Source organism: Staurois parvus, unplaced genomic scaffold (assembly GCF_062004578.1).
Source record: "Staurois parvus isolate SC_StPar_1 unplaced genomic scaffold, SC_StPar_1.0 ptg001412l, whole genome shotgun sequence".
NCBI lineage: Eukaryota > Metazoa > Chordata > Amphibia > Anura > Ranidae > Staurois > Staurois parvus.
In genome coordinates, this window is record NW_028319208.1 from 23,893 (window position 1) to 95,981 (window position 72,089).

The following is a 72,089-nucleotide window of genomic DNA, read 5'->3' on the forward strand; positions in this document are numbered from 1 at the left end:
GCTACCACAATGTCCCACACAATGGCGGGCTTCCACAATGCCCCACACATAGGTGGGCTACCACAATGTCCCACACATAGGCGGGCTACCACAATGCACCACACATAGGTGGGCTACCACAATGCCCCACACATAGGTGGGCTACCACAATGCACCACACATAGATGGGCTACCACAATGTCCCTCACATAGGTGGGCTACCACAATGCCCCACACATAGGTGGGCTACCACAATGCCCCACACAGGAGGGTTACCACAATGCCCCACACATAGGAGGGCTACCACAATGTCCCACACATAGGTGGGCTACCACAATGTCCCACACATAGGCGGGCTACCACAATGTCCCACACATAGGTGGGCTACCACAATGCCCCACACATAGGAGGGCTACCACAATGTCCCACACATAGGTGGGCTATCACAATGTCCCACACATAGGTGGGCTACCACAATGCACCACACATAGGCGGGCTACCACAATGTCCCACACATAGGAGGGCTACCACAATGTCCCACACATAGGTGGGCTATCGCAATGTCCCACACATAGGTGGGCTACCACAATGCACCACACATAGGTGGGCTACCACAATGTCCCACACATAGGTGGGCTACCACAATGCACCACACATACGCGGGCTACCACAATGTCCCACACATAGGTGGGCTACCACAATGCGCCACACATAGGCGGGCTACCACAATGTCCCACACATAGGCGGGCTACCACAATGTCCCACACATAGGAGGGCTACCACAATGTCCCACACAATGGCGGGCTTCCACAATGCCCCACACATAGGCGGGCTACCACAATGTCCCACACATAGGTGGGCTACCACAATGCACCACACATAGGTGGGCTACCACAATGCACCACACATAGGTGGGCTACCACAATGCCCCACACATAGGTGGGCTACCACAATGCACCACACATACGCGGGCTACCACAATGTCCCACACATAGGTGGGCTACCACAATGCGCCACACATAGGCGGGCTACCACAATGTCCCACACATAGGCGGGCTACCACAATGTCCCACACATAGGAGGGCTACCACAATGTCCCACACAATGGCGGGCTTCCACAATGCCCCACACATAGGTGGGCTACCACAATGTCCCACACATAGGTGGGCTACCACAATGCACCACACATAGGTGGGCTACCACAATGCACCACACATAGGTGGGCTACCACAATGCCCCACACATAGGTGGGCTACCACAATGCACCACACATAGATGGGCTACCACAATGTCCCTCACATAGGTGGGCTACCACAATGCCCCACACATAGATGGGCTACCACAATGTCCCACACATAGGTGGGCTACCACAATGCCCCACACATAGGTGATCTACCACAATGTCCCACACATAGATGGGCTACCACAATGCCCCACACATAGGTGGGCTACCACAATGTCCCACACATAGATGGGCTACCACAATGTCCCACACATAGGTGGGCTACCACAATGTCCCACACATAGGTGGGCTATCACAATGCACCACACATAGGTGGGCTACCACAATGTCCCACACATAGGTGGGCTACCACAATGTCCCACACATAGATGGGCTACCACAATGTCCCACACATAGGTGGGCTACCACAATGCCCCACACACAGGTGGGCTACCACAATGTCCCACACATACGCGGGCTACCACAATGCCCCACACATAGGTGGGCTACCACAATGCACCACACATAGGTGGGCTACCACAATGCCCCACACACAGGTGGGCTACCACAATGCACCACACATAGGAGGGCTACCACAATGCCCCACACACCGTCCCTAATTACTGAGCATCCATCTTTATACTAAATTCCCATCACCCCCCCCCCCCCCATCTGCGGAACGGCCACAAGTCCAGAATCAGCCGAGCCGTCTGAACCGCCTACAGAAGACGTTGTTGGGTTCCTCGGGCGCTCCTAACGCTGAAGATGGGAAGGCCGGGCCCCTCTCTGTGTTTTTCCTCGCCGTTTGGTCCCTGTGCCGGAGGAAAGTCGCTGCTTGTTTTGCGCCTTGCAATATTTTTAGTCTAATCCATGTAACAGACCCCCATTCGCATTAGTCGTGTTAAGCCCGTTGCTATGGCGATGCCTTTCTATTCAATACCCAGTAATTACCACCATACAAGAGAGGGTAAGTACCGCCACTCTTCCCATCCCGTCTGGATGGCGCCTGAATCATCGCCTGATAGTCATTTGATGGGTTTTCTCCATTATAACACTTCGTGGTTCGATCTGAAGAAACTCGCGATATATATTTATTGTGTCCAGTATATGTCAGAGCTACAGCGCCGGAGCTAAGGGGGTCACCGTGTCAGAGTTACAGCGCCGGAGCCAAGGGGGTCACCGTGTCAGCCCACCGCAGCCAAGGGGGTCACCGTGTCAGCCCACCGCAGCCAAGGGGGTCACCGTGTCAGAGTTACAGCACCGGAGCCAAGGGGGTCACCGTGTCAGCCCACCGCAGCGAAGGGGGTCACCGTGTCAGCCCACCGCAGCGAAGGGGGTCACCGTGTCAGCCCACCGCAGCGAAGGGGGTCACCGTGTCAGAGTTACAGCGCTGGAGCCAAGGGGGTCACCGTGTCAGCCCACCGCAGCGAAGGGGGTCACCGTGTCAGCCCACCGCAGCGAAGGGGGTCACCGTGTCAGCCCACCGCAGCGAAGGGGGTCACCGTGTCAGCCCACCGCAGCGAAGGGGGTCACCGTGTCAGCCCACCGCAGCGAAGGGGGTCACCGTGTCAGCCCACCGCAGCGAAGGGGGTCACCGTGTCAGCCCGCCGCGGAGAAGGGGGTCACCGTGTCAGCCCGCCGCAGCGAAGGGGGTCACCGCGTCAGCCCACCGCAGCCAAGGGGGTCACCGCGTCAGCCCACCGCAGCCAAGGGGGTCACCGTGTCAGCCCACCGCAGCGAAGGGGGTCACCGCGTCAGCCCACCGCAGCAAAGGGGGTCACCGCGTCAGCCCACTGCAGCGAAGGGGGTCACCGTGTCAGCCCGCCGCAGAGAAGGGGGTCATCGTGTCAGCCCACTGCAGCGAAGGGGGTCACCGTGTCAGCCCGCCGCAGAGAAGGGGGTCATCGTGTCAGCCCACCGCAGCAAAGGGGGGTCACTGTGTCAGCCCACCGCAGCGAAGGGGGTCACCGTGTCAGCCCACCGCAGCTAGGAGGACATCTCCAGAAATATTACTGAGATTTCCTTCAAGAGGAGACAGAGTCTACCAAGGAAACATTTCTCCTGGTGGAAACCCGGCAAACATCCGCCGGGAAATCGGGGTCACCCCGCCGGGGCAGAGGACTGGGCTCACTGACGGTTCTGGGCGATGATTGGCTGCCAGAGGAGACCACTGACACATAATCCAAAATCCCCTCAGGAGATACCACATGACCAATGCCCTGATGTCCCGGCCACTGGAACGACCCAACATTTACCTTACCTAATCCTTTAGGCTTCAACCAGTTACAAGCAGAGCCTCAGTGCTCAACCTGCAGCCTATGGACACCTTTTGTGTGGCCCTCAGGGCCCCTGTGGACACTTTTTGTGTGGCCCTCCGGGCCCCTTTAGACACTTTTTGTGTGGCCCTCAGGGCCCCTGTGGACACTAATCTGTGCGTCCCTATAGAAGCAATTTCTAGCAGTCTTATGTAATATATCTCCAGCCTATGACTGTCTTCTGAAGCACGTTTCCAGTCTCCAACACCTCCTATAGCATGTCCCCAGTCTCCAACACCTCCTATAGCATGTCCCCAGTCTCCAACATCTCCTATAGCATGTCCCCAGTCTCCAACATCTCCTATAGCATGTCCCCAGTCTCAAACACCTCCTATAGCATGTCCCCAGTCTCCAACATCTCCTATAGCATGTCCCCAGTCTCCAACACCTCCTATAGCATGTCCCCAGTCTCCAACATCTCCTATAGCATGTCCCCAGTCTCCAACAACTCCTATAGCATGTCCCCAGTCTCCAACAACTCCTATAGCATGTCCCCAGTCTCCAACAACTCCTATAGCATGTCCCCAGTCTCCAACAACTCCTATAGCATTTCCCCAGTGTCCAACATCTCCTATATCATGTCTCCAGTCTCCAACACCTCCTATAACATGTCCTCAGTCTCCAACAACTCCTATAGCATGTCCCCAGTCTCCAACAACTCCTATAGCATGTCCCCAGTCTCCAACAACTCCTATAGCATGTCCCCAGTCTCCAACAACTCCTATAACATGTCCTCAGTCTCCAACAACTCCTATAGCATGTCCCCAGTCACCATCTACCAAATCTCCAGTATACTCCACCATCTACCAAATTTCCAGTGTACTCCACCATCTACCAAATCTCCAGTGTACTTCACCATCTACCAAATCTCCAGTATACTCCACCATCTACCAAATCTCCAGTGTACTTCACCATCTACCAAATCTCCAGTGTACTCCACCATCTACCAAATCTCCAGTATACTCCACCATCTACCAAATCTCCAGTGTACTCCACCATCTACCAAATCTCTAGTGTACTTCACCATCTACCAAATCTCCAGTGTACTTCACCATCTACCAAATCTCTAGTGTCTTCCACTGTCTACCAGATCTTTAGGGTCCTCCACCAATTACCAGACCTCTCTGTGCTCCATCAACTATCAAACCTTTAGTGTTCACCACCGTCTACCAGATCTTTAGCATTCTCCAACTACCAGATCTCAATGTGCTCCACAAACTATAAGATCTTTAGTGCCCTCCACCATCCACCAGATCCCTAGTGCCCTCCACCATCCACCAGATCCCTAGTGCCCTCCACCATCCACCAGATCCCTAGTGCCCTCCACCATCCACCAGATCCCTAGTGCCCTCCACCATCCACCAGATCCCTAGTGCCCTCCACCATCCACCAGATCCCTAGTGCCCTCCACCATCCACCAGATCCCTAGTGCCCTCCAGCATCGATCTCCAATGTTCTCCATTGGTGTCTTAGTCCTATGAAATCTCAACCATCTACAGTAAGAGATCTGTAGTATATGATAGATTACTGGTCATCTCCAGCATCCTTCACCATCTACTGGACCGAAGATAATGTGGGACATCCACCAAATCAGTCATGCTCGTCCTCGCCATCCACTGCAACTGCAATGCTTTTAGCAGAACAAAGTGAAGATCCAGCAGATGTGTCGCCTTTGATGCCGACCAGCTTTCCATCTCTGGCAAATGTCAGTTTACAGCTCCCCCCCCCTCCCCGGACAGGGATGATCGAGTCGGGACTCTCACCTGGATCTGTTGCTGTAAGATGTTGATCTTGTGTTGCTGTTGCAGGAGTTGTTGCTGTTGTCGTGCGATCTGTGCGGGAAACACGAGCAGGAAATCAATACAAGAGGTGCAGAACATCGAAACGGTCATTATAGACATTCGGTACAAACATCACATGCTCCACGCAGTCCAATCACCGGCTCACACCAAACTCACTAACCAATGAAAACCACTGGAAGGACGACATCTACGCAGTCCAATCAACGACTCACACCAAACTCACAAGCCAATGAAAACCATTCAAAGGACGACATCTACGCAGTCCAATCAACGACTCACACCAAACTCACAAGCCAATGAAAACCATTCAAAGGACGACATCTATGCAGTCCAATCACCGACTCACAAACCAGTGAAAACCATTCAAAGGACGACATCTACGCAGTCCAATCACTGACTCACAAACCAGTGAAAACCATTGGAAGGACGACATCTACGCAGTCCAATCACCGACTCTCACCAAACTCACAAGCCAATGAAAACCATTCAAAGGACAACATCTACCCAGTCCAATCACCGACTCACACCAAACTCACAAGCCAATGAAAACCATTGGAAGGACGACATCTACGCAGTCCAATCACCGACTCACAAGCCAATGAAAACCATTGGAAGGACAACATCTACGCAGTCCAATCACCGACTCACACCAAACTCACAAGCCAATGAAAACCATTGGAAGGACGACATCTACGCAGTCCAATCACCGACTCACAAGCCAATGAAAACCATTGGAAGGACGACATCTACGCAGTCCAATCACCGACTCACACCAAACTCACAAACCAATGAAAACCATTCAAAGGACGACATCTACGCAGTCCAATCACCGACTCACACCAAACTCACAAGCCAATGAAAACCATTCAAAGGACGACATCTACGCAGTCCAATCACCGACTCACACCAAACTCACAAGCCAATGAAAACCATTGGAAGGACGACATTTGGATTTGTGGTTCATATTATTGGCGGTCCATAATAAACCTAAACATGGACGACTTCAAGTCAAAAGTGAACTTCTTCTCTGGTGACTTCTGGTGGACAGGAAAGCTCTTCCATAACATCGGATTAAAATTGTAACTGAAAGTTCGACCTCTCCGCCTCGGGACCTACAAACCACCCAAATGCCCGCCCACCCACAGTTCCAGTACTTGTTACCAATGCCCTTATGGCCTATTGAGGAGTTCTCATTAAATGAAGGGGGTGGGGCTTAGCGGAAGTCAGGAAAGTCAGGCCCTTCGTAGCCGAGCGGTATCAGAGGGACACTCAGAGGAGGGTTTTCGAGAGGACAGAAGGTCACTTTGTAGTCTCAGGCCTTGGGTAGAGCGCAGAGAAGTGCCCGATGGAAGCGTTTGTTAATAATTTATTCTATTCTTCAGTTTTCTTTTATATTCTTTTATTTTCTATTCTATTCTGCTGTATTCTATTCTATACATTTTATTTTCTATCCTTTTCTTTTTTATTCTATTCATATCTGTTTTTATCTATTCAATACTTTACTATTCTCTTCTACTCTATTCTATTTTATTCTTTTCTATTCTTTAATTTAATTTTGTATTCTTTTATTTTCTATTCTGTTTTATTATCTTCTATTCTATTTGTTGAATTCTTAAAGCTATTTCTTTATCTTTTATTCTACTCAGTTTTATTCTATTCTTTATTTTCTATTCTATTTTTTAAATATTCTATTCTGTTTTATTCTGTTCTTTTTTATTGTATTCCTTTTATTTTTTATCCTTTTATTTTCTGTTCTATTCTTATCTGTTTTATTCTGTTCCATTCTTTACTATTCTACTCTATCCATTTTATTCTATTTTATTCCTTTAATGTAACATTGTATTCTTTGATTGTCTGGTCTGTTTGGGGATGATGGGGGATCTATTGTCACTGGAGGGGATCTATTGTCACTGGAGGGGATCTATTTTGTGTGGCAATCTATTGTTGCTGGAAGGGATCTACTTCTCACCACAAAATGATACTTGGCTCTGTATTGTCTATAGGGAGCAATACTGGGGGGGGAGGGTCGGGGTTGGAACCAAGGGATGGAGGTGGGTGGGTGGGGGGGCAGAGATGGGAAGTGACTCAGAAGGGGGGGGGACAGTGACGAGAAGTGACTCAGAAGGGGGGGGGTTCCTGCACCTAATCCCTGCCACCCAGGAGTCCCAATCCTCTATACAATGTTACGGATATTCCACGTTTCTATCCTCCGGTCCATGATAGGATTCCTAGCTGGAAGAAGAGGTGTCGCACGACCGCTCAACTGTCCACACACAATTTCATCATTCCAGTAAGGATCAATAGAAGAGTTTTGGGGGTCCCGTGATCCCCCCCCTTCCCCCCCGCAATAGGATACAATGTATCAGGGCTGAACACTGATTGGACCTTCCATAGTATCCAATGTGGTCATCTCCACAGATCTGCTTTCAGTTGCGTTCCCCAAGTCGGGATTTGGACCTTTGTATGGCGGGAATGTGTGCAAAATCCCGCCATGTCTCAACGCGCACCGTGCGGTGTGGTGCGGTTTTTGGGTCAGGGACCTGAGGGACACGCATAGGGAAACCCACTGAAATGAAGGTGCCGCCCAACACGTGGGATCCCAACCTTCCCGGGGAGGGGGGGAGGGGGGAGGGGGGGGGTCTATCCTTCCTCACCCCAAAATACACCAAGAAACCTTTGGTCCTACAAAGAACTGAATGAACCGCACAGCCGTCACATGACCGCATTTCTGCGCCCTCGCTCAGTGCCGGCATTTCTGACCATTATAGAAGCAAGGCATCATGGGAAGTCCGATAAGGACATGCAGCCTTCATAGGCTGTGGGCCCTCATATGTAGGGGGAGGGGCTGGGGTCGCAGGATCTTCAGAAAGGACCCGGATCTGACCAGAGAATGATTCAGGAGGTTGCAGAAGATGGAGTTCCCCTTTAATAAGGGAAGAGGAGATGAACCCCTGAGTGGCGGGCGCGCCTGGGGGGAGGGGCAGTGTCACCGCGCTCCTCCGTAGTCACGGCGGATCAGGCGACAGATGTGCAGCTTTCTGTGACACCAATTACACAATGAATAATGTACAGATTGCCTCAGGATGTTGTAACAAGTGTCAGCGCCACTCACTCCCGCCCGGTGACAACTCGCGATTGGCAGATGGAAATGAGCCACATCAACAAAATGCCGCGGATGGACGCACAGCTCCGCTGGAAGCTGCCGGAATCCTCTACGGGGAGGAAAATCTGTTCTGTTCCACCAGGAAGATTCATCCAAATCCAGCTTTATACGTATGAAGGGGCCACAGAGATGTTACAGGGTGACAACGCTCTGTCCCGGTCTCTCCATTGTGCTCCTGCGTTGTCACCCTGTCGTATGGGCTTCTAAAGAAGATTACACAAGGATGGTGGGAACCCCTCATAATGGGCACAGCGGGCGTACAGACCCGGGACTTAGCACAGGGATGGTGGGAACCCCTCATAATGGGCACAGCGGGCGTACAGACCCGGGACTTAGCACAGGGATGGTGGGAACCCCTCATAATGGGCACAGCGGGCGTACAGACCCGGGAACTCAGCACAGGGATGGTGGGAACCCCTTAAAATGGGCACAGCAGGTGTACAGAGCTGTGAACTCAGCACAGGGATGGTGGGAACCCCTCATAATGGGGACAGCGGGGGTACAGACCCGGGAACTCAGCACAGGGATGGTGGGAACCCCTCATAATGGGCACAGCGGGGGTACAGACCCGGGAGCTCAGCACAGGGATGGTGGGAACCCCTCATAATGGGTATAGAGGGGGTACAGACCCGGGAACTCAGCACAGGGATGGTGGGAACCCCTCATAATGGGCACAGCGGGTGTACAGACCCAGGAACTCAGCACAGGGATGGTGGGAACCCCTCATAATGGGCACAGCGGGTGTACAGACCCAGGAACTCAGCACAGGGATGGTGGGAACCCCTCATAATGGGCACAGCAGGTGTACAGAGCTGTGAACTCAGCACAGGGATGGTGGGAACCCCTCATAATGGGCACAGCGGGGGTACAGACCCGGGAACTCAGCACAGGGATGGTGGCAACCCCTCATAATGGGCACAGCGGGTGTACAGACCCGGGAACTCAGCACAGGGATGGTGGGAACCCCTCATAATGGGCATTTTTTGTATCTGAACCTCCACGGGTTGTCCATGTCATTCACATACAGCCAATCAGATGTCGCTGCAATCACATGCAGCGCTGATATTCGGCTGTCTCTCTGGCAATCGCCCTCGCTACACACCCTCGCTGCATTCCCCCCGCTGCTCGCCCTCCCTGCACGCCCTCGCTGCACGCTGCTCGCCCTCATTGCTCGCCCTCGCTGCCCGCCCTCGCTGCTCGCCCTCATTGCTTGCCCTCGCTGCACGCCCTCGTTGCTCGCCCTCGCTACACACCCTCGCTGCATTCCCCTCGCTGCTCGCCCTCGCTGCACGCCCTCTCTGCTCGCCCTCTCTGCTCGCCCTCGCTGCACGCCCTCGCTGCGCGCCCTCGCTGCACGCCCTCGCTGCTCGCCCTAGCTGCTCGCCCTCGCTGCACGCCCTCGCTGCACGCCCTCGCTGCTCGCCCTCGCTGCTCGCCCTCGCTGCACTCCCTCGCTGCTCGCCCTCGCTGCACGCCCTCCCTGCACGCCCTCGCTGCACGCCCTCGCTGCACGCCCTCGCTGCTCGCCCTCGTTGCTCGCCCTCGCTGCACTCCCTCCCTGCACGCCCTCGCTGCACGCCCTCGCTGCACGCCCTCGCTGCACGCCCTCGTTGCTCGCCCTCGCTGCTCACCCTTGCTGCATGCTGCTTGCCCTCGCTGCTCACCCTTGCTGCTCGCCCTCGCTGCACACCCTCACTGCTCACCCTCGCTGCTCGCCCTTGCTGCTCGCCCTCACTGCACGCCCTCGCTGCACGCCCTCACTGCTCACCCTCGCTGCTCGCCCTCGCTGCACGCCCTCACTGCTCACCCTCGCTGCACGCCCTCGCTGCTCGCCCTCGCTGCACGCCCTCGTTGCTCGCCCTCGCTGCACGCCCTCGCTGCACGCCCGCTTCATTGAGCATGACAAGCGAGCTCTAAGTGTCATTTAATTTTCATTCTGGAATATAATTAGTTGCTTGGCTGGGATGTCGCTCGTCTTGGATGTGTCAGGACTCATTTGTGTCGGCGTATTCACAAGTGTCAATCGTTAATTACGGAATCGTCTCCGGGAGCCGCAATGACATTCCGATTCCACGACTTCCTCCTTCCCGGGGACCCTCCCGGTGTCGGCGGACCGAACCCAGAAAGTATCCGCCGTCAGAAGTCATTAGAGCCAGCGGAGCGTGCGCTGCGTGCGCCGCCGAGGACCCGACAAGAACACTTTTTAAATTAAAAGATAATTTCGGCGATGGTGTCGGATTCTTAAAAAATGCACATTAATTTCTGGGGCCCAGGGGCCCCGCCGATCGCGAGCATTGTTTTCGGGAGGGGACCGTGGGGCTGCGTGCAAACGCCTCGCTGGGGGGGGGGATAACGTTTCTCATTCGGTATCTCAGCGCAGAATCTTCCAGAAAGTTCTTCTTTGGGTAAGAAGAAAAAATCGAATGAAAAATTAAAAAGTTGAAGTTTAATTTGCCTAAATTTTACCTTTCCTGACCCCCCCTCCTCCCCCTCCCCTCCCCCACCTCCCCCCATCAACATTTGCAAATACAATATTTCTGTTTTCATTTATTATTTTAGAATTAGTGATGTCATCACCGGGTCTCTGTGCTCCTCTATGCAATGCAAACAGATCATGGCTGGTGAGAGGGGCCAATAGGGGGCGGTACATAGCCTCCTGGCTGGTGGGAGGGGCCAGTAGGGGGCGGTACATAGCCTCCTGGAAAGATCATGTCCCCCCCCCCGTCTCAGTACACCTCTTGAGAAGAGCCCTCAGTCCTGATCCAAGCAGTGGGAGGAGTTATGCAAATATAAAAATGCCTTGATAGGTCGGTGTCATTCAGAAGTGGGCGTTTCCACCCTAGTCAACGCCCACATGTGATGCTAAGCCTCCATGATTGGACAAAATATTACCCAATGTATGAAAAAGGTGGGCCACAGATAAGCTGGGGGGCCACAGATAGGCTGGAGGGGGGCCACAAATAGGCTGAGGGGGCCACAGATAGGCTGGGGGGCCACAGATAGGCTGGGGGTGGGAACAGATAGGCTGGGGGGCCACAGATAGGCTGGGGGGGCCACAGATAGGCTGGGGGGCCACAGATGGGCTGGGAGGCCACAGATGGGCTGGGGAGGCAGAGATAGGCTGGGGGGCCACAGATAGGCTGGGAGGCCAGAGATGGGCTGGGGGGTGCACAGATAGGCTGGGGGGCACAGATAGGCTGGAGGGGGGCCACAAATAGGCTGAGGGGGCCACAGATAGGCTGGGGGGCCACAGTTAGGCTGGGGGTGGGAACAGATAGGCTGGGGGGCCACAGATAGGCTGGGGGGGGGGGCACAGATAGGCTGGGGGGGCCACAGATGGGCTGGGAGGCCACAGATGGGCTGGGGAGGCAGAGATAGGCTGGGGGGCCACAGATAGGCTGGGAGGCCAGAGATGGGCTGGGGGGTGCACAGATAGGCTGGGGGGCACAGATAGGCTGGGGGGCCACAGACAGGCTGGGGGGCCACAGATGGGCTGGGGGGTGCACAGATAGCCTGGGGGGCCACAGTTAGGCTGGGGGGGGACAGATAGGCTGGGGGGCCACGGATAGGCTGGGGGGGCACAGATGGGCTGGGAGGCCACAGATGGGCTGGGGTGATCAGAGTAAAACAGAAATGGCGGCCACTGTTTCCAGTAGAGTGTCCTATCGCCAATAGACTCCGCCTCTTCTAACAGCTAATCAATCTAAGCCAGGGATGTTCCCGGAGTTAGAGGCGGAGTCCTATGAAGCCCTGAGGAAGGGGATGAACGACCCTGAAACGCGTTGGGGAATCCATCACTCTGACCAACGAACTGGTTTCCTCTGAATTTCCCCCCCCCCCCCAACACACACACATCTGGGGAGGGGCCCCGGGGTCTCACCTGTTCCTGTTGTTGCCGGGCGAGGTCCATTTGTTGTCTCTGTTTCTCTATCTGGGAGGCGGCCAGCTTCTTCTGCTCCTCGTGGGCGGCCAATAGCTGTTCCCGCAGGCTGATCAGCTGGGAGATCATGGTGGAGAGCTGGCGTTCCTTCTCCGCGAGGCTTTCCGGGGTTCCTGCGGGGGAAGGGGAGGAGACGGGTCACCGGCCAATGAAAACAACGCATGGCTCCAACAATGTATCACCCCTCCCCCACACGGGCACGGCTCCAACAATGTATCACCCCTCCCCCGCATGGGCACGGCTCCAACAATGTATCACCCCTCCCCCGCACGGGCACGGCTCCAACAATGTATCACCCCTCCCCCACACGGGCACGACTCCAACAATGTATCACCCCTCCCCCACACGGGCATGGCTCCAACAATGTATCACCCCTCCCCCACACGGGCACGGCTCCAACAATGTATCACCCCTCCCCCACACCGGCACGGCTCCAACAATGTATCACCCCTCCCCCACACGGGCACGGCTCCAACAATGTATCACCCCTCCCCCACACCGGCACGGCTCCAACAATGTATCACCCCTCCCCCACACGGGCACGGCTCCAACAATGTATCACACCTCACCCTAAAGAAGACCCGCCCCCTTTTGTGATTCTACAGCAGTGTACCAGGAGGGCCAAAAATGGACGGCCACTTACCTGCCGGCCAGCGATGAGTCTGTGAGACATCACAGACCTATAAATACTGACCATAGAATATATCACCCAACCAAGCTGGCCGGAGAGGCCGAGACAACCCCGGAGGGTCCAAGGCTGCAGATAACAATACAAAATCCATCTCTGGATCGGCATCCCGCGGCTACAATTATCATTTCGCAGGCAGAGCGCGCGACACCTTCCGACAACCTCCACGCCGCAAACTGCAACTCCCCCAAAGAACAAAACTAAAGAACGCGCGTCCAAAAATGCCAAATTCATTATTATAGATTATTGAGATAATTATTTGTTATTATTGATTAAGATTGTGTTTTATTTATATTTATTTATGTATTTTACAATATTTAATGTAATTCTAATAAATATTTATTATACCATATATCATTAAAATGAATTAATTTAATTGCCAAAATAATACAGAATATAATTCATATTCATTTTTTTTATTTATTTATTTAATCCTATTTAATTTACTGAATACTAATGAGAATTTAACATACAATCTCTAATTGAAATTAATTTAATTGTGAGTATATGGATTTTATTTTATATTAATTGATATTTTACCTTTTTTATAATATTCAATTCAATACTAATATTTAATTTATTGATATATTTTACAATATTTAATGTAATTCTAATAAATATTTAGATACCATATGCCATTAAAATAAATTAATTTAATTGCAAAAATAATACAGAATATAATTCATATTCATTTATTTATTTACTTATTTAATTTACTTAATGCTAAATTAGAATTTAACATACAATCTCTAATTGAAATTAATTAATTTGTGAGTTTATGGATTTTATTTTATATTAATTGATATTTTACTTATTTTATAATATTCAATTCAATACTAATTCATATTTAATATATAATAAATAACTGAAATTAGTTTAATTGTAATTGTAATTATTTTTTTGCCATATAATTATTTTCTTTATTTAAAAATGTTGAATTTATTTAATACTTCATATTTAATATACAATATATAATTTAAAGGAATTAATTTATTTTAATTGTAATAATATGTAATATATTTCATATTAATAAATATTGTACTTATTTATTGAATATTTACTTTTATTTGCTAATATTCAATCTATTTAATTTAATACTAATTAATTTTTATTATACAATATATCATTGAAATTAATTTATTTTAATTGCAATAATATGTAATATATTTAATATTAGTATTTCATTTATTGAATATTTAATATATTTTATAATATACCAATTAATATTGTAATTGCAATAATATGTAAAATATTTAATATTAGTATTTCATTTATTTATTGAATATTTAATATATTTTATAATATACCAATTATTATATATTAAACAATAGATAACCGAAATGTAAATTTTAATTGTAATGTTTGCCAAATTAATAATTATTTTCTTTATTTAATGATATTGAATTTATTTAATACCACTTCATATTTAATATACAATATAGAATTGAAAATAATGTATTTATTTTAATTATAATAATATGTAATATATTTCATATTATTAAATATTGTACTTATTTATTGAATATTTACTTTTATTTGCTAATATTCAATCTATTTAATTTAATACTAATTAATTTTTATTATACAATATATCATTGAAATTAATTTATTTTAATTGCAATAATATGTAATATATTTAATATTAGTATTTCATTTATTGAATATTTAATATATTTTATAATATACCAATTAATATTGTAATTGCAATAATATGTAAAATATTTAATATTAGTATTTCATTTATTTATTGAATATTTAATATGTTTTATAATATACCAATTATTATATATTAAACAATAGATAACCGAAATGTAATTTTAATTGTAATGTTTGTCAAATTAATAATTATTTTCTTTATTTAATGATATTGAATTTATTTAATACCACTTCATATTTAATATACAATATAGAATTGAAAATAATGTATTTATTTTAATTATAATAATATGTAATATATTTCATATTAATAAATATTGTACTTATTTATTGAATATTTACTTTTATTTGCTAATATTCAATCTATTTAATTTAATACTAATTAATTTTTATTATACAATATATCATTGAAATTAATTTATTTTAATTGCAATAATATGTAATATATTTAATATTAGTATTTCATTTATTGAATATTTAATATATTTTATAATATACCAATTAATATTGTAATTGCAATAATATGTAAAATATTTAATATTAGTATTTCATTTATTTATTGAATATTTAATATATTTTATAATATACCAATTATTATATATTAAACAATAGATAACCGAAATGTAATTTTAATTGTAATGTTTGTCAAATTAATAATTATTTTCTTTATTTAATGATATTGAATTTATTTAATACCACTTCATATTTAATATACAATATATAATTGAAAAATAATGTATTTATTTTAATTATAATAATATGTAATATATTTCATATTATTAAATATTGTAATTATTTATTGAATATTTACTTTTATTTGCTAACATTCAATCTATTTAATTTAATACTAATTAATATTTAATATACAATATATCACTGAAATTAATTTATTTTAATTGCAATAATATGTAATATATTTCATATTAATAAGTATTTTATTTATTGAATAATATTTCTTTTATAATATTCATGGCACCGGACGATTTTCGTGGTTCTTCCCCATTTCGTTTATCGGCATGCTGGAAAATTCGTGAAAAACGACCGATTTTCAAAATCATTGATGACACCATCGGATTACAGAACTAATGATGTTTTCGATGTTTTGGATTTTCGATTGAAAAATCATTCGAGATTCGACCCATGCATGGCCTGCTTTAGGGACCTTAGACTGTACGCTCCTCGGGGGCGGGGACTGCTGGGAATGGACAATATATATACAGCGCGGCGTACATTGAAATAATAATAATAAATAATTACTGCTGGTGCTGACCCAGCTCCTTTGCCCCTCCCTTCTGACAAGCATATCGAAATACAAAAAGTCGATGTACTTTCGGGTCCAATCCCTCCAATCAGTGAAAGGCTTCCTAACAGATGAGTCTGAGGGGAGGGGTCAAGAGGGAACATTCGCCGTTCAGCTCCTAAGGTCGGGTGAATGTTTGAGGCGAACTCCCGGCGCAAACGCCTTCCTTTAAATAGATGCCACAATGATAAAAGTCTGCTGTGTGCGCAAAAATGTCTCTGCAAACCCAGATATTACCTTGGAAAAGTAGCAGTGACATCATCACTGGGCTGTACACAGCCTGTGGGAGGGGCTTAGCAGTTCCAACTAATATAGAAAACTACAGGAGGGGGCGGGGCAAGACCAGTCACTCGGCACCAGGGGAGAGTGAAGCTGCAGGAGGGAACCAGCAGGCTCCACCCACTACAGAAAACTACAGGAGGGGGCGGAGACGAGACGATCACCCTGTACAAGGAGAGAGCAGAGCTGTGGGAGGGGCTCAGTTGGCTCCACCCACTACAGAAAACTACAGGAGGGGCGGAGACAAGACCAGTCACCTTGTACAAGGAGAGAGCAGAGCTGTGGGAGGGACCCAGGAGGCTCCACCCACTACAGAAAACTACAAGAGGAGGCGGGGACAAGACCAGTCACCCCGTACAAAGAGAGAGTGAAGCTGTGGGAGGGGCTCAGCAAGCTCCACCTACTACAGAAAACTACAAGAGGGGGCGGGGACAAGACTGGTCACCCTGTACAAGGAGAGAGCAGAGCTGTGGGAGGGGCTTAGCAGGCTCCACCCACTACAGAAAACTGCAGAAGGGGGCGGAGACAAGACTGGTCACCCTGTACAAGGAGAGGGTGAAGCTGTGGGAGGGGCTCAGAAGGCTCCACCCACTAAAAAAACCTACAGAAGGGGGTGGAGATGAGATGATCCCCCTGCACAAGGTGAGAGCAGAGCTGTGGGAGGGGTCCAGCAGGCTCCACCCACTACAGAAAACTACAGGAGGGGGCGGAGACGAGACCGGTCCCCCTGCACAAGGAGAGAGGGCAGCAGTGGGCGGTCTTTATTCCAGGACGTCTCCCATTGGATGCCAGCTCAGATCTGGGAGGAGATTCCAGGAAGAATTGTTGGGTGCGGAGTTCAGCTTTAAGTATGGCAGTTCTATGAGCCTCCCGGAGCACATCACACCGCCTCTGATGTCCGCACTTCACACGCCGCGCTCGCCATTCGCGCTCCTTTTTGTATGTGAAGATATAAACGATCGTCTTTCAAATGTCGCACAAAAAGAAAAAAAAAATCTAAAAACCCAAAACACGAGGCGTCTGGGGGGAGCGAAGAATTGGACGGGAGGTCCGGCGAGGATGAAAGGATTGTGTGTGAAGTCCGGAGACGAATCCTCGCCGCCGCTCTGCGGTCCAGACGAAGGGTAAAACGCTCTGTAGTCCAAAGGGTGAGCGAGGCATCATAAGACGCAGGACTGGATGGACAACAAACATCTCCATTCTTCTCTGACTTTGGTGACAACAGCTGGAGAGATCTGATGGAGTCCTGACCCCCCCCCCCCCCCGCCAGCGCTTTGTCTGCCATCACATCGCCATTGTTGGGGCCCCCGAGTGCCGCTCCGCCGTAATCCAGGCGCTTAGAGATGAGAACATGCCTGGTGTGTAGAGAGGTGCGAGCTTTGTCCCCCCACCTAATGTCCCAGCGACGGGGGGGGGGGGGGCACAGAACCGGGGTCACACATCCATTCCTGCCCCCCCCCCCCATTTATATGTAAACTGGACCACCCATCACATGCAGGGGACACGGGGCCACAGCAACATACCCTGCAGAACCGTGGGTACCAGGGGTCCCCAGATCCCGCCCACTGTAAGACTTTATCCCACCCTCTGATGTAAGGGGGGACTCTAATGTAAGGGGGGGCTCTGATGTAAGGAGGGGCTCTGATGTAAGGGGGGACTCTGATGTAAGGAGGGGCTCTGATGTAAGGGGGGGCTCTGATGGGGACTCTAATATAAAGAGGGGCACTGATGTAAGGAGGGGCTCTGATGTAAGTGAGGGCTCTGATGTAAGGGGGGGCTCTGATGTAAGGGGGGGGCTCTGATAGGGACTCTAATATAAAGAGGGGCTCTGATGGGGACTCTGATGTAAGGGGGGACTCTGATGTAAGGAGGGGCTCTGATGTAAGGGCGGACTCTGATGTAAGGAGAAGCTCTGATGTAAGGGGGGAATCTGATGTAAGGAGGGGCTCTGATGTAAGGGGGGACTCTGATGTAAGGAGGGGCTCTGATGTAAGGGGGGAATCTGATGTAAGCGAGGGCTCTGATGGGGACTCTGATATAAAGAAGGGCACTGTTGGGGACTCTGATGTAAGGGGGGACACTGATGTAAGGAGGGGTTCTCATGTAAGGGGGGGGGCTCTGATGAGGACTCTTCTATAAAGAGGGGCACTGATGTGGACTCTGATGTAAAGGGTGACACCAATAGGGATTATCATGTAAGAAGGGACTCCAATGTAAGTGGGGACTCTGATATAAGGGGGGACTTTGATGGGGACCCTGATATAAAGAGAGACACTGATGGGGACTCTCATGTAAGGGAGGACTCTGATGGGGACCTTGATATATATGGGGACTCTGATGTAAGGAGGAACCTGATATAAAGGAGGGCTCTGATTGGAACTCTCAACTAGCGAGGGACTCTGATATTAGGGGGACTCTGATGAATATTTGTTTTGCATTGTGTTCCTGACGTTTTCTCCGAGTAAATCTTCTTCATTCGTCTCCATCTCATTTATTGGCCTTTTTCCCAGTCAGGAATATTAGTAGATATGGGGTACGGCCCCCCCACACCGGAGTCCGGGGGCCCCGATCCAGAGGGGACAACGGACTTCTTATCAGTCACAAAGTAAAAGACACGCAGAAGGTAAATCGTTCCGAGAATCCGAATCATCGATTTGTTATGTCTTCTGTGTCCTGAGGAAGCCGGCTGGTTGTTGGTGAAACGCGTCGAGGAGGTCCCCCCCATCCCCCCATATCTCCCCCATATCCCCCCCCATCCCCCCATCCCCCCCATATCCCCCCATATCTCCCCCCATCCCCCCATATCTCCCCCCATCCCCCCCCACCCATCCTCCCATCCCCCCAAGCCCCCCATATCTCCCCCCATCCCCCCATATCTCCCCCCCCATCCCCCCATATCTCCCCCCATCCCCCCCCACCCCCCCCATCCTCTCATATCTCCCCCCACCCCCCCCCCCATCCTCCCATCCCCCCATATCTCCCCCCATATCTCCCCCCCCCATCCTAACACTGAGAGACAGAATACAACAACAAATTCAGCAGAAATGCGTCTAACAAATGATGACGGATCTGCATGTTCATGAGGGAAAGAAGGATTTGATCCCTATCATTCAGCAGGATTTCTGGCTCCCAGGTGTCTCTCATACAGGTAACAAGCTGAGATTAGAAGCAGTCTCTTAAAGGGAGTGCTGCTAATCTCATTGTGTTACCTGTATAAAAGACACCTGTCCACAGGAGCCATCAAACCATCAGATTCCAAACTCTCCACCATGGCAAAGACCAAAGAGCTGTCCAAGGAGGTCAGGGACAAGATGGTAGACCTACACAAGGCTGGACTGGGCTACCAAACTATGGCCAAGCAGTCCATGTTGGTGAAATGTCATTGCAGAAACTCAGAATGGCCCTCAGTAGTCTGTGTGGCCCCCACGTGCTTGTATGCATGCCTGACAATGTCGGGGGAGGGTCCTAATGAGACCACAGATGGTGTCCTGGGGGAGTTCCTCCCAGATCTGGACCAGGGCATCACTGAGCTCCTGGACAGTCTGAGGTGCAACCTGGCGGCGTCGGATGGACCGCAACATGACATCCCAGAGGGGTTCTACTGGGTTTAGGTCAGGTGAGTGTGGGGGCCATTCAATGGTATCAATTCCTTCATCCTCCAGGAACTGCCTGCATACTCCCCCCACATGAGGCCGGGCATTGTCTGCGCCAGGAGGAACCCGGGACCCGCCGCGCCGGGAGGAACCCAGGACTCGCCGCACCGGGAGGAACCCAGGACCCGCCGCACCGGGAGGAACCCAGGACTCGCTGCACCGGGAGGAACCCAGGACCCACTGCACCAGGAGGAACCCAGGACCCACTGCACCAGGAGGAACCCAGGGCCCACCGCACCGGGAGGAACCCAGGACCCACCGCACCGGGAGGAACCCAGGACCCACCGCACCAGGAGGAACCCAGGACCCACCGCACCGGGAGGAACCCAGGACCCACCGCACCAGGAGGAACCCAGGACCCACTGCACCAGGAGGAACCCAGGACCCACTGCACCAGGAGGAACCCAGGACCCCCTGCACCAGCGTAGGGTCTGACAATGGGTCCAAGGATCTAATCCCCATACCTAATGGCAGTCAGGGGGCCATTGTCTAGCCTGTAGAGGTCTGTGCGTCCCTCCATGGAGATGCCCCCCCAGACCATCACTGACCCACCACCACAACGGTCATACTGAACCATGTTACAGGCAGCAGAACGTTCTCCACGGCTTCTCCAGACCCTTTCATGTCTGTCACATGTGCTCAGGGGGAACCTGCTGTCACCTGTGAGAAGCACAGGGTGCCAGTGGTGGACCTGCCAATTCTGGGGTTCAATGGCCAATGCCAATCCAGCTCTATGGTGCTGGGCAGTGAGCACAGGGCCCACTAGAGGACGTCGGGCCCTCAGGCCACCCCCATGAAGTCTGTTTCTGATTGTTTGGTCAGAGACATTTACACCAGTGGCCTGCTGGAGGTCATTTTGTAGGGCTCTGGCAGGGCTCATCCTGTTCCTCCTCCACAAAGGAGCAGATACCGGTCCTGCTGATGGGTTAAGGACCTTCTACGGCCCTGTCCAGCCCTCCTAGAGGAACTGCCTGTCTCCTGGAACCTCCTCCGTGCTCTCGTCTCCTGGAACCTCCTCCGTGCTCCCGTCTCCTGGAACCTCCTCCGTGCTCCCGTCTCCCGGAACCTCCTCCGTGCTCTCGTCTCCCGGAACCTCCTCCGTGCTCTCGTCTCCCGGAATCTCCTCCGTGCTCTCGTCTCCCGGAATCTCCTCCGTGCTCTCGTCTCCCGGAATCTCCTCCGTGCTCTCGTCTCCCGGAATCTCCTCCATGCTCTCGTCTCCTGGAATCTCCTTCATGCTCTCGTCTCCTGGAATCTCCTCCATGCTCCTGTCTCCTGGAATCTCCTCCATGCTCTTGTCTCCTGGAATCTCCTCCGTGCTCTTGAGACTGACATTGATGTTCCATCCTGGAGGAGTTGGACCGCCTGTGCCACCTCTGTAGGGTCCAGGTATGGCCTCATGCTATAAGTAGTGACACTGACCCGAGCCAAATGCAAAACGAGTGAAAAACAGAAAAGATGAGGAGGGAAAAAATGTCAGAGTCCTCCACCTGTAAAACCATTCCTGTTTTGGGGGTCGTCTCATTGTTGCCCATCTAGTGCACCTGTTCATTTCATTGCCACCAAAGCAGCTGAAACTGATTACCGCCCCCCTCTGCGACTTCCCTGACCAGATCCATATCCCAGGAGTTTCATCGACTTCATACGACTCGGATTACAAAGTGGTCCTGCAATTTGTTGGAGCCGTATATATATATATATATACACATGGAGTATGTATAGAGGGAGGAAACGTATTGATCCACCTTTCTGATATTGGTGATCGATGATCCCCCCGTCATCACCGATGTCCCCACATTTCACAGATTGCGGTCTTCAGGAGGGGCGGGGCCACAACTGCCCCGCAGAAAGGCAATTCTATGAACCATCATGGCTGCCGTCCACACACCCGCTGCTACACCCCCGCTGCTACATCCGGGCCCCACAACACCCGCTGCTACACCCGCGCCCCACACACCCGCTGCTACACCCGCGCCCCACACACCCACCGCCACTACATCCGGGCCCCACAACACCCTCCGCTACAGCCGCACCCCACACACCCACCGCCACTACATCCAGGCCCCACAACACCCTCCGCTACAGCCGCACCCCACACACCCGCCACTGCACCCCCGCCGCTACATCCGGGCCCCACAACACCCGCCGCTACACCCGCGCTCCACACACCTGCCGCTACACCCCGCCGCTACATCCGGGCCCCACAACACCCGCTGCTACACCCGCGCCCCACACACCCACCGCCACTACATCCGGGCCCCACACACCCTCCGCTACACCCGCGCCCCACACACCCACCGCCACTACATCCGGGCCCCACAACACCCACCGCCACTACATCCGGGCCCCACAACACCCACCGCCACTACATCCGGGCCCCACACACCCTCCGCTACACCCGCGCCCCACACACACACCGCCACTACATCCGGGCCCCACACACCCTCCGCTACACCCGCGCCCCACACACCCACCGCCACTACATCCGGGCCCCACAACACCCTCCGCTACAGCCGCACCCCACACACCCGCCACTACACCCCCGCCGCTACATCCGGGCCCCACAACACCCGCCGCTACACCCGCACTCCACACACCTGCCGCTACACCCCCGCCGCTACATCCGGGCCCCACAACACCTGCCGCTACACCCCCGCCCCACACACCCTCCGCTACACCCGCGCCCCACACACCCTCCGCTACACCCGCGCCCCACACACCCGCCGCTACACCCGCGTCCCACAACCCCACCGCTACATCCGCGCCCCACACACCCTCCGCTACACCCGCGCCCCACACACCCGCCGCTACACTCCCGCCACTACATCGGGGCCCCACAACACCCGCCGCTACACCCCCGCCCCACACACCCTCCGCTACACCCGCGCCCCACACACCCTCCGCTACATTTGCGCCCCACACACCCGCCGCTACACCCGCGTCCCACACCCCCACCGCTACATCCGCGCCCCACACACCCTCCGCTACACCCGCTCCCCACACACCCGCCGCTACACCCCCGCCACTACATCCGGGCCCCACAACACCCGCCGCTACACCCGCACTCCACACACCCGCCGCAACACCCCCGCTGCTACACCCGCGCCCCACACACCCGCCGCTACATCCGCGCCCCACACACCCGCCGCTACATCCGGGCCCCACACACCCGCCGCTACACCCGCGCCCCACACACCCACCTCTACACCCGCGCCCCACACACCCGGCGCTACACCCGCGCCCCACACACCCGCTACATCCGCGCCCCACACACCCTCCGCTACACCCGCGCCCCACACACCCGCTACATCCGCGCCCCACACACCCGCTACATCCGCGCCCCACACACCCGCTACATCCGCGCCCCACACACCCGCCTCTACATCACCGTCTCTTCCTGCCATCTGACCCAGAGATAACAAGCGGCGGATCGAGAGAACAAAACTCCTTCCCCCGGCCAATAAAACAACGACTTGTTTGTAAAGGGACCGAATAAACATTTTAGATTTTATTGTACTAAATGCGAAATTTAATTTAAAAATCGTAAAAGTGCCAAACGGCATCCGGAGCGCCATAAACCAGAGTGTTCCACGCCGCGCCGGAGAGAGACCTTTACAGAACAATCGGCGATATTTACAGGAAAGAATCGCTGTAATTCTCCCGCGCTGCGCTCCGCGCCCCGACAAATGACGGTAAATGGGGGAATAAAACGTTATTTATTGGAGTCCTCGCCGGAGAGATAAAATATCAGAATGACGGCGACTTTCTGTTTGTCATCGAATCCATTATTCCAATATTATGACTTCAATGGCAGCCGAGGAACAACGGCCTCCTAGAGATATATATGGATACAATGTCCTCCCGTGTGTGGGTGTGATATACCGTCTATAGATATATATGGATACAATGTCCTCCCGTGTGTGGGTGTGATATACCGTCTATAGATATATATGGATACAACGGCCTCCTATAGATATATATGGATACAATGTCCTCCCGTGTGTGGGTGTGATATACCGTCTATAGATATATATGGATACAACGGCCTCCTATAGATATATATGGATACAATGTCCTCCTATAGATATATATGGATACAATGTCCTCCCGTGTGTGGGTGTGATATACCGTCTATAGATATATATTGATACAATGTCCTCCCGTGTGTGGGTGTGATATACCGTCTATAGATATATATGGATACAATGTCCTCCCGTGTGTGGGTGTGATATACCGTCTATAGATACATATGGATACAACGGCCTCCTATAGATACATATGGATACAACGGCCTCCTATAGATACATATGGATACAATGTCCTCCTATAGATACATATGGATACAATGTCCTCCTATAGATACATATGGATACAATGTCCTCCCGTGTGTGGGTGTGATATACCGTCTATAGATACATATGGATACAACGGCCTCCTATAGATACATATGGATACAATGTCCTCCTATAGATACATATGGATACAATGTCCTCCTATAGATACATATGGATACAACGTCCTCCTATAGATACATATGGATACAACGTCCTCCTATAGATACATATGGATACAATGTCCTCCTATAGATACATATGGATACAATGTCCTCCTATAGATACATATGGATACAATGTCCTCCCGTGTGTGGGTGTGATATACCGTCTATAGATACATATGGATACAACGGCCTCCTATAGATACATATGGATACAATGTCCTCCTATAGATACATATGGATACAATGTCCTCCCGTGTGTGGGTGTGATATACCGTCTATAGATACATATGGATACAACGGCCTCCTATAGATACATATGGATACAATGTCCTCCTATAGATACATATGGATACAATGTCCTCCTATAGATACATATGGATACAATGTCCTCCTATAGATACATATGGATACAATGTCCTCCCATGTGTGGGTGTGATATACCGTCTATAGATATATATTGATACAAATTGTGAAATGTTGGCATGGATATTGAACATATGATGGATCTGCCAGAAAATGCTCTTTTATTGGAGGACGGTGATCATGTGACGCCATTTATTATCAGAGTTGTTTGGATCCTTTTTAAATCATAACGATAACAGAAATCACCCAAATGGCCCGGATCAGAAGTCTCCGCCCCCGGATCAGAAGTCTCCGCCCCCGGATCAGAAGTCTCCACCCCCGAATCAGAAGTCTCAGCCCCCCCGGATCAGAAGTCTCAGCCCCCCCGGATCAGAAGTCTCAGCCCCCCCGGATCAGAAGTCTCCGCCCCCCGGATCAGAAGTCTCCGCCCCCCGGATCAGAAGTCTCCGCCCCCCGGATCATAAGTCTCCGCCCCCCGGATCAGAAGTCTCCGCCCCCCAGATCAGAAGTCTCTGCCCCCCAGATCAGAAGTCTCAGCCCCCCAGATCAGAAGTCTCAGCCTCCAAGATCAGAAGTCTCCGCCCCCGGATCAGAAGTCTCCGCCCCCTGGAAGGTCCGGCCTTGGTACAGACACACAAGGTGACACACCCGGTTACAATGCCAGTTAGAGGTTAATGTCCCACATCTGTGGCTTCTTACATCACAATCAGTGTCAGTGTATAAATAGTCGGTGAGTTTGTTCGCTCTCACATGGAAGCACTGACTAGGCTAGATACTGAGCCATGGGGAGCAGAAAAGAACTGCCAAAAGTCCTGCATAACAAGGTAATGGAATTTTATAAAGATGGAAAAGGACATAAAAAGATGTCCAAAGCCTTGAATCTGCCAATCAGTTCTGTTATGTCACCTATTAAGAAGTGGAAAGTTCGGGGATCTCCTGATACCAAGCCAAGGTCAGGGAGACCAAGAAAGATGGCAGCCATAACTGACAGAAGAATTGTCCAGGATACAAAGAGAACCCCCCACAGGTGACCTCAGGAGAAATCCAGGCTGCTCTGGGAAAAGATGGTGTGGTTGTTTTGAAGGCGCACAATATGATGACACTTGAACAAAAATGAGCTGCATGGTGTAGGTGCCAGAAAGAAGCCTTTATTGAATCCATGACACAACAAAGCCCGGCTACAATATGTCTGACAACACCTTGACATGCCTAACCGGGCCTTCTTGTATCATTGATGCAGTAATGGCTTCTTCTGGCAACTCCACCATGCAGCTCATTTTTGTTCAAGTGTCATCATATTGTGCTCCTTCAAAACAACCGCACTGTCTTTTCCCAGAGCAGCCTGGATTTCTCCTGAGGTTCCCTGTGGGGGGTTTTTTCTTTGAATAGGTCAGTACTGGAAAACGAGAAGGGGATCAGCACAACCTTCACAGATTATTGCTGAACGAATCCTGTATGCGGGAATGGCAGCAGGGGCAGTGGCCCCGGACGTACAGAAGACAGGGGGCGCAATGTCCCACTAGGAGTACAAAGCCAATCCTTACAGTCATTGTAATCCAGATTTGGTCGGTTCACCTTCTTCAGGAGCATTTGCCTCCATGTGCAGCAATTTACACGTCTCTTCGCCTCCCTCGGCGCTCCTGCTCTGATATTTGGTAGTTTGGACACTTTCCAGCTCCCACTCGTGACTCCGCACCGCCTTCCTCTCAGACTCCGATAAACAGCAACTTCATCCCGAAAAACATCTCAGCGGGGGAGGGGAGCGCTCACCTTGCTGGTTTTCATTGTACGCAACACGTCCAAACCAAGAGGACCTTCTCGGAGAGACCCTCTATGTGCCCCACCCCTCCCCCGCGCAGGAGGCACTTCACACCCAGCTAAGCGATTACTTCGAGAGAGCAAATTGTCCAAAAAAAAGTCATCAGGATTTGGTTCCCAATGTACGGAGCGTGTAACGGATTCCAGAACACGGATGCTTATTCCAAAGGCCTTCTCCTCCATACACCAGGATCACGTCATACATAGAGAACAAGCGTGAAAATATAAATATTCAAACCTGACTTGGTGGTTCAACCACGGTACGGTTACAAAACCTGTTCCAATCATTACTGCGGCCCCTCCACCCCCACGAAAAGCATGGATGTCGTTCTCTGGCCCCTCCTCCTAACCTCTGCCTAGGCATAAGCTCAGCCAAGCATGTGTGGTCAAATAGAGTGTTTGCCCCAGGGTGGCCGGAAGGTGCCAATAGTAGTTAGATGGAGCTAATGGTGGCAGGTGAATGGAGCAATTGTAGTTGGCTGGTACCTGCAGCAGTTGGATGGAACCAGTGAAGGCTGGATGGTGCCGGTGGTAAATGGATGGAGCTGGTAAAGGTTGAATGGAGCCAGTGGTGGGTGGATAGAGGCAGTGGTGGTTGGATAGAGCCAGTGGTGGTTGGATAGAGCCAATAAAGGTTCAATGGAGACAGTGGTGGGTGGATAGAGGCAGTGGTGGGTGGATAGAGGCAGTGGTGGTTGGATGGAGCTAGTGGTGGTTGGATGGAGCCAGTAAAGATTAGATTAGATTGTAAGCTCCCAGGATCAGGCCCTCCTAACCCTCTTGTATTGATCTGTATTGTTGCTGTATCGTCTCCCGTTATATTGTAAATTGCTGAGCTAACTGTTGGCGCCATAAATCCTGTATAATAATAATAATAAAGGTTGGATGGAGCCAGTAGTGGATGGATAGAGGCAGTGGTGGTTGGATGGAGCCAGTAAAGGTTGGATGGAGCCAGTGGTGGGTGGATAGAGGCAGTGGTGGTTGGATGGAGGCAGTGGTGGTTGGATGGAGGCAGTGGTGGTTGGATGGAGCCAGTGGTGGTTGGATGGAGCCAGTAAAGGTTGGATGGAGCCAGTGGTGGGTGGATAGAGGCAGTGGTGGTTGGATGGAGCCAGTAAAGGTTGGATGGAGCCAGTGGTGGGTGGATGGAGCCAGTAAAGGTTGGATAGAGCCAGTGGTGAGTGGATGGAGACAGTAGAGGTTTAAAGGAGCTGTAGTGGTTGAAGAGAGCCAGTAAAGGTTGGTTGGAGCCAGTGGTGGGTGGATAGAGCCTGTGGCAGTTAGATGGTGTCATCAGAGGTTGGAAGGAGCCAGTGGAGGTTGAATGAAGCATGTAGATGTTGGATGCAACCAGTGGCTGTTGGATGGAGCCAGTGGTTGATGGATAGAGCCTGTGGCAGTTGAATGGTGGCAGTAGAGGTTGGAAGGAGCTAGTGGAGATTGGATGAAGCATGTGGAAGTCAGATGCAACCAGTGGCTGTTAGATGGAGCCAGTAGAGGTTGGATAGTGCCAGTAAAGATTGGAAGGAGCTGGTGGCAGTTAGATGGAGGTAATGGTGGTAGTATAGGTAGGCTGGTGGCAGATGAATGGAGAAAATGGTGGTTGGCTGGTGTCAGCAGCAGTAGAAAGGAGCCAGTAGAGGTTGGAAGAAGCATGTAGAAGTTGGATGCAACCACTGGCTGTTGGATGGAGCCATTAGAGTTTAGATGGAGCTAGTAAAGGCTGGTTAGAGCCAGTAATGGTCGGATAGTGTCAGTAGAAATTGGAAGGAGCCGGTGGCAGTTCGACGGAGGTAATGGTGGTAGTATAGGTTCACTGATGGCAGATGAATGGAGCAAATGGTGGTTGGCCGGTGTCAGCAGCAGTAGGATGAAGCCAGTGGCTGTTGGATGGAGCCAGTGGTTGTTGGATGGAGCCAGTGGTTGATGGATAGAGCCTGTGGCAGTTGAATGGTGGCAGTAGAGGTTGGAAGGAGCCAGTGGAGATTGGATGAAGCATATGGAAGTCAGATGCAACCAGTGGCTGTTGGATGGAGCCAGTAGAGGTTGGACAGAGCTAGTAAAGCCTGGTTGGGTAGTGCCGGTAAAGATTGGAAGGAGCTGGTGGCAGTTAGATGGAGGTAATGGTGGTAGTATAGGTAAGCTGGTGGCAGATGAATGGAGAAAATGATGGTTGGCTGGTGTCAGCAGCAGTAGGATGGAGCCAGTAGAAGTTGAATGCAGCCAGTGGCAGTTGGATGGAGTTAAAAGAGGTTGGATGGAGCCAGAAAAGGATGGCTGGAGCCAGTGCTGAGTGGATGGAGCCAGTGGCAGTTTGATGGTGTCTCCAGACAGAATTAGGTTTTTCCTTTGTGACTCTCAAGGGGGTTAAGCGCCTTGTAGGCAATTTATTTGGGACACAATTACATCAAGGCAGTGACAGTTGGCAATTGCCAACAAACAGTTAATCTCACACTCCTGAGTGATTAGAGATCTCCAGGATTTAATGGCCGCGGTGGCAGGGAACACATAAATATATACGTTCAGCTGGCAGAAGAACAATCAGTTTGCACGGAGTGGAAGAGGCGGTGAGGAGGCATCTTAACCTGCTCTTGATTCCTGCAGGAATGTTAAGTATCAGCGCTGATTATTTAATCAGACGAGCCGCGTCTTGGACCCGGCTAATTTGGGTGGCGGATCATATTGAACTCATAAAATAATTGCGCACCTGTTGTGATAGAAGTCTGCTTAAACAAATGTTCAGAAGACTCGAATTATGAGAGGAAGAATCAGCTCTTCTCATCCGGGAAGCCGGGCGGCGGGGGAGGGAGGGGGGGGGGGATAATTCTTTAGGAATATGGAAAAGAAAAGGAAATACAAATGCCTGCCGCGCGCCAGACGCCAAATCCGAAAAATCTTGGTGAACCGGTGACATCCCGTCCACAAACCGACTTTTCTGGGTCACTGTCGCCTTTGTTGAGAAGCGTTAGGAATATCTGAACTGATATCGGACATAAAAAAAAAAAAAAACCGCGCCGTTCCAAACCCTGCAGGCGTCATACTGGCCCCCGCGATGTTCTATAGAGGAAATCCCAACGGGATGCGGAGGATCCGGGGACCAGCATGGTGATGGAGGTTTTTACATGCGTTGCCAGCCCATCGGAGGTGTAAAAGTAAACAGAAGGCGACACGGAGGAAAAGTGCGCGCGGCGCGACACAGCGCACATCGCATGATATCACCAGGCCCACCGGGAACGAACCGCGCGCACAGATCACCGAGATGTGATACGCTGCAGGCGGCGGTCTAACAGCTTTCCCGGGAAATGAGCCGACGTCACAATCACACATCCGCGATCCTAACCGTCTGAGATGTATGAGATGACACACGCGGCGCCGTATCATATGACAAAAATGGCGTTAGATAATGCGACAAATGTGGTGCTGTGTAATACGCCAAAATGGTGCTGTATAATATGTCAAGTGCGGCGCTGTATGATACGACAAACGCGGCGCTGTATGATACGACAAACGCGGCGCTGTATGATACGACAAACGCGGCGCTGTATGATACGACAAACGCGGCGCTGTATGATACGACAAACGCGGCGCTGTATGATACAAATGTGGTATTATATAATACGCTGAAAATGGCGCTGTATGATACGACAAACGCGGCGCTGTATGATACGACAAACGCGGCGCTGTATGATACGACAAACGCGGCGCTGTATAATATAAATGTGGCACTGGATAATACGCCGAAAATGGCGCTGTATGATACGACAAACGCGGCGCTGTATGATACGACAAACGCGGCGCTGTATAATATAAATGTGGCACTGGATAATACGCCAAAAATGGCGCTGTATAATATGCCAAAAATAGCGCTGTATAATACGCCAAAAATGGTGCTGTATAATACGCCGAAAATGGCGCTGTATAATACGCCAAAAATGACGCTGTATAATACGCCAAAAATGACGCTGTATAATACGCCGAAGATGGCGCTGTATAATACGCCAAAAATGGTGTTGTATAATACGGCAAAAATGGCGCCGTATAATACGCTGAAAATGGCGCTGTATAATACGCCGAAGATGGCGCTGTATAATACGCCAAAAATGGTGTTGTATAATACGGCAAAAATGGCGCTGTATAATACGCTGAAAATGGCGCTGTATAATACGGCAAAAATGGCGCTGTATAATACGGCAAAAATGGCGCTGTATAATACGCTGAAAATGGCGCTGGTATAATACGCTGAAAATGGCGCTGTATAATATGCGGAAAATGGCGCTGTATAATACGCCAAAAATGGCGCTGTATAATACGCCGAAGATGGCGCTGTATAATACGCCAAAGATGGCGCTGTATAATACGCTGAAAATGGCGCTGTATAATATGCCAAAAATGGCGCTGTATAATACGCTGAAAATGGTGCTGTATAATACGCTGAAAATGGCGCTGTATAATACGCCGAAGATGGCGCTGTATAATACGCCGAAAATGGCGCTGTATAATACGCCAAAAATGGTGCTGTATAATACGCCGAAAATGGCGCTGTATAATACAGCAAAAATGGCGCTGTATAATATGCGGTAAATGGCGCTGTATAATATGCCAAAAATGGCGCTGTATAATACGCCGAAGATGGCGCTGTATAATACGCCAAAGATGGCGCTGTATAATACGCCAAAGATGGCGCTGTATAATATGACAAAGATGGCGCTGTATAATACGCCGAAGATGGCGCTGTATAATACGCCAAAGATGGCGCTGTATAATACGCTGAAAATGGCGCTGTATAATACACCAAAAATGGCGCTGTATAATACGCTGAAAATGGCGCTGTATAATACAGCAAAAATGGCGCTGTATAATATGCGGAAAATGGCGCTGTATAATACGCCAAAGATGGCGCTGTATAATATGACAAACGCAGCGCTGTATAATACGCCGAAAATGGCGGTTGATAATACAACGTACGCAGCTCGCACATATGCGATGAATGGTTGCATATATACTGTATAAGAAGATCAGAATGAAACGCGGGATTCCGTCCGATGGGAACCTCTGCTGGATACAATGTAACAAATTTTCATCCAATAAAGTAACGGCGAGCAATGATAAAATGCTGCGCAATTCTCGCAGATCAATTAATCGGCGGCTTGGTCACCCCTACAGGTGCAGCTGAGCGCATTTCTGCGCAGTCTCGGCACATACCTGTGCATTGTATGGTGAGCAGCCCATTCATTTCAATGGGAAGGACGCCCCCCCCCCCCCCCCCCCCGCTGTCACAGGAGGATGGGGGTGTCGTTTGTAATAACATCCATTCTGTGGCGCCCCCGTGGCGGGTGAGCGAGTCGGTGACACCGGCTGACAATGTGATAATTGTACTATTAGCAGTGACACCGAGATCATATGGAGGTATCACCCCTCCCCCACCCCATATGTCTCTACATTAACCAGCGAGCCCTGTTCTAGGATTTGCCGCAGAAGTGCGTCCAAACATGGCACCCATATTGTCGTCATCGTCCGTGGATGGGGAACGTGGCGTGACGCTGGAGAGGCGGGCACTGCGATATACTCAGATATATATATATATATATACGCCGTATTCACCGTCTGCTCAGGAAACCCGAGCGCCATTTTATGCGATTCGGATTAAATCTCGAATACAATAAATGCGACAAATCCAGGAGCGCCCTTCCCCCGATAATGACCTCTCTATATTTTATGACATTTTTTTTTGTTTCTTCGATTTTCCTGCCGTTACATTTAATGACCTTTTTTGATTTGAGTAATAAAATTAAAAAAAAAACGAACGGACGATAGTTTTCTGCTCCTTGGAGACCAAAACCCACCGCGGCCATCACACGACGCAAACCGCCAGACGTGAGAACGGCCAACACAGCGCCCCGGACCGGAGAAACTGAAATTCCGACATTTTCCGCCGTCGCCCGAACTGCGCCGCTCCCTCCATCGTCCGCGGAGGAAGGCGGGATAGAGATTGGGATGGAAGGAAGAGGAAAGATTTTTGTAACATTGTTTCATTAATGAGAGAAAAGATTTCACACTTCGGGAATGACAGGATCAGAGCTGGAACATTCCTGACCATTTGGAAAGGGCCCGGGGTCAGTAGGGGGCCCCTTGAGATGCCCCTGGTACCTTTTTCATAGGCTTTTTTGAGTTTGGGCAAGGACACAGGGGCCCCATGATCCCCTATTGCCCGGGGGCCCCATGAGTTGTCAGTCCGCCCCTGTTCCAGACACGAACAAATGGAAACAATACCAAGTCGGGAAATAATCTGCGAGTGGAATTCTCTCCGGGACACCTCCGGGGGAGTTCTGATCCGGTGGAACCAGATATCTCTGTGGTAATGGGTGGGTCTGGAGACAAGTGCCCTTCTGTGACATCTGGAGGCCAACTATTGTCCCCCTGAGATCAGGCCAGAGATAGAGGTCTCCACATGGGGCATAGACATGTACGTTGGGCCCCAACAAGCATCATTTGTGAACCTTTCACCATCGCACCGGTGAGCCTTGCCCTTCCAAAATAATGGCCGCTAATATGGAGTTGCCCTCCTCCCCCCACTACAGCCAATACGAAGTTGTCCCCCACAACCGTGGGTATTAATACGGAGTTGTCCCCCACAACCGTGGGTATTAATACGAAGTTGTCCCCCACAACCGTGGGTATTAATACAAAGTTGTCCCCCACAACCGTGGGTATTAATACGAAGTTGTCCCCCACAACCGTGGGTATTAATACGGAGTTGTCCCCCACAACCGTGGGTATTAATACGGAGTTGTCCCCCACAACCGTGGGTATTAATACGGAGTTGTCCCCCACAACCGTGGGTATTAATACGAAGTTGTCCCCCACAACCGTGGGTATTAATACGGAGTTGCTCTACCCCATGGTTGTTGTTATAGAATTGCTCCCCCACCTAAGGCCATTATTATGTAGTTGCCCCCCTCCCTTTCCATAATCAATAATATGGAGTTGCCATCCCATCATGGCCATTAATATGGAATAATCCAGTTTGTATGGTCATTATTATTGAGTTGCTCCCCACCCCATAGTCATATTATGGAGTTACCCCTCCCCCCCGGAGCTATTAATATGTAGTTGCCCCCCCCATTGTCATTAATATGGAGTTACCCTCCACTATAGTCATCAATAGGGAGATGTTCTACCCCCCATGGCCATTACTATGGAATTACCCCGTCCCCACCCAGGGCCATTAATATGCAGTTCAGATTCAAATGGCTATTAATATTGAGTTGGCCTCCAACCCCATGGTCATTAATACAGAACAGCTCTACCTTGTGCCCAATGATATGGGGTTGGCCTAGTGGTCATTAATATGCAGTTGCCCCCCTTCATGGTCAATAATATGGAGTTGCCCCCACCCCCTCCTCCCCATGGCCATTAATATGGAGCTGTCCTCCTTCATGGCCATTAAGATGGAGCTGTCCTCCTTCATGGCCATTAAGATGGAGCTGTCCTCCTTCATGGCCATTAAGATGGAGCTGTCCTCCTTCATGGCCTTTAATATGGAGTTGTCCTCCTTCATGGCCATTAATATGGAGCTGTCCTCCTTCATGGCCATTAAGATGGAGCTGTCCTCCTTCATGGCCATTAATATGGAGATGTCCTCCTTCATGGCCATTAACATGGAGATGTCCTCCTTCATGGCCTTTAATATGGAGTTGTCCTCCTTCATGGCCATTAATATGGAGCTGTCCTCCTTCATGGCCATTAATATGGAGATGTCCTCCTTCATGGCCATTAATATGGAGTTGTCCCCTTTGTGCCTATAACATGCTCTTCTGGGAAGACTTTCCACAAGATTTTGGGTGTCTGTGGGAATTTGTACCATTTGTGAGGTCAGGTTAGGAAGACCTGGCTCACACCTTGAGCCTCACGTTGGACACAACAAAAAAAAAAGACCTAGCTCAGAATCAGTGTTCCAATTATTTCATACCAATGTAGGGTTGAGGTCAGAACTCTGTACAGGACATTCTATGTCCTCCACACCAAACTGGTCATCCATGTCTTTATGGAGCTGGTTTGGACATAGGGGACAGTCAAGCTGGACCCAAAAGGGACCTTTTCAAGACTGGTGCCATGAGGCTGGAAGCGAAGGGGAAGGCCTGAGGTCCGGTACTGATGTTGGATGAGAAGACCTAGCTCACCATCGGGGTTCCAGTCATCTCAAAGGTCCTCAGTAGGGTTGAGGTCAGGGCTCTGTGCAGGATATTCGAGTTCCTCCATGACGTCAAACCTACTGAACACTTTTGGGATGAGAAAACCTCATAACTAAGGTGTTCCATAGGGTTGAAGGCAGGTACTGATGTTGGGTGAGAAGACCTGGCTCACCATCGGGGTTCCAGTCATCTCAAAGGTCCTCAGTAGGGTTGAGGTCAGGGCTCTGTGCAGGATACTTGAGTTCCTCCATGACTTCAAACCTACTGAACACTTTTGGGATGAGGAAACCTCATAACTAAGGTGTTCCATAGGGTTGAAGGCAGGTACTGATGTTGGGTGAGAAGACCTGGCTCACCATCGGGGTTCCAGTCATCTCAAAGGTCCTCAGTAGGGTTGAGGTCAGGGCTCTGTGCAGGATACTTGAGTTACTCCATGACGTCAAACCTACTGAACACTTTTGGGATGAGGGATGAGGAAACATCCTCTCAAAGGTGTTCCATAGGGTTGAAGGCAAGTACTGATGTTGGGTGAGAAGACCAAATGTCTTTCAAAAATAGGGTTGAGGTCAGGGCTCTGTACACGCCAAACTGGTCAAACCAAGTCTTTATGGAGGAAGCTTTGTCCACAGGGGACAGTCATGGGGGACCCATATAGGGGCCTCACTGTAGAAGTTGGATCTCCTGCCCTCCATCTATGGTCACCCTAAACCAGGAGGAGGGTGGAGTTTGGTTGAGTGGCATCTGGCAGTGAGGTATATAGAAGTGAGATATAGGAGACGGTGCTGAGATATTATATATGAATGACAGCTCTATACATCGGAGGAGACAGCCCCCCCCCCCCTCCATCTCACTCCTGCTGGGAATGTGATAATCTATACATAACGCTGGCGCGTCTCCACCACAAATCAAAAGGAGCAACGCAGATGTCGCAATTAGAGAAACACCTCATCTTCACAGTCCCGGCAATGGAAGCTGAGCGGCCAGGGATCGCCGAGATCCTATTGGACGCGGCAGAGGTTGTAGGACCGCCATCTTCATTGTCCTGTTGTACCGATGATCGGAAAGGGTCACGCCGAGTGCGATGTCAACCCCACTGTGTTCTCTGTGTATCAGGAATATATTTCCATTTCTAAATATACGCTTTCCCTTCTCTTTTCCCCCTTTGTCCCATCTCAGTGCTGCGGATCTCCTGCAGCCTCTTTGCAGCCACTTCCTGTCTACATGCATTCCAGGGACGGCTGCATGGCATATCTGAGGGCGGGGCCCCTTTCACACGGAGTGTCCCTTTAAGCCGTGTTGGAATTCAGGATAAGAGGGCGGAGCGACGCACGGACAGACCGCCAGTCACACAGCGACACAATGGCGGCACAGTTCCCCCGCGCCTCCGCGCCACCGGAAAGGATTTTACTGATGTTATTCTTGCTGCTCGTTAAACTGAAATCTGCGGAATCTGTCTGCCCCGACCCACCAATTCCACGGGAAACGGAAAAAATGGACTTCGGGTCACTGTGTGCTGTCCTAATATACAGATATAACGCGTTCCGCCGTCCCGACATGCAGATACAACGCGTTCCGCCGTCCCGACATGCAGATACAACGCGTTCCGCCGTCCCGACATGCAGATACAACGCGTTCCGCCGTCCCGACATGCAGATACAACGCGTTCCGCCGTCCCGACATGCAGATACAACGCGTTCCGCCGTCCCGACATGCAGATACAACGCGTTCCGCCGTCCCGACATGCAGATACAACGCGTTCCGCCGTCCCGACACGCAGATACAACGCGTTCCGCCGTCCCGACATGCAGATACAACGCGTTCCGCCGTCCTAACATGCATTTATAACGCGTTCCGCCATCCTAATATAGAGATATGTGTGCTACTGATATATATATATATGTCTGTACGGGGGGGGGGGGGGCACTCATGTAATATTAATAAGGAATATAGAAGTGACTATATATGATGGTAGAAATATATACAGATATGATAACGATACAATACATACAATATACACAGATATGATACATACAGATACAATACATACAGTATACACAGATATGATAACGATACAATACATACAGTATACACAGATATGATAACGATACAATACATACAGTATACACAGATATGATACAGATACAATACATACAATATACACAGATATGATACAGATACAATACATACAATATACACAGATATGATACATACAGATACAATACATACAATATACACAGATATGATACATACAGATATGATACAGATACAATACATACAGTATACACAGATATGATATAGATAAGATATCGCTCGTGCAATATTAATAAGAAATAGAGAAGTAATAATATGATATTAATACAGAGAGATCAGATGTATATATATTCTAGGAGTAGGAGCGGAGGGAAGATGTGATATATACAGATATGAGACATATAGTGTATCTCAATATATTCCAGTAGCAGGGTGGGCGGTGCCCCTCGGCGGTCATACCATAATATTATGGAATACAGAAGTGACTATATATGATACAGATACAATATATATATGTGATATAGACAGATACTGCTCATGTGATATTAATAAGAAATGCAGAAGTGATGATACAATACCTACAGATATGATATAGATATATATCTGTATACTCTAGCAGTAGGGGTGGGCGGTGCCCTCGGTGCTCATGTGATATTAATGAGGAATACAGAAGTGACAAGTGATGATACGATATATACAGATATGATATAAATATACATCTGTATACTCCAGCAGTAGTAGGGCGGTATATTATATTCAATATGCAATATTAATAAGGAATACAGAAGTGACTATATATGATATGACATATACAGATATGATATAGATATACATCTGCATACTCCAGTAATTGGGCGGGCGGCGCCCTCGGCGCTCATGCGATTTTAATAAGGAATACAGAAGTGAGTATATATGATATATACAGATATGATACAGATACAATATGATATAGATACAGATACGGATACAGATATGATATAGATACAATATAGATACAGATACAATATAGATACAAATACGATATATATATAGATACGATATATATACAGATACAATATAGATATAGATACGATATACATCTGTATACTCCAGTAGCCGGGCGGGCGGTGCCCTCGGCGCTCATGCGATATTAATAAGGAGTACAGAAGTGAGTATATATGATATAGATGTATACAGATACAATATAGATACAGATATGATACAGATACGATATATATACAGATACGATATAGATACAGATATGATATATACAGATACAATACAGATATGATACAGATACGATATATATACAGATACGATATATATACAGATACAATATAGATACAGATATGATATATACAGATACGATATATATACAGATACGATATACATCTGTATACTCCAGTAGCCGGGCGGGCGGCGCCCTCGGCGCTCATGCGATATTAATAAGGAGCACACAAGTGAGTATCATGGCTGTCAGCAGGATTTGCATGCCGGAGAGCTCGCCGTATGACAGACGGAAATCATCAACAATACTGAAGATAACGACATTATTTTTTATGCTAATTACAGCTGCAGCTCATTTGCATACTAATTTCCAGTACAAAACCCTCTTTAAGCCGGAGTGCGGCATCGCCAGCTGCACGCGAGTCAAAGGCCTTCGTACAGTCTCCGAAAAAGACAATTTCCCTCCGCGCATCAATCAGCGCATTCGCACGTCCCAGAAAGTGGCGCTGCGACTCGGAGCCCCAGCTGGGGTTCGGGGCCCTTGATGGAAAGATGGGCTTTTTGCGGCACAATGGGGAACATTGAGACGTCACGTGGCGAGGGGGAAGATCGCGTCCGCGGGCGCCCTGTGCCGGATTCTGCTGATTAAGCACAAACCGGAGCTGAACATTCCCATTTCTTCTCTCTGGGCGGTGAGCGGGCGCGCCGAGTCGCACGCCGTACTCGCCCTTTAAAGGCCGACTCCACCCAGAATTTTCACACTGGCGTTTTCATTCTGGAGGGAGCTGGACCTTCGGGTGGATCGGAAACGTCTCCAGAACACGTGGCGGGGGGAGCAGACCTGTCTCCTGTCCTGTACAAGGCATGCGCAGGCTCTAAAGGTATCCATGTCAGCCAACTAAATCACCGAAGTTTTATGTTCGATGATTCTGGAAGGGTTGACATTTATCGCACCCAAACATAAAACGATCGTTCCAAAACTTCAAACCCAACCTAACCTCCTAGTCCTAATCCCTGAACCTTCGCCTCATACGAAGTAGACTGCCAGAAATCCACCAATAAGAACACTCCATTGGCTACATCTGAGGGCAGCTGATTGGCCGATGAGACCAGCAATGCCACCAATCACAGGATATCCTGTACAGGCGCAGAGCCACCCCCACCAGGCCTCTTAGCAAACTGGGGAACTCCCAGGATTCCCCTCGTGAAGAAATCATGTGATCTGAATTGTGCCATCATCCCCGGGGATTCCCCTCTTGAGGAAATCATGTGACCTGCGTTGTAACATCACCCCCGGGGATTCCCCTCTTGAGGAAATCATGTGACCTGCGTTGTAACATCACCCCCGGGGATTCCCCTCTTGAGGAAATCATGTGACCTGCGTTGTGACATCACCGCCGCGAATTCCCCTCTTGAGGAAATCATGTGACCTGTGTTGTGACATCATCCCCGGGGATTCCCCTCTTGAATAAATCATGTGACCTGTGTTGTGACATCACCCCCGGGGATTCCCCTCTTGAGGAAATCATGTGACCTGTGTTGTGACATCATCCCCGGGGATTCCCCTCTTGAGCAAATCACGTGATCTACATTGTGACATCATCTCCAGGGATTCCCCTCCTGAGGAAATCATGTGACCTGTGTTGTGACATCATCCCCGGGGATTCCTCTCCTGAGGAAATCATGTGACCTGTGTTGTGACATCATCCCGGGGGATTCCCCTCTTGAAGAAATCATGTAACTTGTGTTGTGACATCATCCCCGGGCATTCCCCTCTTGAGGAAATAAGTGGCGATGTGTCCTCACTTCCTGTTTGGTCACCTGTACAGGAAGTGAGGGTGAACCTCTCCTTCCCTTCTCTTCTAGAACATTCATTTCTGTTGTCTGCGCTCCACATTTCCTGTTCCATCTCATTGAGGAGAAATTTCCTAGGCCTAAAGAACAGAATAGATGCCAAATATCCTGGATTGGCTGGGATAGTCCCATATGTTGGACCTCAGTCTTTATGATGCTGTGTCCTGGGCCATGTCCTGGATTGGTTGGGACAGTCCCATATCTCAGACCTCAGTCCTGATGATGCTGTGTCCTGGGCCATGTCCCGGATTGGCTGGGATAGTCCCGTATCTCAAACCTCAGTCCTGATGATGCTGTGTCCTGGGCCATGTCCCGGATTGGCTGGGATAGTCCCGTATTTCAGACCTCAATCCTGATGATGCTGTGTCCTGGGCCATGTCTCGGATTGGCTGGGATAGTTCCGTATCTCAAACCTCAGTCCTGATGATGCTGTGTCCTGGGCCATGTCCCGGATTGGCTGGGATAGTCCCGTATTTCAGACCTCAATCCTGATGATGCTGTGTCCTGGGCCATGTCTCGGATTGGCTGGGACAGTCCCGTATTTCAGACCTCAGTCCTGATGATGCTGTGTCCTGGGCCATGTCTCAGATTGGCTGGGACAGTCCCATATTTCAGACCTCAGTCCTGATGATGCTGTGTCCTGGGCCATGTCCCGGATTGGCTGGGATAGTCCCGTATTTCAGACCTCAGTCCTGATGATGCTGTGTCCTGGGCCATGTCCCGGATTGGCTGGGATAGTCCCGTATCTCAGACCTCAGTCCTGATGATGCTGTGTCCTGGGTCATGCCCCGGATTGGCTGGGATAGTCCCATATTTCAGACCTCAGTCCTGATGATGCTGTGTCCTGGGCCATGTCCCGGATTGGCTGGGATAGTCCCGTATTTCAGACCTCAGTCCTGATGATGCTGTGTCCTGGGCCATGTCCCGGATTGGCTGGGATAGTCCCGTATCTCAGACCTCAGTCCTGATGATGCTGTGTCCTGGGTCATGCCCCGGATTGGCTGGGATAGTCCCATATTTCAGACCTCAGTCCTGATGATGCTGTGTCCTGGGCCATGTCCCGGATTGGCTGGGAGAGTCCCGTATTTCAGACCTCAGTCCTGATGATGCTGTGTCCTGGGCCATGTCCCGGATTGGCTGGGATAGTCCCATATCTCAGACCTCAGTCCTGATGATGCGGTGTCCTGGGCCATGTCCCGGATTGGCTGGGATAGTCCCATATTTCAGACCTCAGTCCTGATGATGCTGTGTCCTGGGCCATGTCCCGGATTGGCTGGGATAGTCCCATATTTCAGACCTCAGTCCTGATGATGCTGTGTCCTGGGCCATGTCCCGGATTGGCTGGGAGAGTCCCGTATTTCAGACCTCAGTCCTGATGATGCTGTGTCCTGGGCCATGTCCCGGATTGGCTGGGATAGTCCCATATCTCAGACCTCAGTCCTGATGATGCGGTGTCCTGGGCCATGTCCCGGATTGGCTGGGATAGTCCCATATTTCAGACCTCAGTCCTGATGATGCTGTGTCCTGGGCCATGTCCCGGATTGGCTGGGATAGTCCCATATTTCAGACCTCAGTCCTGATGATGCTGTGTCCTGGGCCATGTCCCGAATTGGCTGGGAGAGTCCCGTATTTCAGACCTCAGTCCTGATGATGCTGTGTCCTGGGCCATGTCCCGGATTGGCTGGGATAGTCCCATATCTCAGACCTCAGTCCTGATGATGCGGTGTCCTGGGCCATGTCCCGGATTGGCTGGGATAGTCCCGTATTTCAGACCTCAGTCCTGATGATGCTGTGTCCTGGGCCATGTCCCGGATTGGCTGGGATAGTCCCGTATTTCAGACCTCAGTCCTGAAGATGCTGTGTCCTGGGCCATGTCCCGGATTGGCTGGGATAGTCCCGTATTTCAGACCTCAGTCCTGATGATGCTGTGTCCTGGGCCATGTCCCGGATTGGCTGGGATAGTCCCGTATTTCAGACCTCAGTCCTGAAGATGCTGTGTCCTGGGCCATGTCCCGGATTGGCTGGGATAGTCCCGTATTTCAGACCTCAGTCCTGATGATGCTGTGTCCTGGGCCATGTCCCGGATTGGCTGGGATAGTCCCGTATTTCAGACCTCAGTCCTGAAGATGCTGTGTCCTGGGCCATGTCCCGGGGTCACAGTGTCACTTTTGAGTTACTGCACATTTGTGAACGGGGGCTGAGAGTGGGTGGTCCCCGCATAATTAGAGGTCAGGTTTGGGTGGGTCAGTGCAGTCAATGGGTGTGGTCAGGGTGGGAACAACTAGTCACTGGGCGTGCCTAAGGCAGACTGTGGGCGGGGTTAACTGTCTCCTGCGGGCTGGAACTGGCATGTATGTAATATGTATGCAGATAATAAAATGTTAGCAGGGGGCGGAGCTATTCCTGACAACTCCAAAACTTTACAAAATGTTTGTCCTGGAGTCAGGAAATCTCCAATCATTTCACTTCTATATTACAATACAGGGCTGGCAGAATGACCCTCACTCCGCCCACATATGGACGACACCTCACTCCGCCCACATATGGACGACACCTCACTCCGCCCACATATGCCCCAACACATGGGCGACCCCTCACTGCCCCAACACACGGGCGACCCCTCACTCCGCCCACACACGGGCGACCCCTCACTCCGTCCCCCACACATGGGCGATCCCTCACTCCGCCCACACACGGGCGACCCCTCACTGCCCCCCACACACGGGCGACCCCTCACTCCCCCCCACACACGGGCGACCCCTCACTCCGCCCCACACACGGGCGACCCCTCACTCCGCCCCACACACGGGCGACCCCTCACTCCGCCCACACACGGGCGACCCCTCACTCCGCCCACACACGGGCGTCCCCTCACTCCGCCCCACACACAAGCGACCCCTCCCTCTGCCCCACACACGGGTGACCCTTCACTCTGCCCCACACACGGGTGACCCTTCACTCCGCCCACACACGGGCGACCCCTCACTCCGCCCCACACACGGGCGACCCTTCACTCCGCCCCACACACGGGCGACCCTTCACTCTGCCCCACACACGGGTGACCCTTCACTCTGCCTCACACACGGATGACCCTTCACTCCCCCCCACACACGGGCGACCCCTCACTCCGCCCACACACGGGCGTCCCCTCACTCCGCCCCACACACGGGCGACCCCTCACTCTGCCCCACACACGGGTGACCCTTCACTCCGCCCACACACGGGCGACCCTTCACTCCTCCCACATATGGGCGACTCCTCACTCTGCCCACACATGGGTGACCCCTCACTTTCTTTCAGATAAGGGTGACCCTCTACTCCCCCTAGACTTGAGAGACCTCTCACTCCCCCCTGAACATGGGTGACCCCTCATTGCCCTGGTAAAGATCCCCCATGGATCATTGTCACCCCCCCCCCCCCAGAACATTGTCACTCTTCACCCTTACCTTAGATCACTGTTACTGCCCCCCCTACCCCAGACTATTGTTACTGCCCCCCATACCCCAGACTATTGTTACTGCCCCCCAGACTATTGTTACTGCCCCCCATACCCCAGACTATTGTTACTGCCCCCTACCCCAGACTATTTTTACTGCCCTTATACCCCAGACTATTGTTACTGCCCCCCATACCCCAGACTATTGTTACTGCCCCCCATACCCCACAGTAATGTAACAATGTCACCCGGTTTCCCTACCCCAGTAACATCCTACTCCCCTCCCTTGGTAGAAATGTTAGTCTCCTCCCCGACAGTCACTCTCCTTCCTTCCTTCCCTGCTAGTGGAGACATTCTCATCCCTGTACCCCGATGGTGGAGACATTCTCATCCCTGTACCCCGATGGTGGAGACATTCTCATCCCTGTACCCCGATGGTGGAGTCACTTTCCTCCCTGTACCCCAATAGCGGAGTCACTTTCCTCCCTGTACCCCGATAGTGGAGTCACTTTCCTCCCTGTACCCCGATAGTGGAGACATTCTCATCCCTGTACCCCGATGGTGGAGTCACTTTCCTCCCTGTACCCCGATAGTGGAGTCACTTTCCTCCCTGTACCCCAATAGTTGAGCCACTTTCCTCCCTGTACCCCACTATTGGAGTCACTTTCCTCCATGTACCCCACTATTGGAGTCACTTTCCTCCCTGTACCCCACTATTGGAGTCACTTTCCTCCCTGTACCCCTTCCTTACCCGTCCCCCGCACTCGGCGGTTCGATCTCTCAGTATCCGGGATAAAACGACAAAAATCAACATTTCCTGAAATGACTGAAACGGCGATAATTGTGGGCGGGACTCTACCTTTGATCTCTCCTAGTAGTTCGCTTGTGTTTAGTCGTTCCATTTTCTCTTTCCAGTCTTTAGAAAGGAGTTTCTCCATGCAGGAAGAATCTACGAAAACCAAACAATAACTTTATTAACAAAAAAATTGTACCAAACCCCACAAATCGCACATTTCGCCCTTCTGTCGTGTAAAACTCAACAACCCCCCCAAAATATAGGAAACGGACCGGAGAGTCGTCCATCGCTTTACCCCGAGCAGAAACTCCGGAAAATCCGAGGCTGTCCAACTTTCCTTGGTCAGCGCTCAGATTTCAGCCTCATAACTCGGTTTTTCCCTCTAGTCATGTAGAAAAGGTACGAAAACAAAACATCGTTTATGTCGAGTAACCCAACCGCCGCGCTGATGGGAAACCTTGTTTATTCGTTTCCACAGAGAAAACAGCAGAAACTGAATGGAATCCAAAGATCCATTCCTGACTAAGCTCTCCTAGACTGACCAATCACATGTCATCCCGGACAAGCCCCCAATCTCTAGTTACGCGTCGTCATGTATGGTGACAACTCCAGTTATAAAAGAACGATCCATCGCCTCCATGCAGTAACGATTCCGCGGTTTGTTTGTTTTTATCACTCAAAGAAACACAAACATTATTGTTTGGCATCTACAAAGGATATCTCGGCTCCCATCAAGGTCCAGGCCAAGATATCTCGGCTCCCATCAAGGTCCAGGCCAAGATATCTCGGCTCCCATCAAGGTCCAGGCCAAGATATCTCGGCTCCCATCAAGGTCCAGGCCAAGATATCTCGGCTCCCATCAAGGTCCAGGCCAAGATATCTGGGCTCCCATCAAGGTCCAGGCCAAGATATCTGGGCTCCCATCAAGGTCCAGGCCAAGATATCTGGGCTCCCATCAAGGTCCAGGCCAAGATATCTGGGCTCCCAACAAGATCCAGGCCAAGATATCTGGGCTCCCATCAAGGTCCAGGCCAAGATATCTCGGCTCCCATCAAGGTCCAGGCCAAGATATCTCGGCTCCCATCAAGGTCCAGGCCAAGATATCTGGGCTCCCATCAAGGTCCAGGCCAAGATATCTGGGCTCCCATCAAGGTCCAGGCCAAGATATCTGGGCTCCCATCAAGGTCCAGGCCAAGATATCTCGGCTCCCATCAAGGTCCAGGCCAAGATATCTCGGCTCCCATCAAGGTCCAGGCCAAGATATCTCGGCTCCCATCAAGGTCCAGGCCAAGATATCTGGGCTCCCATCAAGATCCAGGCCAAGATATCTCGGCTCCCAACAAGATCCAGGCCAAGATATCTCGGCTCCCATCAAGGTCCAGGCCAAGATATCTGGGCTCCCATCAAGGTCCAGGCCAAGATATCTCGGCTCCCATCAAGGTCCAGGCCAAGATATCTGGGCTCCCATCAAGGTCCAGGCCAAGATATCTCGGCTCCCATCAAGGTCCAGGCCAAGATATCTCGGCTCCCATCAAGGTCCAGGCCAAGATATCTCGGCTCCCATCAAGGTCCAGGCCAAGATATCTGGGCTCCCATCAAGATCCAGGCCAAGATATCTGGGCTCCCAACAAGATCCAGGCCAAGATATCTCGGCTCCCATCAAGATCCAGGCCAAGATATCTGGGCTCCCATCAAGATCCAGGCCAAGATATCTGGGCTCCCATCAAGGTCCAGGCCAAGATATCTCGGCTCCCAACAAGATCCAGGCCAAGATATCTGGGCTCCCAACAAGATCCAGGCCAAGATATCTCGGCTCACCTCAAGGTCCAGGCCAAGATATCTGAGCTCCCATCAAGGTCCAGGCCAAGATATCTCAGCTCACATCAAGGTCCGGGCCAAGATATCTGGGCTCACATCAAAGTTCAGGCCAAGATATCTCGGCTCACATCAAGGTCCGGGCCAAGATATCTCGGCTCACATCAAGGTCCAGGCCAAGATATCTCGGCTCACATCAAGGTCCAGGCCAAGATATCTCGGCTCCCATCAAGGTCCAGGCCAAGATATCTCGGCTCCCATCAAGGTCCAGGCCAAGATATCTCAGCTGCCATCAAGGTCCAGGCCAAGATATCTCGGCTGCAATCAAGGTCCAGGCCAAGATATCTCGGCTCCCATCAAGGTCCAGGCCAAGATATCTCGGCTCCCATCAAGGTCCAGGCCAAGATATCTCGGCTGCCATCAAGGTCCAGGCCAAGATATCTCGGCTGCCATCAAGGTCCAGGCCAAGATATCTCGGCTGCAATCAAGGTCCAGGCCAAGATATCTCGGCTCCCATCAAGGTCCAGGCCAAGATATCTCGGCTGCAATCAAGGTCCAGGCCAAGATATCTCGGCTCCCATCAAGGTCCAGGCCAAGATATCTCGGCTCCCATCAAGGTCCAGGCCAAGATATCTCAGCTCCCATCAAGGTCCAGGCCAAGATATCTCAGCTCCCATCAAGGTCCAGGCCAAGATATCTCGGCTGCAATCAAGGACCAGGCCAAGAGCCGGGCATCACGTAAAGAGCGAGACTTCGAGGCCACAGGACGACCCCCTCAGCTCCAGATTGCAGCCGACACATGTAGCAGTTGCCGTTCCACCGCTCATTATCCGCAGAGCGGGTTTCCCTCCCATAAGTCCGAGGGATAAAGTCGCATTCCCTGGAAGCGGCCCAGGTAATCACCGAGCAATCACCGAGCATTAGGTCATGTCTACGAGACGACCCCAATCCAGCCGGCAAATTCGCATCGCTCCTACGCCGAATCAAACGCTTCATTAGCATATCTTACATCTTAGGTCTTAATTAGTGACTTTGCAGCAGAAGGTGTACGAGACGGGCGGAAAAAAAACGTCTGAAAACACAGGAAATAACCACAAAACGCAGGACAAGCGACATTTCTCACTTCTACGCCAAACAACGGCACGGCTGGGAACGTTTCAACGTCGGCTGTCAGCGAGTTTGTTTTTTTTTTTTTTTTTCTAAGTACAAATTTAGGGTTTATAATTAATTACTGCTTCACTGACCGTGCTGGAAAAAAAAAAAAAAAAAAAAAGGATGACGATTTAGGTTAGGCTATCGTTTATTTTTATTTTTAAGAACCGCAATACACAGAACAAGCGACATTTCTCACTTCTACACCAAACAACAGCAGTGCTCAGCTGTCAACAAATTATTATTTTTTTTTTATTTTTATTTTTTTATTTTTTTTTAAATTTTGCTGAAGAAAAAAAAAAAAAAAAAAAAAAAAAAAAGGATGACGTTTCAGGTTAGATTTTTATGCGACTATCGTTTATTTTTATTTTAAAGAACCAGAAAACACAGAACAAGCGACATTTCTCACTTCTACACCAAACAACAGCAGTGCTCGGCTGTCATCGATTTTTTTTTTTTTTTTTTTATACAGAAGGAGGGTGTATAATTAAATAATTAATTACTGCTTCACTGACCGTGCTAAAAAAAAAAAAAAAAAAAAAAAAGGGATGACGTTTTAGGTTATGTTTTTACGTGGCTATCGTTTATTTTTATTTTTTTATTTCTGCTAATTCTATAGCACCGTCAATTTACGCAGTAAATTGTTCTGCAATATTGTACGTTCACATCAGTCCCTAATCCTCCCGGGGTGTGCAATCTAAGGTGTATTTTAAAAAGTTTAACTATTTTTTTTTTGTCATAGCAAAGAAAATACAATAAAGAAAATATAATAAATACAGGATTTATATATAAATATGATAAAGAAAATGTATATATAAATATAATAAAGAAAATATAATAAATACAGGATTTATATATAAATATAATAAAGAAAATATAATAAATACAGGATTTATATATAAATATAATAAAGAAAATATAAATACAGGATTTATATATAAATATGATAAAGAAAATATAATAAATATAGGATTTATATATAAATATAATAAAGAAAATATAATAAATATAGGATTTATATATAAATATGATAAAGAAAATGTATATATAAATATAATAAAGAAAGTATAATAAATACAGGATTTATATATAAATATAATAAAGAAAATATAATAAATACAGGATTTATATATAAATATAATAAAGAAAATATAACAAATAATTTATATATAAATATAATAAAGAAAATATAATAAAAGATTTATATATAAATATATAGATTGTCAGCTCCCAGGTTCAGGCCCTCCTATCCCTCTTGTATTGTTGCTGTATTGTCTCCCGTTATATTGTACAGCGCTGAGCAAACTGTTGGCGCCATAAATCCTGTATAATAATAATATAATAAAGAAAATATAATAAATGCAGGATTTATATATAAATATGATAAAGAAAATATAATAAAGGATTTATATATAAATATATAGATTGTAAGCTCCCAGGATCAGGGCCTCCTATCCCTCTTGTATTGATCTGTATTGATCTGTATTGTCTCCCGTTATATTGTAAAGCGCTGAGCAAACTGTTGGCGCTATAAATCCTGTATAATAATAATATAATAAAGAAAATTTATATATAAATATAATAAAGAAAATATAATAAATACAGGATTTATATAAAAATATAATAAATAAAATATAATACAGGATTTATATGTAAATATAATAAATAAAATATAATAAATACAGGATTTATATAAAAATATAATAAATAAAATATAATACAGGATTTATATGTAAATATAATAAATAAAATATTATAAATACAGGATTTATATAAAAATATAATAAATAAAATATAATACAGGATTTATATGTAAATATAATAAATAAAATATAATAAATACAGGATTTATATAAAAATATAATAAATAAAATATAATACAGGATTTATATGTAAATATAATAAATAAAATATAATAAATACAGGATTTATATAAGAATATAATAAATAAAATATAATACAGGATTTATATGTAAATATAATAAATAAAATATAATAAATACAGGATTTATATGTAAATATAATAAATACAGGATTTATATAGCGCCAGGATTTATATATAAATATATAGATTGCAAGCTCCCAGGAACAGGCCCTCCTATCCCTCTTGTATTGATCTGTATTGTCTCCCGTTATATTGTACAGCGCTGAGGACACTGTTGGTGCCATAAATCCTGTATAATAATAATAATATAATAAATAAAATGTATATATAAATATAATAAAGGAAATAGAATACAGGATTTATAGAGCGCCAACAGTGTGCGCAGCGCTTTACAAAATGAAGGCAGACGTTGCGGCGACAATACAATTTGGTAAAAGAGGAATCAGAGGGTCCAGCTCGTTATTTTTAAAATATAATTAGTTTTTTCCTTTTTTTAATAGATAAAAAAATTGCAATAAAAATAATAAATTGCAATAAAAAAATAATAATCCAGTTTGTGACGTATTCCAAAACGATACATTTCTACAGAATTTCAGTTATTGTACTACAATCGATAATTGTCTAAATACAAATCTTCTAATTTGTTACATATCCCAAAGCTGTGACTTTCTAAAGAATTCTAATTATTGTAAAAAACAACAAACTGTAATTCTGATCCTGAAAGATCAGCGAGAGGCATATCAGAGAATAAAATGTAATGACTTATTAGCGGCATCGACATTTCCCAACAACATAAAACCAAATCATGATATTAGCAGCAACAAGAAGCAATTATGTCGCCATCCTGGATCTGCAAACACTTATTAGCTACAAAGTAAAAAAAAAAAAATAAAAAAAAAAAATCTACGTTTTTTTTTTTAATCACAGAGGAAGAAAAAAAAAAAAGGAAAATGATGCAATAAAAGGATGGGATGGAAGCCGCCTCGCCGTCCGCATCAAAGAGCGTCTCGGCCGTTATTCAAATGAGACAAACGTCACCTTGTTCCCAGGAAGGCGAAGCGATCGCTCTCCCTGACTGCCGGCTCCGCACGCTCGACGCGTCCTTTAAATGCATCGCAGCTTCCCCTTCCACTCGCCACTTGCTGAGCCGCGGGATTTTTTTTTTTTTTTTTTTTTAGCGCTTCTGTTTTTGGTGTTTAAAAAAAAAAAAAAAAAAAGTCAAGGTTTAAATGACGGCGGGCTAGCTGGTGGATACGGTTTTTTTTTTTTTTGCGCCCCGCTGCCGCGCGCTACGCCGTACAACTTGATTCCCCGCGTGCTCTGCCACTTGGCTGATTGCTGCTTTCAGATTTTCAAGGCCGTATTTGCAACCACAGAATCACTAAGTAGCTTGTAATTGCATTACATTTGCACAAGTTTTGCTGGAAAGACAACACAGCTTGAAAATGTTTTTGGGTAATATTTGAGCAGAAAAGGCAATTTATTTACTAATTACATCTTTCAGCGAGCGCGGGGAAATTAAGAAGCTGCAAGTTGCGACGGAGGGGTATCAAAATACTTGTTATGCAATAAAAACAAAGAATCTAATTTTAACAATTAGGAGCATATATTATTATTATTGTTATTTTGGTTTTTTTTTGTTTTTTATAGGCTCTGGCCCGATAACAGAAGATTCTTCATACAACCGCCAATTACCGATAGAACACAATAATTTGTCCTGTAGAGGGATATCATCATCTAATGAGGCGTCTCGCCTTCCACGAAAACAATCCCGTCATCTGGTCGCAAATAAAGTATTGCCGTTAAGTCACACGCTAGGAAATTAAAAAGCACTCATTTTTCTTTCCTTAAATTTCTGATTAATTTTTTTTTTTCAATTCTGAAATGTAAAAACAAAAATAAATACAATTCCACATCAAAAAAAAATTTCTCAGAAAGTAAAATAATAAAATTCCCATCCAATTCTGAAATATGAAATTTTGTGAATTTTTATTATTTTTTTTTTTTTTTTACAATTTAGAATTGGATGGAAATGTTATATTTTTTTTTATGTGACATTTTTTGATGTGAATTTTTGTTATTTTTGTTTTACAATTTAGAATTGGATGGAAATGTTAATTTTCTTTTATGTGACTTTTTTTTATGGGAATTTGTGTTATTTTTTTTTTACAATGTAGAATTGGATGGAAATGTTATATTTTTTTTTATGTGACATTTTTTGATGTGAATTTTTGTTATTTTTGTTTTACAATTTAGAATTGGATGGAAATGTTAATGTTTTTATGTGACATTTTTTGATGTGAATTTTTTCTTTTTTTTTACAATTTAAAATTGGATGGAATTTTTTTTTTTTTAAATAGTAACAAGGATCTCCTGCACTACTGAGAAGCGATAAATCAAACGTGTGGGAGCTGCTAGCACCTAATCATATACCAAGTGGAAATAATGAATAACTAAATAAAATGATGCAGCGAATGTTTGGGGGTTTTTTTGTTTTTTTTTTACATTTTAGAATTGGATGGAAATGTTAATTTTCTTTTATGTGACTTTTTTTATGGGAATTTTTGTTATTTTGTTTTTACAATTTAGAATTGGATGGAAATGTTAATGTTTTTATGTGACATTTTTTGATGTGAATTTTTTTTTTTTTACAATTTAAAATTGGATGGAAATTTTTTATTTTTTTTTTAAATAGTAACAAGGATCTCCTGCACTACTGAGAAGCGATAAATCAAATGTGTGGGAGCTGCAAGCACCTAATCATATACCAAGTGGAAATAATGAATAACTAAATAAAATGATGCAGCGAATGTTTGTTTGTATTTTTTTTTTTTTTTTACATTTTAGAATTGGATGCAAATGTTAATTTTCTTTTATGTGACTTTTTTTTATGGGAATTTTTGTTATTTTTCTTTTACATTTTAGAATTGGATGGAAATGTTAATTTTCTTTTATGTGACTTTTTTTATGGGAATTTTTGTTATTTTTTTTACAATTTAGAATTGGATGGAAATGTTAATTTTTTTTAATGTGAATTTTTGTTATTTTATTTTTTACATTTTAGAATTGGATGGAAATGTTATTTTTTTTTATAATAGTAATAAGGATCTCCTGCGCTACTAAAAAGCGATAAATCAAACGTGTGGGAGCTGCTAGCACCTAATCATATACCAAGTGGAAATAATGAATAACTAAATAAAATGATGCAGCAAATGTTTGTTATTTTCTTTTTTTACATTTTAGAATTGGACAGAAATGTTGTTTTTTTATGTGACATTTTTTGATGGGAATTTTTGTTATTTTCTTTTTTTACATTTTAGAATTGAATAGAAATATTATTTTTTTACGTGACATTTGTTGATAGGAAGTTTTATTTTTTTTATTTTACATTTTAGAATTGGATGGAAATGTTGTTTTTTTTATGTGAATTTTTGTTATTTTTTTTTTATAATAGTAACAAGGATCTCCTGCACTACTGAGAAGTGATAAATCAAATGTGTGGGAGCTGCTAGCACCTAATCATATACCAAGTGGAAATAATGAATAACTAAATAAAATGATGCAGCAAATGTTTGTTATTTTTTTTTATTTTACATTTTAGAATTGGATGGAAATGTTATTAATTTTTTATGTGACATTTTTTGATGTGAATTTTTGTTGTTATTTTTTTTTTTTACATTTTAGAATTGGATGGCAATGTTATTTTTTTTTTTATGTGAAATTTTTTGATGTGAATTTTTTTTATTATTTTTTTTACATTTTAGAATTGGATGGAAATGTTATTATTTTTTTTATAATAGTAATAAGGATCTCCTGCGCTACTAAGAAGTGATAAATCAAACGTGTGGGAGCTGCTAGCACCTAATCATATACCAAGTGGAAATAATGAATAACTAAATAAAATGATGCAGCAAATGTTTGTTATTTTCTTTTTTTACATTTTAGAATTGGACAGAAATGTTGTTTTTTTATGTGACATTTTTTGATGGGAATTTTTGTTATTTTCTTTTTTTACATTTTAGAATTGAATAGAAATATTATTTTTTTACGTGACATTTGTTGATAGGAAGTTTTATTTTTTTTATTTTACATTTTAGAATTGGATGGAAATGTTTTTTTTATGTGAATTTTTGTTATTTTTTTTTTATAATAGTAACAAGGATCTCCTGCACTACTGAGAAGTGATAAATCAAATGTGTGGGAGCTGCTAGCACCTAATCATATACCAAGTGGAAATAATGAATAACTAAATAAAATGATGCAGCAAATGTTTGTTATTTTTTTTTTATTTTACATTTTAGAATTGGATGGAAATGTTATTAATTTTTTATGTGACATTTTTTGATGTGAATTTTTGTTGTTATTTTTTTTTTTACATTTTAGAATTGGATGGCAATGTTGTTTTTTTTTTTATGTGAAATTTTTTGATGTGAATTTTTTTTATTATTTTTTTTACATTTTAGAATTGGATGGAAATGTTATTATTTTTTTTATAATAGTAATAAGGATCTCCTGCGCTACTAAGAAGTGATAAATCAAACGTGTGGGAGCTGCAAGCACCTAATCATATACCAAGTGGAAATAATGAATAACTAAATAAAATGATGCAGCAAATTTTTGTTGTTATTTTTTTTTTTTACATTTTAAAATTGGATGGAAATGTCTTTTTTTTTGTTTGTGAAATTTTTCTATGTTAAAAAAAAAAACAAATAAAATTCTACATCCAAAAATTCCACAGAATTCTAAAATGTGAAATTAATTTTTTTTTTTTTTTTTTTTTTTACATTTTAGAATTGGATGAGAATTTTATTATTTTATTTTATGTGAATTTTTTGGATGTAGAATTTTATTTGTTGTTTTTTAACATAAAAAAATTTCACAAACAAAAAAAAGACATTTCCATCTAATTCTAAAATGTAAAAAAAAAAAAAAAAATAACAAACATTTGCTGCATCATTTTATTTAGTTATTCATTATTTCCGCTTGGTATATGATTAGGTGCTAGCAGCTCCCACACGTTTGATTTATCGCTTATTAGTAGCGCAGAAGATCCTTATTACTATTATAAAAAAATTAAAAACATTTCCATCCAATTCTAAAATGTAAAATAAAAAAAATAACAAAAATTCACATCAAAAAAATGTCACATAAAAAAAAGCATTTCCATCTAATTCTAAAATGTAAAAAAAATAATAACAAAAATTCCCATCAAAAAATGTCATGTAAAAAAATAATAACATTTCCATCCAATTCTAAATTGTAAAAAAAATAATAACAAAAATTCCCATCAAAAAATGTCATGTAAAAAAATAATAACATTTCCATCCAATTCTAAAATGTAAAAAAAAAAATAATAAGTAAATAATATTTCCCATAAAAAATGTTCACCTAAAAAAAAAAACACATTTCCATCCAATGGGCAGCACAGTGGCTAAATGGTTAGCACTTCCGCCTGGCAGAACTCGGGTCGTTGGTTCAAATCCCAACCATGGCTCAACCTGCCTGGAGTTTGCATGTTCTCCCTGTGCCTGTGTGGGTTTCCTCTGGGTACTCCGGTTTCCTGCCACACTCCAAAGACATCCTGGGATGTTAACTGGCTCCTGTCTAAATTGTCCCTAATATGTGTATGTATGGATGGGAGTTCAGGGACCTTAGATTGTACGCCCCTTGGGGGCGGGGCCTGATGTGAATGTATGAATGTGAGTTAGGGACCTTAGGTTGTACGCTCCTCGGGGGCGGGGACTGATGTGAATGTATGAATGTGAGTTAGGGACCTTAGATTGTACGCTCCTTGGGGGCGGGGCCTGATGTGAATGTATGAATGTGAGTTAGGGACCTTAGATTGTACACCCCTTGGGGGCGGGGCCTGATGTGAATGTATGAATGTGAGTTAGGGACCTTAGATTGTACACCCCTTGAGGGTTAGGGACTGATGTGAATGTACAATATATATGTAAAGTGCTGCGTAAATTGACGGCGCTATATAAGTACCTGAAACAAATAAAAAAATAATTCTAAAAAAATAGATAAATAACATTTCCCATAAAAAAATGTTCACATACAAAAAAAAAAAATCATTTCCATCCAAATCTAAAATATTAAAAAAAAATAATAATAACAAAACTGCACATCAAAAAATGTCTAATAAAAAAAAAAATTCCAACCAATTCTACCATATAAAAAAAAAAATAATAATAATAATAATTAAATTTTCATATCAAAAAATGTTCACATTAAAAAAAAAAAAAAACATTTCCATCCAATTCTAAAATGTTAAAAAAAAAAATAATAACAAAACTGCACATCAAAAAATGTCTCATAAAAAAAAAAATTCCAACCAATTCTACCATATAAAAAAATAAATAAATAATAATAATAATTAAATTTTCATATCAAAAAATGTTCACATTAAAAAAAAAAAAAACATTTCCATCCAATTCTAAAATGTGAAAAAAACATCACATTAGAAAAATAATAAAATTTCCATCACATTTTAAAATTTCAAAAGATAATAATACAATTTTACCATCTATATACGTAAAGCGCGGCGTGAATTGACCGCCATACAAGTACCTGAAATAAATGAAAGAAATAAATCTAATCCAATAAAAATGTTAGGATTAATTAAAAAGAAAAAAAAAAAGCATGAAAAAGTAACTAATGTTTAAATATCAGATGAATCTTTGTTTTAAATATTTAAATATTATTATTATTATTATTATTATTATTAAAAAATTAAAAATAATTTGGCGATTGCAGAAAATTCAACACATTTACTTGGCAGAATTTGTAGGTATTTTTTTTTTCCAGAGCAAAAAAGTAATTTGATTTTTTTTTTTTTACTCTTTAGAAAAAAGAGCCACTGCAGAAAGGGCGGCTGTTTTCTGTGCTGGAGGAAGGTTCTCCCCGCACGCGCAGTTGGCTGCCGAGTGCATCAGCGACCTTAAAGGGGAAGCGCGCGGTATATAACGCTCGGTGGTTCTGGCCATCGCCGGGTCCAAGCAGATCCTTCGCTGGCTCCCTGACAAGGCGGCTAATTGCTGCCACAACTCACCAGTGGGAGCCGCTGTCAGTGACAGGATCTTGGCGTTGTTACCGCCCCCACAAACTGGAAGGACGGGACTGCCGGGGGATCCGCGGAATTGCGCACTTCTCCAAACCAACGGAAACCCTCGAAGACCAACAGATCCACTCGCAGCCAATCACGCAGAAATCGGTCTTTTGTCAAATATTTGTTTTCAGGATAATCCGGAATAAATGAAGGAGATCGCCGGACGCCAAAAAATCAGAGAAGACATAAAAAAAAAAAAAAAAAAAAATTTCTGAACTCTCAGATTCACTCGCGGATTGCAGGGCCAGCAAATCTACTCATCCAGTCCCACATCTGCCGGTGTGTGTGTATAGAATAGGTTTTCATTGGTTACAAAACAAAATGACAAAAAGAGCGCCAGAAAAAGAGCGCGAGAAAAAGAGCGCAAGAAAGAAAGCGCGAGAAAAAGAGCGCGAGAAAAAGAGCGCAAGAAAAATAGCACGAGAAAAAGAGCGCCAGAAAAAGAGCACGAGAAAAAGAGCGCAAGAAAAAGAGCGCAAGAAAAAGAGCGCAAGAAAAAAACAGTGCAAGAAAAAGAGCGCAAGAAAAACAGCTCGAGAAAAAGAGCACGAGAAAAAGAGAGCAAGAAAAAGAGCGCAAGAAAAAGAGCGCAAGAAAGAGAGCCCAAGAAAAAGAGCGCAAGAAAAACAGCGCGAGAAAAACAGCGCAAGAAAAAGCACAAGAAAAAGAGCGCAAGAAAAACAGCGCAAGAAAAAGCACAAGAAAAAGAGCGCGAGAAAAACAGCGCGAGAATAAAACAGCGCAAGAAAAAGAGCGCAAGAAAAACAGCGCAAGAAAATCAGCGCGAGAGAAACAGTGCAGTGCAGCGGATGGCCCCGCGGGGCCCGTCTTCTCTAAGGGGGGGATTTACTAAAGCCTGAGCACTCCGCGGGGGCGGGCACACAGAGCTCAGGAAATGGGGCGGGGCTTCACTTTACAAAGAATACCCAATCGCATGCGAGGAATAATTTAACAAACAGCCTTTTTTCTTGCACCTGATTGGATGACGGAGTCCTGGGAGAAGATTGGCCCCGCGGGGCCCGACGCTGCGCTGAGCGACGGTTTTCCTTGCGCTGGTTTTGTACATTTTTTTCTGTTATTTTTGCGTTTTGTAACAAATAAAAACATAATAAAAGTCTATTTAGGAAATCAACCCCCAGATCTTCCCGCCCCCCAATTCTGCAACACGCCCCCTCACCTCGTGAAGACCCATGTGACCCCCTCACCTCGTGAAGACCCCTGTGACCCCCTCACCTCGTGAAGACCCCTGTGACCCCTCACCTCGTGTAGACCCATGTGACCCCTCACCTCGTGTAGACCCATGTGACCCCCTCACCTCGTGAAGACCCCTGTGACCCCCTCACCTCGTGAAGACCCCTGTGACCCCCTCACCTCGTGAAGACCCCTGTGACCCCCTCACCTCATGAAGACCCCTGTGACCCCCTCACCTCGTGAAGACCCATGTGACCCCCTCACCTCGTGAAGATCTATGTGGCCCCCTCACCTCATGAAGACCCATGTGACCCCCTCACCTCGTGTAGACCCATGTGACCCCTCACCTCGTGAAGATCTATGTGGCCCCCTCACCTCATGAAGACCCCTGTGACCCCCTCACCTCTTGAAGATCTATGTGGCCCCCTCACCTCATGAAGACCCCTGTGACCCCCTCACCTCGTGAAGATCTATGTGGCCCCCTCACCTCATGAAGACCCATGTGACCCCCTCACCTCGTGTAGACCCATGTGACCCCTCACCTCGTGAAGATCTATGTGGCCCCCTCACCTCATGAAGACCCCTGTGACCCCCTCACCTCGTGAAGACCCATGTGACCCCTCACCTCGTGAAGATCTATGTGGCCCCCTCACCTCATGAAGACCCATGTGACCCCCTCACCTCGTGTAGACCCATGTGACCCCTCACCTCGTGAAGATCTATGTGGCCCCCTCACCTCATGAAGACCCATGTGACCCCCTCACCTCGTGAAGACCCATGTGACCCCTCACCTCGTGAAGATCTATGTGGCCCCCTCACCTCATGAAGACCCATTTGACCCCCTCACCTCGTGAAGACTCATTTGACCCCTTAACCTCATGAAGACCCCTGTGACCCCTCACCTCATGAGGATGTGCGGGAACGCAGCCGCCACGCATGCACAGTGTGAACCTCGCCTTAGAGGTGGCCCCAGACCCGTGCCAGCTGTCAGGGTGCCCCCTCCCCCCTCTGATAGTGTGTCAGTGCTGACTGGACCTCAGAAGAAAAAGGGGGCCCACCCTGAAAAAGCCCACCCCCTACAGGTGCCACAGACGGAGCGCGCACCCACGTCACATGTAGGTTGTTCATTTCCATTGGCTGCCCTATGTGCCACAAACGCGGACAAAAAAAGTCCCGCCCCCTTTCTTCCAAAATCACGCCGCACCGAACCGCAAGATGCAAAAAATGCGCAGGTTAGCGGGGAGTATGGGGGGGATGTATGGTGGGGTGTATGGGGGGGATGTATGGGGGGGGTGTATGGGGGGGTGTATGGTGGGGGGGTACACAATCAACAGCAACGCCATGCGTTTGCTAAAAGGAGCGCGTTTCTGGGCCCACATCCCGCACACGAGCCCGGGGCCCCTTCACACCTCTGCAGTTTGCGGTCGATCCGTTTCTAAGGTGCGTTTTGCATTTTTTATGTATTTTTGCAGCCTTTTTCTTCAACTTGTTGCTGGGCAGAATAAAACGCAAAAAGCATCAAAAATGCATCAAAAACGCACTCCATGCATTTCTGCAGCGCCACCAGAACTCCAGGCAGAACCGGATCAGGAGACCAGAACCCGGCGCCACCAGAACTTCGGGCAGAATGTGGTCAGGAGACCAGAGCCCGGCGCCACCAGAACTCCAGGCAGAACCGGGTCAGGAGACCAGAGCCCGGCGCCACCAGAACTCCAGGCAGAACCGGGTCAGGAGACCAGAGCCCGGCGCCACCAGAACTCCAGGCAGAACCGGGTCAGGAGACCAGAGCCAGGCGCCACCAGAACTCCAGGCAGAACCGGATCAGGAGACCAGAACCCGGCGCCACCAGAACTTCGGGCAGAATGTGGTCAGGAGACCAGAGCCCGGCGCCACCAGAACTCCAGGCAGAACCAGGTCAGGAGACCAGAGCCAGGCGCCACCAGAACTCCAGGCAGAACCGGGTCAGGAGTCCAGAGCCAGGCGCCACCAGAACTCCAGGCAGAACCCGATCAGGAGACCAGAACCCGGCGCTACCAGAACTTTGGGCAGAACGGGGTCAGGAGACCAGAGCCCGGCACCACCAGAACTCCGGGAAAAACGGGGTCAGGAGACCAGAACCCGGCGCCACCAGAACTCCAGGCAGAACGCGGGTCAGGAGACCAGAGCCCGGCACCACCAGAACTCCGGGCTGAACGCGGGTCAGGAGACCAGAACCCGGCGCCACCAGAACTCCAGGCAGAACGCGGGTCAGGAGACCAGAACCCGGCGCCACCAGAACTCCAGGCAGAACGCGGGTCAGGAGACCAGAACCCGGCACCACCAGAACTCCAGGCAGAATCGGGTCAGGAGACCAGAGCCCGGCACCACCAGAACTCCGGGCTGAACCGGGTCAGGAGACCAGAGCCCGGCACCACCAGAACTCCAGGCTGAACAGGGTCAGGAGACCAGAGCCCGGTGCCACCAGAACTCCAGGCAGAACAGGGTCAGGAGACCAGAACCCGGCGCCACCAGAACTCCAGGTTGAACCGGGTCAGGAGACCAGAGCCCGGCACCACCAGAACTCCGGGCTGAACCGAGTCAGGAGACCAGAGCCCGGCACAACCAGAACTCCAGGCTGAACAGGGTCAGGAGACCAGAGCCCGGCGCCACCAGAACTCCAGGCAGAACAGGGTCAGGAGACCAGAACCCGGCGCCACCAGAACTCCAGGCAGAACCGGGTCAGGAGACCAGAACCCGGCGCCACCAGAACTCCAGGCAGAACCGGGTCAGGAGACCAGAGCCAGGCGCCACCAGAACTCCAGGCAGAACCCGATCAGGAGACCAGAACCCGGCGCTACCAGAACTTTGGGCAGAACGGGGTCAGGAGACCAGAGCCCGGCACCACCAGAACTCCGGGAAGAACGGGGTCAGGAGACCAGAACCCGGCGCCACCAGAACTCCAGGCAGAACGCGGGTCAGGAGACCAGAGCCCGGCACCACCAGAACTCCGGGCTGAACGCGGGTCAGGAGACCAGAACCCGGCGCCACCAGAACTCCAGGCAGAACGCGGGTCAGGAGACCAGAACCCGGCGCCACCAGAACTCCAGGCAGAACGCGGGTCAGGAGACCAGAACCCGGCACCACCAGAACTCCAGGCAGAATCGGGTCAGGAGACCAGAGCCCGGCACCACCAGAACTCCGGGCTGAACCGGGTCAGGAGACCAGAGCCCGGCACCACCAGAACTCCAGGCTGAACAGGGTCAGGAGACCAGAGCCCGGCGCCACCAGAACTCCAGGCAGAACAGGGTCAGGAGACCAGAACCCGGCGCCACCAGAACTCCAGGTTGAACCGGGTCAGGAGACCAGAGCCCGGCACCACCAGAACTCCGGGCTGAACCGAGTCAGGAGACCAGAGCCCGGCACAACCAGAACTCCAGGCTGAACAGGGTCAGGAGACCAGAGCCCGGCGCCACCAGAACTCCAGGCAGAACAGGGTCAGGAGACCAGAACCCGGCGCCACCAGAACTCCAGGCAGAACAGGGTCAGGAGACCAGAACCCGGCGCCACCAGAACTCCAGGCAGAATCGGGTCAGGAGACCAGAGCCCGGCACCACCAGAACTCCAGGCAGAACAGGGTCAGGAGACCAGAGCCCGGCACCACCAGAACTCCAGGCAGAACCGGGGAGCTGAGCATGATTAGGATTCGGGACACTCAGCATTCAATCAGAGGAGGAATGATCGGAATCCGAACGCGGATTATCACCAACATTCCTGTGCTAATACAAGCCAGCTCCATCCCCACATACCTGCAACGCCCGGCGCGCAGCATTGTGCGCCGCACCCCCGCACCGGATTCCCTCCATTCTTTTATGTATTGTTGCAGAATCAAGATTAGGAGGGCTCTGCGTCTTCCCGAGCCGGACCACAATCACCGCCCAAAAATGGCAACAAAATTCAAGCTTTTCTTTTTTTATTGCGTTTGCTTTTTTAATTTTTAAATTCTAAAACTGCAATCTCTGCCGAATATAATTCTGCACACAAAAAAAATAAAATAAATATATTATTATACAGTATTTATTATACATATATATATATTATTATTATTATTTTTTATTTATTTACTATTTACACACATATATATATATATAGAGAGAGAGAGAGAGAGGGCAGCACAGCGGCTGAGTGGTCAGCACTTCTGCCTGGCAGTACTCGGGTCGTCGGTTCAAATCCCAACCACAGCACCTCCTGCCTGGAGTTTGCATGTTCTCCCTGTGCCTGCGTGGGTTTCCTCCGGGTACTCCAGTTTCCTCCCACCCTCCAAAGACATGCTGGGAGGTGAATTGGCTCCTGTCTAAATTGTCCCTAGTATGTGTATGTATGAATGTGAGTTAGGGACCTTAGATTGTACGCTCCTCGGGGGCGGGGACTGATGTGAATGTATGAATGTGAGTTAGGGACCTTAGATTGTACGCTCCTCGGGGGCGGGGACTGATGTGAATGCACAATATATATGTAAAGCGCGGAGTACATTGACAGCGCTATATAAGTACCTGAAATAGATAAATAATTAAATATATATATAAAATTATTATTTTTTTATTATTTATTTACTATTTATACACACATATATATATATGTAATTAGCCATTAAGAAAAACAAAAAAAAAAATCAAAAATCAGAAAAGTTTAGCTTCTACTAAACAAATGCTATTTGATCAGTTTTTGGAATATTTTTATTTTTATATTTATATTTTTTACAATAACAATAATGGTGATAATTAAATAACTTAGACCTGTTATATCCTGGAGTTGCCCCAAAATTGTATTTTCTGTTTTTGTATTTTTTATATTTTTTTTTATTTTTGCAATAACAATAATGGCGTAAAGGTGATCATAAAATTACTTGGACCCGCAATAACCCGGAGTTGCCCCAAAAATTTGCTCCCCCATTTCTGATGTTCCTCAACCCACAATGAGCCAATCGGCTTCTGTGATACCAATGTTATTTGGTCAGAATTTTCTGGCTGTTTTTGTAATTTTTTTATTTTTTTAGTATTTTTGCACCAACAATGACGGCATAATGGCGATCATTAATTTGGATCTGTTATAACCTGGAGTTGCCCCAACAATGTGCTCAGCTATTTCTGATGTTCCTCACCCCAAAATGAACCAATCGGCTTCTGCCGAACAGATGTTATTTGATCAAAACATTTTTTTTTTTTTTTTTTCCCCAACAATAATGGCATAAAGGTGAAAATAAAATAACTTGGACCTTTTATAACCAGAGTTACCCCAAAAATGTGCTCAGCTGTTTCTGATGTTCCTCAACCCACAATGAACCAATCGGCTTCTGCTATACAAAATGCTATTTGGTCACAATATTTTTTCAGTTTTTGTAACATTTTTATTTTTTTTTAGTATTTTTGCACCAACAATGACGGCATATTGGCGATAATCAATTTGGATCTGTTGTAACTCAGGAGTTGCCCCAAAATTTTGCTCAGCCATTTATGACGTCCCCCAACCCACAATGAGCCAATCGGCTTCCGCAAAACAGATGTTATTTGGTCAGAATTTTTTTTGTAATATTTTTATTTTATTTTTATCTTTTTTCCAGTAACAATAATGGTGATAATTAAATAATTTGGACCCGACGTAACCCAGAGTTACCCCATAAAATTTGCTCAGCCATTTATGACGTCCCCCAACCCACAATGAACCAATCGGCTTCTGCAAAACAGATGTTAATCGGTCAGGATTTTTTAAATGCTTTTGTAACATTTTTATTTATTTATTTTTTTTACGATAATCGTATAATGGTGATAAAAAAATAATTTGGACCCGACGTAACCCAGAGTTACCCCAAAAATCTGCTCAGCCATTTATGACGTTCCCCGACCCTCAATGTACCAATCGGCTTCTGCAAAACAGATGTTATTTAGTCAGATTTTTTATTTTTTATTTTTTTTTATCTTTTTCCAGTAACAATAATGGTGATAATTAAATAATTTGGACCCGACGTAACCCAGAGTTACCCCAAAAATCTGCTCAGCCATTTATGATGTTCCTGAACCCTCAATGAACCAATCGGCTTCCGCAAAACAGATATTATTTAGTCAGAATTTTTTAAAAATATTTTTTATTTTATTTTTATCTTTTTCCAGTAACAATAATGGTGATAATTAAATAATTTGGACCTGAAGTAACCCAGAGTTACCCCAAAAATCTGCTCAGCCATTTATGATGTTCCTGAACCCTCAATGAACCAATCGGCTTCCGCAAAACAGATATTATTTAGTCAGAATTTTTTAAAAATATTTTTTATTTTATTTTTTTCCTTTTCCAGTAACAATAATGGTGATAACTAAATAATTTGGACCTGAAGCAACCCGGAGTTACCAATTGGCTTATGCAAAACAGATGTTATTTGGTCAGAATTTTTGTGTAATATTTTAATTTTATTTTTATTTTTTTGCAATAACAAAATTAAATAATTTGGACCCGAAGTAACCCAGAGTTACCCCATAAAATCTGCTCAGCCATTTATGATGTTCCTGAACCCTCAATGAACCAATCGGCTTCCGCAAAACAGATATTATTTGGTCAGAATTTTTTTTGTAATATTTTTATTTTATTTTTATCTTTTTTCCAGTAACAATAATGGTGATAATTAAATAATTTGGACCCGACGTAACCCAGAGTTACCCCATAAAATTTGCTCAGCCATTTATGACGTCCCCCAAACCTCAATGTACCAATCGGCTTCTGCAAAACAGATGTTAATCGGTCAGGATTTTTTAAATGCTTTTGTAACATTTTTTTTTTTTTTTTTTTTTTTTACGATAATCGTATAATGGTGATAATTAAATAATTTGGACCTGAAGTAACCCAGAGTTACCCCAAAATTTGCTCAGCCATTTATGACGTTCCCCGACCCTCAATGTACCAATCAGCTTCTGCAAAACAGATGTTATTTAGTCAGATTTTTTATTTTTTTTTTTATTTTTATCTTTTTCCAGTAACAATAATGGTGATAATTAAATAATTTGGACCTGAAGTAACCCAGAATTACCCCAAAAATTTGCTCAGCCATTTATGACGTCCCCCAACCCTCAATGTACCAATCGGCTTCTGTAAAACAGATATTATTTAGTCAGAATTTTTTTTGTAATATTTTTATTTTATTTTTTTCCTTTTCCAGTAACAATAATGGTGATAACTAAATAATTTGGACCCGACGTAACCCAGAGTTACCCCATAAAATTTGCTCAGCCATTTATGACGTCCCCCAACCCACAATGAACCAATCGGCTTCTGCAAAACAGATGTTAATCGGTCAGGATTTTTAAAATGCTTTTGTAACATTTTTATTTATTTTTTTTTACGATAATCATATAATGGTGATAATTAAATAATTTGGACCCGACGTAACCCAGAGTTACCAATTGGCTTATGCAAAACAGATGTTATTTGGTCAGAATTTTTGTGCAATATTTTAATTTTATTTTTATTTTTTTGCAATAACAAAATTAAATAATTTGGACCCGACGTAACCCAGAGTTACCCCATAAAATCTGCTCAGCCATTTATGATGTTCCTGAACCCTCAATGAACCAATCGGCTTCCGCAAAACAGATATTATTTGGTCAGAATTTTTTTTGTAATATTTTTATTTTATTTTTATCTTTTTTCCAGTAACAATAATGGTGATAATTAAATAATTTGGACCCGACGTAACCCAGAGTTACCCCAAAATTTGCTCAGCCATTTATGACGTTCCCCAACCCTCAATGTACCAATCAGCTTCTGCAAAACAGATGTTATTTAGTCAGATTTTTTATTTTTTTTTTTATTTTTATCTTTTTCCAGTAACAATAATGGTGATAATTAAATAATTTGGACCTGAAGTAACCCAGAGTTACCCCAAAAATCTGCTCAGCCATTTATGATGTTCCTGAACCCTCAATGAACCAATCGGCTTCCGCAAAACAGATATTATTTAGTCAGAATTGTTTTGGAATATTTTTAAATTTATTTTTATCTTTTTCCAGTAACAATAATGGTGATAATTAAATAATTTGGACCTGAAGTAACCCAGAATTACCCCAAAAATTTGCTCAGCCATTTATGACGTCCCCCAACCCTCAATGTACCAATCGGCTTCTGTAAAACATATATTATTTAGTCAGAATTTTTTTTGTAATATTTTTATTTTATTTTTTTCCTTTTCCAGTAACAATAATGGTGATAACTAAATAATTTGGACCCAACGTAACCCAGAGTTACCCCATAAAATTTGCTCAGCCATTTATGACATCCCCCAACCCACAATGAACCAATCGGCTTCTGCAAAACAGATGTTAATCGGTCAGGATTTTTAAAATACTTTTGTAACATTTTTATTTATTTTTTTTACGATAATCATATAATGGTGATAATTAAATAATTTGGACCCGACGTAACCCAGAGTTACCAATTGGCTTAGGCAAAACAGATGTTATTTGGTCAGAATTTTTGTGCAACATTTTAATTTTATTTAAATTTTTTTGCAATAACAAAATTAAATAATTTGGACCCGACGTAACCCAGAGTTACCCCAAAAATCTGCTCAGCCATTTATGATGTTCCTGAACCCTCAATGAACCAATCGGCTTCCGCAAAACAGATGCTATTTGGTCAGAATTTTTTTGTAATATTTTTAAATTTATTTTTATCTTTTTCCAATAACAATAATGGTGATAATTACATAATTTGGACCTGAAGTAACCCAGAATTACCCCAAAAATTTGCTCAGCCATTTATGACGTCCCCCAACCCTCAATGTACCAATCGGCTTCTGTAAAACAAATTTTATTTAGTCAGAATTTGTTTGTAATATTTTAATTTTATTTTTATTTTTTTGCAATAACAAAATTAAATAATTTGGACCCGACGTAACCCAGAGTTACCCCATAAAATTTGCTCAGCCATTTATGACGTCCCCCAACCCACAACGAACCAATCGGCTTCCACAAAACAGATGCTATTTGATCAGAATTTTTCAATCTGTTTTTGTAATATTTTTACTTTATTTTTTATTTTTTTTTGCAATAACAATAATGGTGATAATTAAATAATTTGGACCCGTTGTAACGTAGAGTCGCCTAAAAAATTCGTTCAGCCATTTACGATATTCCTCAACCCACAACGAACCATCGGCGGCGAGGATTTTTCACGCATTTTGGGAAACGCCAGGATTAACCTTTCAAAAAAAAAAACAAACCCCTTCTTCCGATGGCCGATTCGTGGCCGCGTCTGCAGAAAGTCTGGAGAATAGTCATTAGTCTAAACATCACTCTCATTACCGGCGGCGGAAGCCGCGTGCATGTTTTGCTCCTGCGTGTTTTATGTTTTATACACTCGGAACGCACAAAAAAAAAATCGCAGAAACCTAAATGTAATAGCGGACGCGCGGAACATCAAAGCGGCGAATGGCGGCCCTTATTATTTCATATCAGCTTTGACTTTTAAAGACTTAATAAAGTGCGGCGGCGGCGGCAGAAGCGGCTCTATTTATATCAGCCGTATCAATGAAAATAATGATGGCGCCTTCATGTTCCCGCGTCTAATGACTGAACCATTTCTGATTTAACGGGATGAGCTGTTTGGAAATGCCGCCGCAAATCCCACATCACAGGCGAGATCAGATGAGTCGCGGCGCTCATTGTCCGCCGCACCGCCACCTGATCATTCGGGTTCAGGGAAAAAAAAAAAAACCTTTAACCCGCCGTGGACAGAAGGCTCACAGCGCAGAGACACCAAAAGTTTTTGGGTTCAAATCCGATCCTCCGAAGGTCATTCGGACCACCATGACGTCCGGTACGCGACGCCGCGTCCACTGCGGACATTACATGCGAGAATGATCCGACCGCCCTCAGGATTCCCCACCCAAAGCCCACTACGTGAGCATGGTCACAGAACGTGGCGCTGACCACGGACTGGGCTGAGCATCCGCAGCGCTGACCACAGACTGGACTGAGCATGTGTGGCGCTGACCACAGACTGGGCTGAAAATGTGCGGCACTGACCACAGACTGGGCTGAAAATGTGCGGCACTGACCACAGACTGGGCTGAAAATGTGCGGCACTGACCACAGACTGGGCTGAAAATGTGCGGCACTGACCACAGACTGGGCTGAGCATGTGCGGAACTGACCACAGACTGGGCTGAGCATGTGCGGCACTGACCACAGACTGGGCTGAGTGTGGCGCGATGCTGACCACAGACTGGGCTGAACATGGTGCCGCGCTGACCACAGACTGGGCTGAACATGGTGCTGCGCTGACCACAGACTGGGCTGAACATGGTGCCGCGCTGACCACAGACTGGGCTGAGTGTGGCGCGATGCTGACCACAGACTGGGCTGAACACGGTGCAGTGCTGACCACAGACTGGGCTGAGCATGGCACGATGCTGACCACAGACTGGGCTGAACACGGTGCAGTGCTGACCACAGACCGGGCTGAACACGGTGCGGCGCTGACCACAGACTGGGCTGAGCATGGTGCGGCGCTGACCACAGACAGGGCTGAGCATGGTGCGGCGCTGACCACAGACTGGGCTGAACATGGTGCTGCGCTGACCACAGACTGGGCTGAACACGGTGCAGTGCTGACCACAGACTGGGCTGAGCATGGCACGATGCTGACCACAGACTGGCTGAACACGGTGCAGTGCTGACCACAGACCGGGCTGAACACGGTGCGGCGCTGACCACAGACTGGGCTGAGCATGGTGCGGCGCTGACCACAGACAGGGCTGAGCATGGTGCGGCGCTGACCACAGACAGGGCTAAGCATGGTGCGGCGCTGACCACAGACAGGGCTGAGCATGGTGCGGCGCTGACCACAGACAGGGCTGAGCATGGTGCGGCGCTGACCACAGACAGGGCTGAGCATGGTGCGGCGCACCTTCATCTGGACTGAGCCATGACAATCACCCCGGAATGTTCTGTATATTAAATCTGCTTATGACGCCAAACATCCAAAATTTACGACGGGAAGGCGGAGCCCCGAGGGACGAAACACACAGGGGCCCAGACGCGGGTCTGACACTTTTTCCAAAATTTATTTGGCAGAAGAGATTAAAAAAAAAAAGAACTGTGGGGCGGGGGGGGTGGACATTAGAGCGTAAGCTCCTCTGGTACAGAGACTGATGTGACTGTGGGGGAGGACATCAGAGTGTAAGCTCTTCTGCTACAGAGACTGATGTGATTGTGGGGGAGGGGACATTAGAGTGTAAGCTCCTTTGACACAGGGACAGTGGGGGACATTAGAGTGTCAGCTGCTCTGGGCTCTATATTCCATATATCAGTGTGGTCTCCTCTGGGCCCCGGGCCCCCCCATCTTTAATGGGAGCATTTTATTGAGCGGTGACCTCAGAAAACATCTAAATGAACATTCAATATTTATTTATTAATTTCCATGTGGGCGAATTGCGCACATTCCGGCAGTGGAAGGAGATCGGCGCGATGTCTCAGTCCGGGGTGAATTATTTATGAGGTGTGTATGAATCTCATTAGTATGTGTGTGTTTTTCTGCGCGTTGCCACGACCGCGGATCTTGCTGGTAACAATATTAGCAGTGGTAATGGTGGCTGCGGGCACCGAGGAGTTAACCGGATTAGTAAAGCGCAGCAGCAAACGCAGAAGGGAAAGGCGGGTATCCTGCGTCAGGCGCTCGCCGCGCTCGGGGATTTCACCACGGTCTGGAATGGATTGATCTGTCGTGTGAACGCTCCGGTCTGGGAGGCGGCAGAGATTGCGCTCACTCCTACGGATAATTGGCGTTGCGTTCAACCGCCAGATCCAGGACTCGCAGCAGTCACACAATACAGAGAGGCTTCATTAATTACGTCTGGGAATAAAAATCTGAAATCTGCTAATTAATTAAAAACACAGAAATATTTAAATAAAGGCCGACTTGTAGTACGCAGCGAGCGAATAATTAAACGCAGCCCGGCCGCACGGCGTGAAAACCAAACGCGGCTCTCCCTCCAGCCGCTCTATTTGTCTAACAATTACCTCCTTGTTTGGCCTCATTCATATCGCCCGTTTTATGAGGAAAGGCAACGCAAGCGCGTTTATTCACCGCAGACTCCGCCCTTTTCTTCTGTTTTATATGAAAAATAACAAAATCTTAGTTATGAAATTATTCATCATTTTCCTGCAGAGAACGTTCATTGACCCCAAAATGTGGAGATCGATCTGAACGAAAGACCTCGATCAACTCAGAGAAAGTATACTGGAGAGAGACAATCCGGCCCAGCCAATCAGATTCCAGATTACCCGACACATACTACATAAAAGAAAATGCTTTTGTTCTTTAATCCCACCTACAGTAAAACACGCTGACCCCCGACCTTTGACCTGACCTCTGACCCCGACCCTAACCCAGACCAAGATCCAACCCAGATCACACTATTCTTTTTCATTATAACTTTTCTTTCTTTACACTTCTGTCCTCACACATGTCTTGTATTATATACTATATCCTGTATGTATACAATGTATTATATACTATATCCCGGATGTATACAATGTATTATATAATATATCCCGGATGTATACAATGTATTATATAATATATCCCGTATGTATACAATGTATTATATGATATATCCCGGATGTATACAATGTATTATATAATATATCCCGGATGTATACAATGTACTATTTAATATATCCCGGATGTATACAATGTATTATATAATATATCCCGTATGTATACAATGTATTATTTAATATATCCCGGATGTATACAATGTATTATATAATATATCCCGGATGTATACAATGTATTATATAATATATCCTGTATGTATACAATGTATTATATGATATATCCTGTATGTATACAATGTATTATTTAATATATCCCGGATGTATACAATGTATTATATAATATATCCCGTATGTATACAATGTATGATATAATATATCCTGGATGTATACAATGTATTATATAATATATCCTGGATGTATACAATGTATTATATGATATATCCCGGATGTATACAATGTATTATATAATGTATCCTGTATGTATACAATGTATTATATAATGTGTCCTGTATGTATACAATGTATTATATAATGTGTCCTGTATGTATACAATGTATTATATAATGGATCCTGTATGTATACAATGTATTATATAATGTGTCCTGTATGTATACAATGTATTATATAATGGATCCTGTATGTATACAATGTATTATATAATGGATCCTGTATGTATACAATGTATTATATGATATATCCTGGATGTATACAATGTATTATATAATATATCCTGGATGTATACAATGTATTATATGATATATCCTGGATGTATACAATGTATTATATAATGTGTCCCGGATGTATACAATGTATGATATAATATATCCTGGATGTATACAATGTATGATAGAATGGATCCTGTATGTATACAATGTATTATATAATGGATCCTGTATGTATACAATGTATTATATAATGTGTCCTGTATGTATACAATGTATTATATAATGGATCCTGTATGTATACAATGTATGATATAATGTGTCCTGGATGTATACAATGTATTATATAATATATCCCGGATGTATACAATGTATTATATAATGTGTCCTGTATGTATACAATGTATGATATAATGGATCCTGTATGTATACAATGTATGATATAATGGATCCTGTATGTATACAATGTATGATATAATGTGTCCTGTATGTATACAATGTATTATATAATGGATCCTGTATGTATACAATGTATGATATAATGTGTCCTGGATGTATACAATGTATTATATAATGTGTCCTGTATGTATACAATGTATGATATAATGGATCCTGTATGTATACAATGTATGATATAATGTGTCCTGTATGTATACAATGTATGATATAATGGATCCTGTATGTATACAATGTATGATATAATGTGTCCTGTATGTATACAATGTGTTATATAATGTGTCCTGTATGTATACAATGTGTTATATAATGTGTCCTGTATGTATATAATGTATGATATAATGGATCCTGTATGTATACAATGTATTATATAATGGATCCTGTATGTATACAATGTATTATATAATGTGTCCTGTATGTATACAATGTATGATATAATGGATCCTGTATGTATACAATGTATTATATAATGTGTCCTGTATGTATACAATGTATGATATAATGTGTCCTGTATGTATACAATGTATGATATAATGGATCCTGTATGTATACAATGTATGATATAATGGATCCTGTATGTATACAATGTATGATATAATGTGTCCTGTATGTATACAATGTATGATATAATGGATCCTGTATGTATACAATGTATTATATAATGTGTCCTGTATGTATACAATGTATGATATAACGTGTCCTGTATGTATACAATGTATGATATAATGTGTCCTGTATGTATACAATGTATGATATAATGGATCCTGTATGTATACAATGTATTATATAACGTGTCCTGTATGTATACAATGTATTATATAATATATCCCGGATGTATACAATGTATTATATAATGTGTCCTGTATGTATACAATGTATGATATAATGGATCCTGTATGTATACAATGTATGATATAATGTGTCCTGTATGTATACAATGTATGATATAATGTGTCCTGTATGTATACAATGCATTATATAATGGATCCTGTATGTATACAATGTATTATATAATGTGTCCTGTATGTATACAATGTATTATATA

The 72,089-nt window shown here is 46.1% G+C and overlaps 1 protein-coding gene across 1 annotated transcript; it reads right to left on the minus strand.

Annotated features, from left to right (window-relative positions):
- Window positions 1-5,222: 5,222 nt before the first annotated feature.
- Window positions 5,223-44,339, minus strand: LOC149436159 (uncharacterized). Its single transcript, XM_089661945.1, has 3 exons — window positions 44,255-44,339; window positions 12,362-12,534; window positions 5,223-5,348 (listed from the first exon to the last, which is right to left on the minus strand). Exons 1-3 carry the CDS (start codon window positions 44,331-44,333, stop codon window positions 5,223-5,225), a joined length of 378 nt encoding a protein of 125 aa, XP_089518071.1. The 5' UTR covers window positions 44,334-44,339.
- Window positions 44,340-72,089: the final 27,750 nt, after the last annotated feature.

Bases quoted from the DNA above. Each gene is read 5' to 3' on its own strand.
- LOC149436159 (XM_089661945.1), bottom strand. From the start codon at position 44,333: ATGGAGAAACTCCTTTCTAAAGACTGGAAAGAGAAAATGGAACGACTA. The intron at 12,535-44,254 runs GTAGAGTCCCGC...CTTCCCCCGCAG, and splicing joins ACTACTAGGAGAGATCAAAG to GAACCCCGGAAAGCCTCGCG. The intron at 5,349-12,361 runs GTGAGACCCCGG...TTTCCCGCACAG, and splicing joins CCCGGCAACAACAGGAACAG to ATCGCACGACAACAGCAACA.